Source organism: Aulostomus chinensis, chromosome 2, assembly GCF_037954235.1.
Source record: "Aulostomus chinensis isolate RoL2024-O1b breed Wild chromosome 2, RoL_Achi_v1.0, whole genome shotgun sequence".
Taxonomy (NCBI): Eukaryota; Metazoa; Chordata; class Actinopteri; order Syngnathiformes; family Aulostomidae; genus Aulostomus; species Aulostomus chinensis.
In genome coordinates, this window is record NC_141321.1 from 22,976,131 (window position 1) to 23,045,722 (window position 69,592).

The 69,592-nt window shown below is 41.3% G+C and overlaps 6 protein-coding genes across 13 annotated transcripts in view; 2 read left to right on the forward strand and 4 right to left on the reverse strand.

Annotated features, from left to right (window-relative positions):
* Window positions 1-3,029: 3,029 nt before the first annotated feature.
* cstf3 (cleavage stimulation factor, 3' pre-RNA, subunit 3) lies at window positions 3,030-16,221 on the forward strand. The gene is made up of 20 exons (XM_086185461.1): window positions 3,030-3,092; window positions 3,765-3,869; window positions 4,037-4,132; window positions 9,001-9,033; window positions 11,457-11,554; window positions 11,648-11,714; window positions 11,803-11,837; window positions 11,920-12,046; window positions 12,136-12,213; window positions 12,315-12,477; window positions 12,659-12,768; window positions 12,901-13,017; window positions 13,099-13,317; window positions 13,407-13,509; window positions 13,664-13,733; window positions 13,832-14,027; window positions 14,113-14,263; window positions 14,388-14,482; window positions 14,586-14,646; window positions 15,070-16,221. Exons 1-20 carry the CDS (start codon window positions 3,066-3,068, stop codon window positions 15,267-15,269), a joined length of 2,151 nt encoding a protein of 716 aa, XP_086041587.1. The 5' UTR covers window positions 3,030-3,065; the 3' UTR covers window positions 15,270-16,221.
* A 209-nt stretch (window positions 16,222-16,430) lies between these two features.
* depdc7a (DEP domain containing 7, paralog a) lies at window positions 16,431-28,276 on the reverse strand. Of its 2 annotated transcripts, none has more exons than XM_086185445.1 (9): window positions 26,637-27,002; window positions 22,524-22,983; window positions 21,729-21,859; window positions 21,445-21,637; window positions 20,074-20,294; window positions 19,846-19,988; window positions 19,029-19,154; window positions 17,773-17,851; window positions 16,431-17,688 (listed from the first exon to the last, which is right to left on the reverse strand). In XM_086185445.1, the coding sequence occupies exons 1-9, from the start codon at window positions 26,680-26,682 to the stop codon at window positions 17,465-17,467; spliced, it is 1,623 nt and encodes a 540-aa protein (XP_086041571.1). In that variant the 5' UTR covers window positions 26,683-27,002; the 3' UTR covers window positions 16,431-17,464. The 2 variants fall into 2 exon arrangements, with proteins under 2 accessions (XP_086041571.1, XP_086041578.1); XM_086185452.1 differs by lacking the exon at window positions 26,637-27,002 and adding an exon at window positions 28,095-28,276 and having other exon boundaries at window positions 16,432-17,688.
* A 3,572-nt stretch (window positions 28,277-31,848) lies between these two features.
* qser1 (glutamine and serine rich 1) lies at window positions 31,849-43,709 on the reverse strand. 2 transcript variants are annotated; one of them, XM_086185474.1, is made up of 13 exons: window positions 43,311-43,709; window positions 40,621-40,730; window positions 39,947-40,084; window positions 36,069-39,359; window positions 35,517-35,821; window positions 34,575-34,691; window positions 34,356-34,489; window positions 34,061-34,248; window positions 33,823-33,960; window positions 33,586-33,683; window positions 33,156-33,308; window positions 32,845-32,940; window positions 31,849-32,716 (listed from the first exon to the last, which is right to left on the reverse strand). In XM_086185474.1, the coding sequence occupies exons 1-13, from the start codon at window positions 43,418-43,420 to the stop codon at window positions 32,576-32,578; spliced, it is 5,019 nt and encodes a 1,672-aa protein (XP_086041600.1). In that variant the 5' UTR covers window positions 43,421-43,709; the 3' UTR covers window positions 31,849-32,575. The 2 variants fall into 2 exon arrangements, with proteins under 2 accessions (XP_086041600.1, XP_086041606.1); XM_086185480.1 differs by having other exon boundaries at window positions 31,852-32,716; window positions 33,162-33,308.
* An 855-nt stretch (window positions 43,710-44,564) lies between these two features.
* Window positions 44,565-47,620, reverse strand: prrg4 (proline rich Gla (G-carboxyglutamic acid) 4 (transmembrane)). Of its 2 annotated transcripts, XM_086194932.1 has the most exons (7): window positions 47,585-47,606; window positions 47,142-47,255; window positions 46,905-47,068; window positions 46,774-46,801; window positions 46,167-46,308; window positions 45,787-45,981; window positions 44,565-45,676 (listed from the first exon to the last, which is right to left on the reverse strand). In XM_086194932.1, exons 2-7 carry the CDS (start codon window positions 47,242-47,244, stop codon window positions 45,649-45,651), a joined length of 660 nt encoding a protein of 219 aa, XP_086051058.1. In that variant the 5' UTR covers window positions 47,245-47,255; window positions 47,585-47,606; the 3' UTR covers window positions 44,565-45,648. The 2 variants fall into 2 exon arrangements, with proteins under 2 accessions (XP_086051058.1, XP_086051050.1); XM_086194924.1 differs by having other exon boundaries at window positions 44,566-45,676; window positions 47,142-47,620.
* A 3,078-nt stretch (window positions 47,621-50,698) lies between these two features.
* Window positions 50,699-54,971, reverse strand: eif3m (eukaryotic translation initiation factor 3, subunit M). Its single transcript, XM_086194945.1, has 11 exons — window positions 54,704-54,971; window positions 53,910-54,042; window positions 53,441-53,579; window positions 53,194-53,317; window positions 53,007-53,101; window positions 52,778-52,861; window positions 52,605-52,704; window positions 52,298-52,379; window positions 51,395-51,538; window positions 51,047-51,107; window positions 50,699-50,911 (listed from the first exon to the last, which is right to left on the reverse strand). Exons 1-11 carry the CDS (start codon window positions 54,743-54,745, stop codon window positions 50,788-50,790), a joined length of 1,128 nt encoding a protein of 375 aa, XP_086051071.1. The 5' UTR covers window positions 54,746-54,971; the 3' UTR covers window positions 50,699-50,787.
* Window positions 54,972-66,141: 11,170 nt separating this feature from the next.
* wt1b (WT1 transcription factor b) overlaps window positions 66,142-69,592 on the forward strand; it is a 13,349-nt gene continuing 9,898 nt past the window's right edge. For 3 of the 5 annotated variants that reach the window (XM_086185499.1, XM_086185492.1, XM_086185517.1), the window contains exons 1-2: window positions 66,142-66,809; window positions 68,470-68,592. In XM_086185499.1, coding sequence (XP_086041625.1) covers window positions 66,377-66,809; window positions 68,470-68,592 — 556 coding nt within the window. In that variant the 5' untranslated portion in view covers window positions 66,142-66,376. The remainder of the gene's footprint in view (window positions 66,810-68,469; window positions 68,593-69,592) is intronic. The other 2 variants (XM_086185508.1, XM_086185526.1) reach the window with 1 other exon arrangement.

Genomic DNA, 69,592 nt, shown 5'->3' on the forward strand with positions numbered 1-69,592 from the left:
AATCTTAAAGCCTGAGTGGGCAGCATGATTTGTCCTCCAAGGTGCTCCCTGGAGCACTGAGAAGGAGATATATTATCCCTTCCAGTCTAAACTTCAATCTAGAGCGACAGTAGTGCTTTCTATCGTGAATAAAAATGCATATTTTACAAAGGACAAAACTATCATATTGTGATCTCAAAACATAAGATTCTTCCTGTATCTTCACTGTCTTCTAGGATCCAAGAAATAATCAAGGTGAGAGGAAAGCTAGGCCCGTGTGGGTGAAAATTCTAGTGCAGTCTTGTTTACTTGGAGCCACCAACAATTCTGTGGTCAACTGCTCTGGTCTGTAATGGTTTCATTGCGAGATACACACAAGCGCGGGTCTAAAGCGCCTGGCGTATGTCTCCCCCTAATGGTCAGTAAAGGAACCAGCATGACAACAACGTTGAACAGCCGTCGATGAGCTTTACGCTGTTTTCTAGATTACGTCTGATGGGGATAATTCTTTTTCCATTTTTGTCGTGTTTTTCTGTATAACTCAAAAACTTTTATTGAAACCTGGGTGGAGCCTGGTGAGAAGGGGTCACTTAAGTTTAGGGGCAGGGTCTTTCTTTCTTTCTTTCTTTCTTACTAATTCCTTCTTCTTTCACTCTTAAAAATGGTGAGATGGATCATGGCATTATCGTTTTCACCATTATTTTCTCTGAAAAGATTACACAGATGTTAATAAAAAAATGGAAATGCATACACTTTATTTTATGGCACAGTGGTGCAGTGGTTAGCACTGACGCCTCACAGCAAGAAGGTTCAGGTCTTTCTGTGTGGAATCTGCATGTTCTCCCTGTGCCTGTGTGGGTTCTCTCTGGTACTCCGGCTTCCTCCCACAGTCCAAAGACATGCAAGAGGAGATGAGGTCAATAGGATATTTTAAATTGACCGTAGCTGTGGCTGTGAGTGTGAATGGTTGTCTGTCTGTATGTAATGGCCCTGCGATGGACTGGTGAACCCCGCCTCTCGCCCAAAGGCTGATGGGATAGGCTCCAGGTCCCCCGACCCTTAACTGGATAAATGGTAGAAAATGGATGGATGGATGGATTGTAGGCCCTTGAATTAGTGCTGATGCTAATAAAAGCTCAGATCCAGTAGGGAAAGTACTGTGATCCTTACACGTGTGCCTCACGTTTGCAAATGTTATATTACTGAAATTGTCAGTGACAGTTCTCAGTCATCAGGTCATGGTACTTCTCTAGTGCTGTGTAGTAGTCAACTGGAATGTTTTAGTTCAGCTCTCATGTGACCTTAAGTCTCCTTAGAGAGTCACATCCACAGAGTTTACAGCCTGCAGCTCCCCTCCATTGACTTAGAACTGAAGAAACCTTTTGGATGCGAGGCAGGAAGTCTTCAAGTGAGCTAGAATAGTCCAGCTGACTATGATACAGCTCTTAAGAATTACTAAAATTATAAGGATGTTTAAGTTTTAGTAAGTTTGTGGATTTTAAATTAAAGACTAGCCTCAATGGTGGAGGTCTGCATTCTCGCAATGCTTCCAAGTGCTTTTAGTTATAGCTAATAGAATAGAATTTCAATTGTCCATGGACCTTTGACCCAGGTCTGTAGTTTATGTCTTGACCGCCATTATGTAAATATTGTACATGCTTACAAACATACACATTTTCTGACAAGTCTGACTGCAGAAGCTTGGAGACTATTTGTAACCTACCAATTGAGCACCCTTCGCAAAAACATTATGTTCCATTTTTCAATGATGTGAATACTTCAGTATACACCTCAGCACAAAATCCCGCCTTCTTGGAGTGATAAATGATCCAATTACATCACTTGGCTCAGGAAATCTTGCCATTTTAATTCTTTTTGACTTTCAGCAGCCTCTGTAGGAATTATTCTTCCTTAGCTCCCATCTCCAGTGGAGAGCCACAGGACTCCATATTATAGTCCTTTTATTTATTTTATATATGCTTCCCCTAAGATCATTGTCAGCATAAAAATGGTATGAAGTTTTATAACGTGCCATTTTTATGATGATGTCACCCAACTCTTTTTTCCACTAAAACCCCATGACCCATGTAGTGTCAACTTGTTGAACTGCTTTGGAAGAAAAAAAAATCCTGGATAGAAGAAAGCTTCCTCTTGTTACACCAAAATAAATCCATCCATCCAACCATTTTCTATACTGCTTATCCATTAAGGGTCGTGGGGGAGGGGGGATGGAGCTTATCCCAGCTGACATTGGGCAAGAGGTGAGGTTCACCCTGGACTGGTCGCCAGTCCGTAGCATGGACTGGTCGCCAGTCCGTAGCATGGACTGGTCGCCAGTCCGTAGCAGGGCCATCAAGAGCAATTAGGGGCTCAGTATCTTGCTCAAGGATACTTTGAGATGGTCAAGGTTAGGATCGAACCAGCGACCCTTCAGTTGCTAGACTGCCACTCGACCTCTGAGCCATGCCGACCCCCAAAATAAATCTTATGGTCTTAACTGCTTGCATGATTGTTAGGATAATCAAGTCACATATTCTGCATACAGACATTAAGATCAGAATCCTGACTGTAACCTCAGTCAATGCAACTGTCATGTCAAACCATGAACCCTCAGACCAAACTTGGCTCTGCCCTTCCCCAAAGCAAACAGTAATGTACATGCCAAGTTTGGCATCAATTAAGCCACATGCTATAAACAGGAACCTTTCTCACAAATATGTATAGTACTCACCAAACTATTTTTTTAATCTCAATAGAGAGATACTGCATATCCAATAAATTATGAGATTGATTATTTGTGTTTTTTGTTGACGATTTTAGAAGATTAAAGTTTTATTTTGAAGGACTAGTGGCGGAAGTGTCATTGTCCTTGCTTCTGGTGGAGAGCGAAAGTCCATTCGCATGCACGCCATTTTGAAATATCGGCTAGTTAGTTGTGGAATAGCTAGTTGCTTAAAGACAACGTGATTGAGCCGTCTGAAGCTATGCGAATCACTTAATCGTTGTGTAAAAAAACGTAATCACGTTACTATCTGAGCGTTAATCATACTGATATTACATTTCTAACCCAGGTTACTCTTCCAGCCATGTCCACCGATGGAGCAGGCGACCAGGTAATGTTAGTTAACGTTGATCCACTGTTTGCCGAGGCCCTGATCGAAACGCTAGCATAATTAGCTTGTTTTTTCTCTCTCTCTCCGGTACTGCTAACGAGTGAACTCCCTTTGTTGTATGTATTTTGCTATTATGTACGCCAATATCTGCTATCGAGCACATTACACGCACTGTGATTTCAGTGCGTTAACCCGAGCTCTGTGTAAAGGCCGGAGTACGTCATATTGACTGGCTAATTGTTGCGTTGTCGGTTGTCATGTTGAGGTAACTCCGCCGTCCCTTAAAATTTGCGTGAACATGCTGCAAATTATTTAGCATTAATAGTGCTAGTTTTAGCGGCGTTGGATGAGATAAGTGCTTCAGTAGCTTAGCTAGGTAGTCGAAAAAAATCAAATTTAAACGTGACGTTACTTGTTTGTGAGCTTATCAGCTGCAAACTAGCTCTTTTGTGTGTTTAAGACATGTTTTGGCGCTAAAACCAAGAACGAACGGCCCTCTAAAAACGTATAGCTCTTGTTCCACTTCAATTAGCATTCAGTTAGCTTCATAGAGGCCCGCTGCGTCCGTGGGCGCCCGGAATCGTCACCGACCACAGGCGGTGTTACTTTGAGCCATTGCATCTCCTTGCAGCTGTATAACGCCTATCATTTGTACTTTGTGTTGTTTGGCAGGCAGCGGCAGAGTATATTCCTGAGAAGGTGAAGAAGGCCGAGAAGAAGTTGGAAGAAAACCCATATGACCTTGACGCATGGAGCATTCTGATTCGAGAAGCACAGGTTTAGTGACACAGAGTTGCATTACTGGGGTTAAGCAAACTGGGACTAAGGGTGGGGGAAAGGGTTAGATGTTGGTAAAATGCAAATCACTAATTTCACCCCCAACATAACTTCTTCTTCTTCATATGATTGATAGTATTGAATGTAAATGCATTCTTCCTCTTTAGAACCAACCTATAGATAAAGCAAGGAAGACCTATGAGAGACTTGTCACACAGTTCCCAAGTTCCGGCAGATTCTGGAAATTATTCATTGAAGCTGAGGTTAATACTTTTTTTTTAATAGTGTGCATGGCTGCAAAGTTTTCCTTACATGATCAACAATGTGATTTTCACACAAGGAAAATGTCCTTAGATAAAATGAAGTTTAAAGTCACAATTCTTGATTTGAGCCATGAGGCCTGGCTACATAAATACCTTTCGTGCAAGTGTATCGATAGACCAAGAGATACACTCTAAAAGTTGAGGTGTCCACTTGCTAAAAGATAAACTGCAAATCCTACAAAATGAAGGACACGTAGTGAACATAGATGAGGGAGGATTTCAAATATATCCTTACGAGCTTTTGAGAGGCTCAATAAGAATTGTGCCCTTAAACATAAACAAAGGGGAAATCAGTTCTTCAACTTCTTCTTTTTCAGAAAGTTTGTTTTTGTTCCCAGGATCTTTTTTAAAAAAAAAAAAATTCTACACCGAATTTAAATGGGGTAAAGTGCATTTGTTGCATGTTTGGTCTGCAACGGTATTAAAACTATTTTAATGGTATTGGAGTGCATTAGCCTTTTATTCACTTGTCGTGTCAATTTATTGCCTCCTGTGTCATTTCTTTTGGGTAATTTCATAAAGAAATACTGTTTGTGTGGCCCATTCTTTCCATGAGACATTTCTCCCCACTCTCGAATATATGACCCATGTCACCCATTGGTCTTGTTGACACAAACAAGCTTTGCTCTTATGCAATCAGCGACTGATAGTATCATTTAGTTTCTCTCACACAGCAGTGCTAGCCAGAGGCCGGTTCTTCAAAGCAGACTTGGGGGGGGGGGGGGTGGTTACTAATGTGATTTTGGGTTTAACCCTAGGTTTTCAGTGTCACAACGGTGGTTCACTTTTCACCTGGGGACATGACATGGTATACTGTACTGCAGTGTCCAAGACGTAAACCTGTCGAAGCACCGCCGACTGACCGGGCAGTTGTCCGGGGAAATGGTGTCGCCATTCCTGGAAGATTCTGTAGACCTCAGTACACAGATAACAAGAGGGTCTCTCAGCCTCTCATGAGGGCCTGAGTCTTCAGAGAAAGACACATTTCTTTGATGGGCATCAATGAGAATACAGTCTCTGCCCAGAATTTTTTTTTTCTTGAAGTCTGTTGTGACAAAACCGCAAAGCCTTGTCCTTTTTTTCCTTTTTTTACCATATCTTATTTTTCAAGAAAGCAAATTTGAAGATGTGATTTTTTTTTTAATTCACTTCTAAGACCATGAAACAGTTGGAATAACTGTGCTGATGCCTCAAGAATACGTCGAAGTAACCGAATCCAAAAGTTTGATTTGTAGTCTGATCTGCTGCCTTTTGAGGTTCATCAGCTGACACATTCACCCAGGTGGCAGGTTTTGTTTTTGTTTATTTGCTAGTTTTCCTCCCTGACGTTGGCTGTTGAAGTTTGTATCGGTAGATGTCAGACTGTTCTGATTGGTCATCTGTTGCCAACACTCCCTGTTGTATGTGAACAGGCTGCCAGTTGAATTGGGAAAACCTGTATTGACTTCATGAGTCAACCATTGTTGTGACGCCATTTGTGCTTTGCGGTTGGTAGGGTAGGCCGAAGCAGCCAGTGAATCCTTGGTAGGTTGAACTTGTTATATTATAGAAATGCATGCGCCTTCCAGATGTCTGCAGTTCTTGGGGAATATTTGGCACCATCTTGAACAAAGCACCAGCATTTGGGTACAAGTGAGACAGCTAGTGTGTAATTCTTTTTTCTTTTTTTTGCAAAATATCCCTGTGCTGTTTATTGAACATGACTATATGTCATGTAAAAGTGAAGCTACACCTGCCAGTTTCATTTATTGGAATTAATCCAAGTTTCAGTCGTTAACCATTACAGTTGGCAATAAGCAGTTTTGCCTGTAAGAAATGTAATCCCTCACTATTAACACATTTAACAGTTAATTGCAAGCAACAAGGATCAGTATTTTGAGATAGTGGTTATCTCTTTAGCTTTATTTTCCTGGAATGTGGGTCCATTAGTTTTCAGTGAGGCATAACACTTGTTCCATCAGATGGCCCAGTTTAACCTGTCTTGCATGGAGAGAGCATGATCTCTATTGTTAGAGTACACTGTTACTAAATTGATAGACTTTGGGAACTGCATAGGGTTAGGGTTTGTTGATTAACTTGATCCGTGCATTTAGAGAGAAGATGCCCAATCGTGGGAGTTGACTAATACTGGGAGGACTTGTGCTCAACCCTCAGGGAAAGATGGAATTTCAAGACAGCCTTAATAATTGGTCTTCACATTGTCAGGTGGATGCAGTCAGGGGTCACTGGGAAGTAAACTTAGAAGTAAAAGGTGCGTTGATTTAAGTTTTAGGTTCGGAAATACTGTTACACCAAGAAAAAAGTACCAATAGATGTCACTTATTCAAAGTGAGGAAGGAATTTTTAATTTTTTGTCAAGTAATCCATTTCCAACAGATTTTATAGCAGTTCATTTGTTAGTCTTTATCTACTGAACTCTGTTAGGCTAAACACAACAGGAGTTACTAGTTTAAATGTATGCATTTCCTTTTTACGTGTCCAGCAGAAATAATGAGGCAGGGTAGGAAGTTCTACTATTCCTGTAACTAATTTGCTAATCCCGGTTAATAGAAACACCTGTTACTTGGTAAGTATGTTAATGACCTTTTACTAAAGAGCCAAGTACTGGATGAACTGATTTGAGATTGAAACTTAAAATTACACAACCTGATGATTTGAACATTTCCATGGAACTGCAAAGCAGTGCCCCGTCTTAGTGTAGTCAATTGGATCTCAAGCTGTGACACTGCCCTCATCTGTTGTAGTTACCCTAATCTGTCATGACTGCTCAGATGATGTTCAGATTTAGAGGACAAAGCCCAGGCATATTTCACACATGTTGAAATGGAAGTCAGCAGCTTGAGAATTTACACTTTAGCCAACAGCAGGTAGATCAGTTAAAATTGCATGCATTTCATGGACAGAGCAATTCTCATCAATCTGTTAGTGTTGCAGCCTGTTTGCAGGAAACTTAATTAAAACCATATTGCCCATGTTTTCCTAATGTGAGCCAACAAAACACTAGAGGTAGAGGAACAGCTGTTTTCTGCATTGATTGTGGTGGGAGAACTTGACAAACGAACTGAGGAATACAATTTATTCACAAAAGAGAGAGAAATGTCAAGTGTTTTATGACGTGTTTGCAGCATTCCCACTGCACTTAAACCAATGCACTTTATGAATTCATTATCAGCAAGCACTGTTACTTTAGCAGCTTTAGGATGTAAGAAACCTGGGTATCTTATAACATTTTAAAGAAATGTTTATGTACCAGCGAATCATGATTTGTCTTCATAGGATGGAGGATTTACTGACACCTCTCACCTGCCCCCTTACCCTCCCCCAAGATGGTTGTGTTCTTGTTAAAACTGTTTTGTTTGCAAGTTTGTGTAACCTGTATTTATCTTATTAAAAGAAAAAAAGCTCATAGTGCTAGTAAAACTCCTTCACCAGGCTGATGTGTTACTCGCTGTACTGGACTAGCCCTTAAAGCTGTCAACAGAGATGTCACGTTATTTTTCAGGAGCATTTTCAATGTTCTGTGAATGTCTCGCCTGACTCAATCCAATATTGTTGTGTAGTCGATTATATAGCTGATCTGTTTCAGTTTATCGCATAGAAACAGCTGCTGCATGAACTTGGATCAAACCGATTGTGGGACTCTATGTTCGGTGTTGCTAGACATTGTGTGGAGCAATAGAATCTTCCTAGACAATTATCGAGACACTTAGCGTGCGGTTATGCTTGGTTTCAGTTTTTATGACACCCAAATTTTCCCACTCTGAGCTGTATTGCACAGACACAACATTCAGTTGAATTGACAGAATTCTTGTTGTGATTCGGATTTTTTAAGTAAGGCACATGCGTATTGTTTGATGTGCCTGGAATGATCAAGTCTTTTAAATTCATCTTTTTTCATAAAGTCACACTAACTCCTCTAAACTACAGCGGGTGAAAGAGGCGTAGTTAGTTTGCAGGAGTACAGGTCACAAGTAGGTTCCTACTGGCTGGGCCTCAGTGTCAGGGCAAATATGGAAGTTTGTTTTCATTGAGTTATACTATGAAATACATGCACTATTTTAATATATATTTTGCGATTGCTTTGTTCAGGAATTGAAATAAATAACTGAAACAATCCGTTGTTTCCATTCCCTCAGTTGTGTATGCATACGGATATTTAAATGTTGCAGTAGCCCTTTCTACTTTAAACTTTTCACTGTAACTCATTGACGACCAGGGAACTCTTGCATCAAAATCAACTGTTATATTTTTCCTTACCAAGCTATATTAATGCTGTTTTTTTACTTTGTAGCGCACTTTAGCATAACCAGTGTGGCGTGAGTTACCGCGGGGGCCCGGGGTTAATACCACAGGGGGGAAAAAATTCTTTCTCCTCATTGCACTGAAGGTGACTGTTACCTTCGCTCACCCGTGTGCTGGAAGAATGTTTAGGAATGAAACATGGGAACCTAAAGCTGCCAAGAACATTTTCCATGTCAACGTATTCCTCACGTTCAAGGATTTCCCTTGTTTGTATTCTCAGAGTTTTGCATTCAGAGCTGATTGTATTTGTTCTGTAACACATGCTCACTAGTGTTTGTCAGGGTCGTGAGGCGCAATCTACCAAAAATAAACCCCCCCTTTCGAAAAGTAATTTGTCATTCTTGTGTGAAATTCACTTTGTTGATCTACAAGGTTGTGTGTGTGTGTGTGTGTGCGTGCGCGCGTGTGTTTATGTGTGGTCACATTTGCATGAATGCATGTTTGATGTCGGCTGTTGACGTTAAGAATGACTTGAATTAACGTTGCATTTACACTCTTATTTGCAGATCAAGGCTAAAAACTATGACAAGGTAGAAAAGGTAAGTGACTGAGTATCTCTCCAGATCCAAAAATGTCAGTCGGGCAGTTTGTCATCAGCTGTAATCCTCGGTTTTCTAAATATTGATACTCATTTTGTAATGCTAGGTAAAATAACTACTATATAACACTTTTTTTTTAAAAACAATTTAAAGTCAAGTTTTTTTGATCATCATTTCAAGTGTAAGACGTACTTGCAACACTGAATTTCAGATTACTGAAAAAAAGGATTTTTGGTCCGAATTTTGATTCTGGCTTAGTATCACTTTTTTTTTTTTTAATTTATCTTGAGGCTCTTCAGTCAGGGCGAAGATTTCTCAAATAGCCCTGGTTCTTTGAAACATGCGTGAGGCGTCTCCTGAGGGACGCTCCACCCATGTCACTGGCCAGAAGATATTTCCTCCTTCTGTATGAGCAGGACTTTGTTATGAGTCCAAGTAAGCACATTTCTTCCTGGCTCCAGGCAGTGGAAGTGGTCTGATGAGGGGCTTCACTCATGAATCAGAATCAGGGTTAATTTCTCCAACTAGAGATCTCCGTTTCTGTTCACTCAGTATCTGAATATGGGCTGAGGCACCTCAGTACCCATCCCTTGTCAAGAGTAGTGATGAGCTTGGGAAAAACAACTAGATGTGTACGATAAGGCTTCAACCCCAGGGGCACACACTTATCATTCAGGGAGTAAAACGGGATATTCAACATCCCCCCTGATGTAGAGGTCCTTCGTCTCCAAATATCATATCTGAACTTTCATCTCAGCTTGGAGTTTCTACTGGTTTAAGTGGAGATTGCCCCTGGACAGCAGAGCTGCCCCCTTGTTCAGTACACACACCGTCGTTTTCCATGCACCTGAGAGTTCTGGTGTTGCTGTGACCCCTATTACGGTTCTGGCTGATGTTTGGGGGTGATGTTAAGTTGTGGGGGGAGGAGGGGGTGACACTTGGCTGAAGCTGCAGCTGTAGCACCTCACCCTCACTTCCTCTCCTCAGTGTTTCTGCATGGTGACCACCCTGGGCCAAATGAGCCTTTCATTGAACAGGAACATGGAAGAGTGGTATTTTCCCTCTGAGAGACTAGATGGGTTTTGCCACCCAGTTCTTGCTTGTGCAACCAGGGAATATTGCTTTCCCAGAGGCCTGGACAGTGCACTTTTGCAGACAGGCCGATGTTATTCGCCATGCTTATTTCACACTATAGGACTGGGCTGAGCAAGGCTGACATTTCCTCCTTTAATCCAGTCTGGCAGGCCAGAAACATTAATCAACCATTCATTGTCCTCACAACACCATCTTGCAGCCTATTTCAGGCAGTGGTGACTGAAAACAATCAGCCATGGAAGGTGGAGCAGGGACTGCAGACATCCAGGGTGGAGATGAGGTTCATCTGAAGGCAGGCTGGAAAATATATCCAGCACTGACCCTTGGACGGTGTTTTAGCGGAGATGGAATTGTTCCATAACTGGTTTGTCTCCTTCAAGCTTTCAGGGAAGACGACAGGCTTGCTGCCTGAAATCTCTCTGGTAGAGGATTTGGCTTTAAGAAGCCTTTTTCCCTCATGGCAGGATGTGGTTGGATCAACAAGGACTTCAGGCATGTGATGTCAAGCTTTGCAGCTTCCTTGCAGTGTACATTCCATGTGATATGGCTACCCCTATTATCAGATCTTCCGCTTACAGCTTAGGTGCATCAGTGGGTCTCGCTCAAGGCTAACAAGAAGCACACAGAAGGCATGTAGCATTAGACACTGCACATATAGAATGTGTGCCCCGGGGATTTTGTCATCACATAACATTGTGCATTGTGAGGGCATGTTTGGTTCCCCTTTGATTCAACTTTGTCAGAAAAGAGAGGCAGAGGGCAGCTAGCAGGGTGGCTAGCTACAGCATCTGTTGCTTGCTGGCAACCCAGTTCCTAACTAGGCTGTGTTGTTCTGGAATGCATTTGATGATCGAGCAGTTTGCTCAGCCTTTGATACTTGTCCTTTTATTGGCCATCTGAGAGGTAGCTTTTGGGAGGAAAAAGAGGTTTTATCCTTGGCATGTATGTTAGCCTCTTACAGAGGGAAGAATAGCTCCTCCAGGGAGATGTCACTACATTTGTCTGCCAGTCAAGGCTAGCATATCTTAAAATAACTTGTGCGATACAGCACAGGGAGAGAGTCAAATTGTAGTGAGATATTGAAACAAATGTTGAAAGGGAACGATTACAGTTTCCACTCCAAAGAAAGCAGCGATGCACCAGTAAGGGTGCTGGTTATAGTTTAGAGGACACAATCTCATGCCAACCCCACTGAGAGAGATGAGTCACTTTCTCATAGAGCACAGAACATTCTGTGTGTGTGTGTGTGTGTGTGTGTGTGTGTGTGTGTGTGTGTGTGTGTGTTTTCAGTGTACCTTAGTTTATTAAACCTATTCTTGCCCCTGTAGTTGTTTCAGAGATGCCTAATGAAGGTTTTGCACATCGACCTGTGGAAATGCTACCTCTCATATGTTCGAGAGACCAAAGGAAAACTTCCCAGCTACAAGTAAGACAACCTGATTCAGACTGTAATGTGAAATCTTACCGCACTGCCGGTTCTTCATTGAATTTATTATTAATGTTTTCCTTTTTTCTTCAGAGAGAAGATGGCCCAGGCATATGACTTTGCACTGGATAAAATTGGCATGGAAATTATGTCATATCAGGTGCACTTATCCAGCGTTTGTAATTCTACCAATGTTTGTGTGTTTCAGTCATCTCCAGCCTCCTAATAGCTGTTCTTTCTTTCTTCAGATTTGGGTGGACTACATCAACTTCCTCAAGGGAGTGTAAGTTTGTTTTTTTTCCCCATGTAATTATACATACTGTGCTGGATAACTCTAGAACGCTGATGTTATTGTGCTCCGTTAGTGAGGCTGTGGGATCATATGCGGAGAACCAACGAATCACAGCAGTTCGGAGGGTGTACCAGAGAGGCTGTGTGAATCCCATGATCAACATAGAGCAGCTGTGGAGAGATTATAGCAAATATGAAGAGGTGAGAGTCCCGATCAGGCCTGATACGTGTTCATTATGGTGTTTGGTTGTGGGCGAACTGCTTAACTGTATTGTCTTTTTCATGAGCAGGGAATCAATGTGCACTTGGCCAAAAAGATGATTGAAGACAGAAGCAGAGACTACATGAATGCCAGGAGAGTGGCAAAGGTGATGCCTTGCACAAAGCTGCTCCTGCTGCCCTATGTAGTACATGCGAATGTCAGAATGTCTTTGGAAACACTGACTGTTGCCTGGTGTGTGATATGCAGGAGTATGAGACTGTGATGAAGGGGTTGGACAGGAATGCACCCTCAGTGCCGCCCCAGAACTCCCCCCAAGAAGCCCAACAAGTAGAAATGTGGAAGAAGTACATCCAGTGGGAAAAAAGCAACCCACTGCGCACAGAAGACCAGACCCTCATTACAAAAAGAGGTGAGTCTGTGTACACTTTTTCCCTTTATGTTCATGACATTGATTTTGAATTGGAAAGAGCAAAAGAAATGTAGATAACATTCCATGTAGCTGAGAGATATTCACTCAGGCTGTTGCAGGAACACAGACAACATTCCCATGTGTACCAACATCCCATTTTGATGTTTGTTCTGTGTTACAGTGATGTTTGCCTACGAGCAGTGTTTGCTGGTTCTGGGCCACCATCCTGATGTATGGTATGAGGCAGCACAGTACCTGGAGCAGTCCAGCAAACTGTTGGCAGAGAAAGGGGTACGAGATGAAACCTTCCGGAATTTATGTTTATACATATTTTTTAATACAGTAGAAAGCCTAGTAGATGAGATTAAAGTAGTATTTTACTTTACAAAATAGCTCAAACATTAATTATAATGTTTTCCTCAGGACATGAATAATTCCAAGCTGTTTAGTGATGAAGCTGCCAACATCTATGAACGTGCCATCGGGACGCTACTGAAGAAGAACATGCTTCTGTACTTCTCATTTGCCGACTATGAGGAAGTGAGTGTCTTTTCACCTAAACAATAAAAACAAGCATAAATCCAATTCTTCATTATTTGACCTCATATTGTCCTGTCACAGAGTCGTATGAAGTACGAAAAAGTCCACGGAATCTATAATAAGCTGCTGGCCATTGAGGACATTGACCCCACATTGGTTTACATCCAGTACATGAAGTTTGCCAGGAGGGCAGAGGGCATCAAATCAGGCCGCACCATTTTCAAAAAGGCCCGAGAGGACCCACGCACACGTCACCATGTGTTTGTGACTGCAGCACTGATGGAGTACTACTGCAGCAAGGTAAGGAATCACCTGATAGGGTTTAGATAGCGTGACCGTGGCTCTTGCAACGGTCTTCACTTTGTTTTGTTGTCTTTTCTTGACCGCAGGATAAGTCGGTGGCCTTCAAGATTTTTGAGCTCGGTTTGAAGAAGTACGGAGACATTCCAGAGTACATACTTGCGTACATTGATTACCTCTCTCACCTTAATGGTAGGTTATGTGTTATTAAATGCAGATACACTGCACAGATGTTTCTATTCTTTATAATGGACAATTGGACAGAGGTGCTTAAATCAGGTGTTATTTGATGAAACAAACTTTGAGGTACCTGTTTTTTTTTTTTTGGTCTTTTCTTTCTCTCCAGAGGACAACAACACCAGGGTTCTGTTTGAGCGTGTCCTCACCTCAGGGAGCCTGTCCCCAGAAAAGTCTGGGTAATGTCAACTCATATGTTCTGTCACTGTGTACCTGAATCGTTCTAATGATGTGTCTGACACTGTTGCTTTTTTTTCTCTCTTTGTTTGTTCCTCAGTGAGATCTGGGCTCGGTTTCTGGCTTTTGAGAGCAACATCGGAGACCTGGCAAGTATTCTGAAAGTAGAGCGAAGACGCTTCAATGCCTTCAAGGATGAGTATGAGGGCAAAGAAACAGCTTTGCTTGTAGACCGATACAAGTTCATGGACCTGTATCCCTGCTCCACCAGTGAACTCAAGGCCCTTGGATACAAGGTGTGTGTCCATCGAGGTATTTAAATATATCAGGTCTTTTCTGTAAATCCTGATCGGTCATTTAACCTGCGTCTATTGTGTGCAGGACGTGTCCCGTGCCAAACTGGCAGCACTGCTTCCAGAAACTGTGGTCGCGCCCTCAGTGCCTGCACTGAAGGATGAAGCCGACCGCAAACCTGAGTACCCCAAACCTGACACCAATCAGATGATCCCCTTTCAGCCACGTCACCTTGCTCGTATGTAGCCCAAAACCACACAGTCCTTAAATCCGTTTTTTTCTTCTTCTTCTTCTTCTCCTGCCTTTTCTTTCTGTATAAAAAGATGAATCCTAAGTGTAGTGTCATGGCTTTCTCCTCACAGCTCCAGGTTTACACCCTGTCCCTGGTGGAGTTTTCCCAGTCCCCCCAATTGCTGTTGTCCTAATGAAGCTGCTCCCACCACCGACGTGCTTCAATGTTAGTAGCAGCAGCTTCTTTTTATCAAGCTCATATTTAGAGTTATGAATAAATAAACAGCGGAGGCAGGATTCCAACAGTCTGTGATTGTCTTGTACTGCAGGGTCCCTTTGTTCAAGTGGAAGAGCTCATGGAAACGTTCAGGAGATGCATACTTCCTGAGAGTAAGTCGTGTTTACTATCATCCACACCACGTCCATTTTTAGCCCCACGAGTTGAGTGGCTCTCGTGACTGAAATGTCATTCAGCCTTTTGAGCAGTCATATAATGTTAGACAACTTAGATGGATCGCTGCCAATTGTGCCTGTTATTCTGATAGTTAGATATGAGAGGACACCTGAAACAGATGATCGTTACTCACTCGCGTTTGAGATCGACATGAGGACTTGCAAATAGCCGCCTGACCAAAGTAAATCTAATGAGCCTCTGACATAACCGTGTGGACCGTTGTTTGTAATAACTGTAACTGCCAGAAGATGGAGACAGAACTAGTAATTAAGTGTGTCTACTACAGAGTTTTACATCTCGTTATCCCATGGCTCCCCCTGGTTTAACGTTTGACTGATTAATATCTGTTCTCTTCAAAGCTGTTGAGGCTGCAGTAGAACTCATCACTGGCAGACAGCCCGATGCTGGAGGGGAGGGCAACGGGTCGATGGAGAATCACGCACTTGCCAAGTCACTCAAGAGGCCAAATGCAGACTCTGATGAGGAGGATGACAAGGGAGCAGTGGCTCCGCCCATACATGACATCTACCGCGCACGCCAACAGAAGAGGATCCGATAAAGCAACGTAAACACACAGTTACAAGAATGTAATCTCAACAGGTGGTCCAATGGGGTAAAGGAACAGGTGCACATTCTAAGTGTGTCTGATAAGTAATGCTTCCATTGATCACTGTACAGCAAGCATAAACACACAAATACTCTCTCACACACACACACACACACACACACACACACACAAAGTATATACATACCTGAGTGTTCCTGTGGCTTTTTTTGTTTGTTAACAGTTTTTATTTTTAAAGACTGAACATTATATTGTACAAACTTTTTAATTCAACTGTTGATTTTGGCACACAGTTCAGTTTTTGGCCTTGTGATGTTCCAGTGATGGCAAATATTTTTAGATAACTGGAGGAAATGATTCCTTTCAATAAACGTTGGGGAAAAAAATTGTACCGATTTGGTTCATTTTATTTGACTTCATCGATAGTTCAATGTTTTATTCATACTCTGCTTCAGAATTGATTATACAATGGAATAGAATCATGTAGTGCCTTGTGGTTACCACTAGGGGATAGTATTTGTCACTCAGTTGATGATTGGCAAAGTTTAAAATCCTTAAATTCCCACCAAGGAATACAACAGGATTTAACAGGTTTCAGTGTATCCAGTCTGGATGAGGACCAGAAACTAACACATTGTGTCGTTGCTGTTTGATTTTCTCATGGTCACACTTTGATTGCAATGGAAAGAATAACTAAAATATATTTCCTTTTAGATAAAAGCCTTTCAACTTCAGTTATTCAAACAATACTGGCCTTAATACACACACAGGTCTTTCACTGCATCAGATGTGTTGCAAGTTATTTCTTTTTTCCAGTCAGCTGTGCAGTTTCACACTGGAGTGTTTCCGTCATTATTTGCCCAGCAAGCCTTTTGTTCAGAGTAGCCTATCGCCTACTGCACAGCTGATATTTACTTGTAAAATATGCTCCAACTAGATGTGCCAATTGTTCAATTGTTGTGCAAAAAAAAGTGTTAATGTCATGCTCACAGCAGACAAGCTAATAGCTTGCTGGCTTTCTCTCTGGTTCAGTTCAGTGAAGATGAAGTCTGCTTGACAGCTTGCAGACTAAACACGATGTCTTTATTTCTCAGCATCTTAAACGCATATTTTAATGCAATCAAACATCGAAAACCTGCTCGTTGTCAGATTTCGACTTGTCCTCTGCTGTTCAACTCTCAAGCTCAGACTCATATCTTGATGAAAGCGTATTTGTTTTGCCAGGAAATTGGACCATAAACAGTGATGAGATGCAGCAAATGGACAGTGAACTCAACACAGCTGTTTTATTTTAATGAAAGACAGCATGCAAGCTTATTTGTCTAACATTCAGACAAAAAAAATGTTTATTGTGGATTCATAACTTGGCATACCAGATGCCATGTGTTGCTGTTGTTTTTCTTTTTAATGAAAGTCCACACGAGTTGTGTCCAACGACACAACGGGTACATGTGTACTAACGTTGGATAGTTCCTGATGATTTCTGTAAGGATCTGCTGCCAAAATCTGAACAAGATGTTTGTGGTTTCTGTTTTTGTCTGGGAATTCTTTGTCACCTGGAAATGTGGAAGCATTTTCCTCAGCTAATTAGAGGGAACACATAAACCTTATTTAAAACAGACACTTGGAGATGCCACGGAAATCAGGTCGATGTTTTCAGCTAAAAAAAAAATTAAAAAAATTTTGCTGATCTGAAGCAACTAAACCCCAAAAGGATGGTTCTCATGAATTCCTCTACTGTTCACTACACCACAACATCAGACTTTCAGATTTTCACATTTCCGTTCGATGGTTTCTCAGCTGGACTGTGTCACATTGTATGTGAGAAACAACAGACACATTTATTTCTAACGTTGTTCGTAAAGAATCAACATGCTGGTTTGTTCTCAGCCTCTAGAGACACGACGCCAACTACCAACATACTTTGGTTCATTTTTCTCTCATACAAAACTACCAAAGATATTTCTTGAGTGTCCTGCATCCCAAAAAAAATATCAAGTACATCTGTCCATAAATATCAGAGCTGAATAAGAATCTGCGCATGAAATTCACATTCTGGGTCAGTAGTTTGAAACTATTTACATACAAGCAAATAAAATCCACTTATACTGCACATCTTCAACTGTACATCTTTTGTTCTTGAATCTACCACTTTTTACATTATACTACATGAATGTGTTTAATAAATATTACTGTAGCAATGCGTTGACAGTGGACAATCTATTACCGAAGTACTGGACAAAAATCTCTGGGTGTCCTTTGTAAAACTGTCCAAGGAGCCGTCTCTTCTCTTTGGTGGAGAGCTTGGGGTTCTCGTGGATTGTCCGGAGTAAGGACCAAAGTTCTTCTTTAGTGGTTTTTTGAGCATTTTCAGAATAAGCGTTCAAACTCAGTCTTGTGCAGTATGTTGACCCTGAAAATTAAAACAAAAAGAAAAAAAGTCAAGCTCATCATTCATTGAACAAGATCATGCATACAGAATTAGTAATCTGCATACCTGTCATCATATCTGTATCTTTCCCATTCAAGATGTTGATTATTCTGTCACTGACCATCTTGTGCAGTGAAACAGGGATCTGGTGGGGGAAACAATTGAAATACATGTAGTCTTTAAAAATCTTGACTGCAAGCTCAGATATTCCGTTTTTATTTTACGTCAAATTAAAATCATAACAAAGAAATGTGGTTGCATGTGCGTATTGTACAGATCTAAACTCAATAGTGGATGAATGTCAAAGCAACAAGAGCGTTTGAAAGCATCACCGTGACGGTAGAGTGAGAGGTTTGAATAGAAGAACAAACAAAACCGGCATTATTTTTCATATAAGCACCTGCAGCTACACACACACACACACACACACACACACACACACACACACACACACACACACACACACACACACACACACACACCCCAACTGTGCTTCACTTACGTAACAATCTGTTGCCTGTTGCCATTGAGGCCATCTGAGATAGAGCTGCATAGCCAGACTGGGTTCTCTCTTACATCACATGTATCATAGGAATCTTAGGAAGATGATGTATGTGCCCCTAAATTTGTCTACTTGTATTTTATCTGTGATCTGCTGAGCTCTTAATAGCTATGACCCTTTTATAACACATGGCGCACACACGCGCACACACACACACACACATATATATATCCATCCATCCATCCATCCATCCATCGTCGTCTTCCGCTTATTCCTTACAAGTACAGGTCGCGGGGGGCTGGAGCCTATCCCAGCATCTACGGGCGAGAGGCGGGGTACACCCTGGACAGGTCGCCAGTCCATCGCAGGGCCAACACATAGAGACCGACAACCATTCACTCTCACATTCATATATATATATATATACACACATATATATATACATATATATATACACACACACATATATATATATATATATATATATATATATATATACATATATATATACACACATATATATATACATATATATACACACACACATATATATATACATATATATACACACACACATATATATACATGTATATATACATGTATATATGTATATATATGTATACATATATGTATACATACATGTATATATGTATACATACATATATATGTATATATTTATACATACATATATATGTATATGTATATATTTATACATACATACATACATACATACATATATATGTATGTATATATATATATATATATGTGTGTGTGTGTGTGTGTGTGTGTGTAGGCAAAAGGATAAAAAAAGAAGACTCACTTTGAAGAGATCGCAGTGGTTGTCCATCATAAACAGAACCATCAGGTCCACCTTCCCTTTGGAGAGCCTCCTGCTATAGACGATGGCACCTGAGAAAGACCTTTTCACTGCCATCCTGTTCTCAATCTGAGAGAAGCACATACATGTATTATTCATTTTATTCAGAATATGAATTGACAATGTATTCTATAATCCCCCATTCTGCAACTGAGCCAGAGCCAGAGAAACGATGGTTCCCCTACCCTCTTCTGCTAGGTAGCTTAGCACAATGAATGGTAATGGATGGGCAGGTTAGCATACATGCATCCAGTCATCAAATACACTTTTCTCTTTGCCTGCATATAACTCGGGTTTAGCACAACTTTCATTATAAAATAATAATTTAAAAGTATGAGACACTGCAGTTTGAGTGAGTGGGCGTGGTGATTTCACGCAGCACTTCCCGTCAATAAAATAAAACATTCGATGGAAAGTAGTAGAGCAACTGCAACTATTAATCATGGCCAACTTGTAAGGATGATTACCTCTGGATGAACCAAGATCCTGGATCCTATCCATTTGACTACTTTTGGCTGAGATATGCTAACACTTGCCACCCACTACCATTAATTGTGCTAAGCTAACTAGCAGTCAACTGATCTTAGTTCCCTAATGCATATGCAGTCCAGCTCTGGGGAGAAATGCGAATAAGGACTTTTCCCAAAAAAGGTGTCATTTTCCTTTAAAACCAAAGAAAGTAAAACTAAACCAAATTTCCTCATATTCTCAATGTGTCCTTGTCCTAGTGGTTTACAAATTATTTTTTCATCACACACACCTCTTTGTGCAGTTTGATCTCTTGTGGTTTGGCAGCGATGGCCATGAATCTCAGGAGCCTGCGAAGTTCCTCCCTGCAACGAGAGTCCTGCAGCTTCAGGCTGAGCTGTAGAGCCTCCAGTGCTTGCTCCTGCTTCCCGTTCACTGGTGATAAACCATATAAAGGATGAGAACACTGAGCTTGAGAAGTACACCTCTTGACAAAAGCACATGAAACATATCTTCTCACCAAGTAGCTCCGAGATGCCAGAGTGGATGTCAAATATGTGGTTGCCGAGGAGAGGCGGTTGTTGTGTTTGTCCATAATGCTGAGCCAGGATGCCGTAGAGCATCTTCTTACACTGGAGCAGGTCATCAGCACAACTAGCCAAACCTCGACTGACCTCCACCACTAGTTCATCCGGTAGAAACTCAAGACAGTCCACTGCCCCCGACATCCACTCATCAGCCCTGGGGGGGGGGGGGGGGGTTATAAAGTGCAGCGATTTCAAACTCAGCCAGTGGGAAGACAAGGTCATTTAGCCCTTGACACTCTGTGGAACTGTATCTAGATATTTGTTAAAACCAAAACTGAATCTCAGTAACAATCATTTTTTTTCACATAAAACCTCTGTTTTGACATCATTTCCATTGTTCTATCTGGACAACCGCTGGTCATTAGTCGCTGAATGACTAAATTCCACCAATTGCCCACATCAAGGTCCGTTTATAGTCATAGCTGAATGCTTCGTCTTGTGAAAACAGCTCTAGAATGTCTAATCTGGCTCTGCAGAAGCTTTGTCAAGACCCCTAATGGTGTAATGGTGATGTCATAAGGGGGTATCACAGCTCAGAGTTTACAAATTCACAGTGAAAAGTCTATGTCAAAAACAGCCAGTGTATAGCAAGACAGGGTCTGGTTGCCGATGACTGAATTCTTCAGTTCAAAAGCTGTTTTGTAACTTCTAGAAACTTTATCTAAGCGTACCTTTTGCACACTAGAAACAACTTCACGAGTGTTCCAAATGGTGTTGTACCAACAAGAGAGGTTAAAGGGGATATAAGACCACTGAGAGGTGGCAGTTACAGGTTCCTCTGGGGTTGAACAATGTTGGAAACATATGGGATGTAAGTAAAAGCAGAATACTATAGGCTGGTCTAGTCATTTTTAAACATCGAAAGGAATATTCTCCCATCAGATACCCTTCTCTCCACTATAGGGAGCTGAGACCCACAGAGACCAGTTGAGTAAGGACCAGTTAGCTTAGCTAACTGAATTGTCTTAGCATACTTCTGTAAAATATAATCAAAAATCTTTTCTCCAAAACTGTATTTGCTTGAATTTAACTACGGTTGTCAAGATCTCAAACTTGATCTATTTGTTTGCTTTTACTTAAGGTACGCTAACACTCTCCATCCACTACCATTCACTGTGCTAAGCTAACTAATCTGCCTACTTGTCTGGCTAAGGAAAGCAAATAAACATTATATCTATCTATCTATCTCTATATCTATATAGATATATCTATCTATCTCTGTCTCTCGCTCTCTCTCTCTTTCTATATATAGATGTAGATATATAGACACATATATATCATACCTTTAAGAAAAACAGACTTACTGTGCCTCACTGAAGGCCTTGAGAACTTCTCTGTCTAAGTAACTTGTGGTGTACAGCAGGTTCGAGTCACTGTCCATGCTGTGGAGAGGAGGCCGTGAGGTGTCCTTGCCCTCTAACAAGTCCTCCAACAAAGGGAGCTCAATCAGCTGCAGTAGCCTGAACACGGCCAGCTGGTGCCATACCTCATCCACAACTGCCAAAGACACACATTGACAAACCATTTGGAACCTTTTGTTGTAAGACATGGAGCCCATTTGTTGTGTTTTATCTGACGACTAACTTACGCTCTTGTGAGAGGCCGAGGTTTGTCATCTGGGGGGTGATCGTGGAGCTCAAGTTTAGATGTCCTAGCACGTCCTCCAGTGATTTGTCTGTTTTTACGGGGGAGTGGGTGGAGTAGCTCAGCACCTCTTGTCTGAGGAATCACATAATGACCGCAATCAGCGAAAATGATTGAGGAAAATAAGAGCCTTATCACGCAGACAAATCTACTTCCAATCAGCCTTCAAATGATTTGTAGCACCTGCAAATCACTTGCTTTTTTTTTTAGCAAGTCAAACTGGCAATTTCTGATTCATGTCAAAGGACTAGTGACATTTTTTTTGTTTTGTTTTGTTAAAATCCATTATTTTTAAGAATATCTGGCCCATATTGCAAGTAACAAAGTTCAATTGAACTGTCACATTGAATGTATCCATTAAAGACATGGTGCCTGTTTGCTTGTCCAGGTTTTTCTTCTCCAATCTGAGATCAAGACTGCCATGTATTTGCACTGTACGGGTGGTGCATCATGCCTGTCTTTGCTTCACACTACAAAGTCTCCTTCTGAATCCTCCACAGCCTCAAAGTGAAGGTAAATTGACCGAGTTAATCCTTTAGTTGATATTTGAACTTGAAAGTCATCGTCACATGTGAGCGACCTAAAACTGAAGAATATCAACATAAAACTGTATGATGAGACTAAGGCGTCACTAATCTAACAGGCACCTAATCTAAAACTATGTTGGATTTGGGATTAGCTCTAGAGGAAGGAGAACAAAGCAAATCAAAACTGAGATCGGGAGACGTTATGACATTACCTTTCATGTGACGGACTGTAGCTGCTCTTGTTCCTGTTCATGCTTGGCGAGTCGTAGCCGCTCTCTATGGTACTAGTGGAGTGGGACTTGGTGTTGGTCAGCGATGGCGAGCCGGCCGCTGAGCTCAGGAACCTGTACAAACTGCAACTACTGTCCTCAAACGTGGCCCGCTTCTTTTCCTTCCCAAAGACTTTTATGCCCACTGGCTCAAACACCCTTGAGTCCATCAGGGCCTGGCAGAGCCGAACAGCCTTATAGCGGGGCACCGCCTCATCGCCAAAGAAGCGATTGAGAGTGATGTGGGCCAACACTACATCCACAGCCTCTGAGCCCAGGAAACAGTCCTGGTAGGATTTCAGGTTGTGGCGCCGACGCTTGACCTCCACATGAGTGTGGAGATTGGAGATGATGCTGCTCCAGATGTAGGTGGCCCGGAACGGCTTCCCAGCCATGCCTTGTTCTGATGGAGGGGAGAGGACAAGATCAGCTAGGAGCTAACGACAGATTCAATAATATTTAATCTGTTTCATTGAATTTTAACAATGACAGTTAACATGGTTCATGATTTAATTGCTGCAGAGTTTTCAACCAATCAACAATTCTTGAGTCAAGACAGTTTTCTACATAAATGCAGATAAGAGGCAACTATGACACATCATTTCTTCCTTTCTCAATTAGTGCCTTCATTAGAAACCGAATAAGAAGCAGGCGTTCTTTCTGGGATCCACCAAACGCACACTCACACATACTTACACCCCAGGGCTGCAACGCTTCACCAAGCCCACCATGCAGTTTGTATTGTGTTTTTTGGGTCATAATTTCAGTTTCATTAGTTTCTTTTGTATATTAAGGGGATGAGAACATCCTCAGATTCTCACAGAGGGCGGAGCTGAAAGGCCATCTGTGTATGACTTCCTTGTGGAACTCCAAAAAAATGCAGTTAAAATATACCATACCAGTATTCCATTTGTCACTTTTTTCAGTTTAGTTCTGTTTCCACAGTACGCACACTTAAAGCGCATACATGCAACTGACAAACAGCTGCTTGTATTAAATTACAAGCACATATATGAAAAAGAAATGAAATGAAATGATCTTTTCAAGACATCAAGTCTTCTGGTCTTTAGTGTTGCCTTTAAGGGTCAGTGACTTCCACCTGACCGTCTCTGCACGTGACACCTCAGCTAATCGGAAGGAAAACAAATATCCCCTGGTTCCACTCCTCAAGAGTGAGGATTTTCTCCTGTCGGTGATTCAGACTGTTCTTCGGCTTAGTTTGGTCTCATTTTATAGAATAAATCAATATGTCAATAAAAAATAATCACAAGAATAATATAAAGAAAATGGCTGATGATAGAGGTCCAAATATCTACTCTGAAAAACAAAGACAAAAATAGACTTTTATGAACCTTTACTATTCTCAAAACTGCGAATGCTTTACCGTCTCCACCACACACACACACACACACACACACACACACACACACACACACACACACACACACACACACACACTACCTGTCCACCATGTAACATCACATTGTCTAAATTCAAGTTGATGTATGCGGGCGTAAAACTCCACGCTCCATGATAAAGGCATCTCATGCTGGTGGTAAACTATATTACTCTTTCTAGTCTTTTGTGAAAATGAAATCAGTTCAAATAAGTCTATGGAGGGAAACAAAAGGCAGATTATCTAACCATAACACACACACAGTGCAATCTTTCTATACACACCCTGCTACACTCAGTACAGCACAAGGAAATGAAGAGACAATGAACATACTGTCAGCCCGCATTCACCAGAGATACCCTAATATGTTCCTGTTGCATCGTCTACTGCTTTCGTGAGTGGGTGGGTTTCATTGCTACTAACACACACTTCAGTAGACGGATCATGCAGTCAAATGTGTTCGCCGCTCCATCAAGCACGTTCGCGACTGATCTCATTTCGTCATGGTTGATATTCTGTAGCTGCAACATCGAGTGACAGTCGTAACAAGAAAATAGAGCCCATCCTAAGTGGGATGTTCTTTCATCTCACCACAGGAAACATTTAAGAGCTTGTTGAGCAAATGTTAGGGGAGGATCTGAGACATTCACTGGGGCCAGGGGCCATAAATCAGGCCCTGAAAGCAGCAGCCGACTCTGTGTTTTGATAACACAGTATTATGACAAATACTATTACTGACCCATTTGGAGAACCTGAAAACAAGACACCCATGGAAGAGTGAAAGGTCTAGGATGGATCCAGTTGGTACATCTGCAGTAAACTGTGTGCTGAAGCAGGGATTTACATAAGCTGCGTTGGTTGTTTCTTATAGAATACTGTTCATTTTTTGTTCTTTTTATATTAACTTCGGCTTTAGTCGTTTTTTTTTTTACACAACCTATAAAGGCGTAAATATAATGTTACAGGTACATTTTTTTCTACCCCAATCCTATAGCTCCTTCCCTCATTAAAAAACAATAGAATTATCAAAAACCTGAGAATTATAATGATGAAAATGTATACATCAAGAAGGGGGAATGTCCTTTTTATAGTTTAAATCATATTTAGTCCTCATCCTGACTTTAAACTACCACTCTGATCATGTCTGTCTCATCTCCCTATTTTAGCCAGATTTTAGTCGAATGATGTCCTTGCGCCGAGCCTTCATGTGTCTGTGTCTGACTTTTATGGGCAGCTGAATTTGATTTTGTCTCTCTGATGCATGCTAGTTTTAATCATTCAATGATTTATTTTAGTCTCATGTCATGTTACAAAATCCCTGGATATTTTAGTCTTATTTTGGTTGATTTGAGTATTGTTTGTTGCAGTCCACAAAATGGTCAATTTCACATGTATCAATAAATGAATAACCAAAGAAATGAATGACGTCATCAAATGTGCAGAGTAACAGATCTTTTCAGGTGCATATCAGTTCATGTGTTCACTGGGGACTGCAGATCATCAGCAGAATAAAATACTTGAGTTCAGAAAACAATCAGAGTGAAATCCTTGATTTAGGGGTTAAGGCCAGCTGGTCCATCCACAGGGGCCTCTGGATTACAGACTAAATCCGGATCTGATCAATAGCCATTAATTCTTGTTAAAGGGAGAGAGACAGCAAAGGGTGGGGGTCATGTGTGGGTCAGAAGACTCCTGGGAACCCGGCTGTGCTCTGTCACCTCTTGTTGTTTGCGCTGGGCTGAGATTTGAGAGCAGCTTGAATAGCTGACGCCAGTCTCCCTCTCTGTGTGTGACTTTGGTCCTCTTTATAACATCAGATAGCAGACTGGGGACGATGCAGGAGGGACTGACCGAGGACAACAGTGCAGCGTGTGTTTGCACACATGAGCGAGAACAAATAATCGCAGAGGGAGACGCGCAGTCAACACAGGGGGGTTTCTCTACTCCCCTGCGAACGCGGTGGTTACACTCCTGCTGCCTCATTACAGAGGAGATGGAGAAAGAACCTGCAGCACCAGCGCGGAACTCATGATTCCAGGCACCTCCAGACCGACAGTCGCAGATACCTTCATTCCTTCAACATGTTCCAACAAACGAGGTGAACCGATCGAACCCTGAGACGCAGTTTGAACGTGTGGAAACTCGGTGAGCTATTGGCCCGCATGAGTTTGCACCCTCATATCCGGTGGGATGCTGATTATTACCCTCCTCGGTCTGTGTTATGAGCACAAATACTGGAGCTGCTGAGTCGACATGAACGCGCAATGTCAATTAACTTCAGTTAACGCCACAAACTTGCCCTAATTCATGTTTTCTAATCCATTCATAGAGCATGAAATACCAAATCAACATGTTTTAATTAAAAAAGATCAAACAGATTTTTTAATTAAAAAAGATCAAACAGAGGTTGACACAAATACTGCAAACAAACTTTTACGCAACGTGCGTATAATTCAATACTCACGCGATAGCAATGGAACACACGACTTACGAAGTCAACACATGCACCACATAAACATGGAACTTTTGAAACATCACAACGCAACCCTGCAGTCGGCCGCAGAACTATGTAAGTCCAGCCACTCGGTTCTATTTCATCCGTTTCAAACGCGAGAATAAATCTACTCCCACACCCAGAAAGTGATAACCTGAATTTTTACCTGGTGATCGGTGCGTTAAAACTCCCTCCGGTGACAGCGAAGACATCCATCCAGGCCCTGACTGCTCACCGTCGTCAATTCACAACGTGACGCAACCAATTCACCGAGTCCAACCCCGAAACCTCCTCCTCCCATCGCGATACATTATTCATGTGCCAATCAGCAGCCTGCCCGGGAAACAGTGTGTTAATGAGGCTCCCGCCGCTTCCACAAACGCGCTCCTGTGTCTTTCCCTTTGGTTGCAGTTGTGTGCTGAAACTTTCTATTAATGTGTTGATTTAAAAAAAAAAATCCATGTGTTCAAGCACGAGATTCTGTTTATTTTTCCAATTTGTCAAAAAGAAATTCCAGGAAGTTTTCAACCTTTCACTAACTTTAAGTCCCACCCTGAGAACCTACAGGAGAAGGACGTCAGATCTGATAAAGACAAAACCCGCAATCACGTGACCGTTCCGAGTTTTAATCGCTGGGAGGATCGAGAGCTTGAATGTTTAGTTCCTCAGCAGCCAGACTTCACCCAGCAGGTGCCTCAGGTGTCACGGGGCCCTGATGCTGGGCTCCAAAATATCTGAAGACTTCCACTGTAAACAGACGTGCAGTGAAGACACACACGGAACCCGGCGTGTCAGCCCGTGTCTCCAGGTGTTGTCTGACAGTGGAAAAGACGTAAGGTGACACTGTCGACTCAATGTTGGTCACCGGCTGAATGGAAGAGGACGACAGCAATTATCACACACAAGTATGTAACTGGGCTAGACCGGTTTGATGACTGTTCTCTTTACTTCCACTGTAGAACCATTCTCCACTGCAGCTGAAGTGAGAACATAGTAGTCTGTGGAGCTGTGAATGAACACTGGCAACCCAAGAATTCCCGGATGGGAAGCAGCAAAGACAACTCTGTATACTGTTGAGCTGCTCTTCAGCGCAGAGCCCCAGAGTGGCCGCAGAGAGGGAAAATGTACTCTGTGGCCGCAACAAAGAAGTTGTTACCAAAATTTTCTTCAATTTGTGGCCACGAAATATAATCTCTATCCATGAGATATTAGATGGTTAAATGTTTGTGCCACAAGATATTAGTTGTTCTTGAAATTTGAATTATTTGTAATTACCACAAACACTATTAACACAAATTCATCAAAACGTGTATGAAAACAAAACATAATATGGCTTTCTCTCTATGGCTTCCATGTTCCTTGACCCAAAGCAGATAAGACGGATAAGTCTAATGTGCGGATAAGACGAATTTAATTTCCTCTATGGTTAAACACAAATTTAAGAATGGTTTAAATTAAGCAAAAACAATAACATGTCAAAATGCTACAATGTCAGGTCTGATTATTTACCTGTTCGCTTAAAATAAATCTGTTCAACATCCAATATTTTTCCCTGATGAAAAGCTCAGTCTCGAATCTGTCAACCCCTGACCACTGGACATTCGACCTGAGTGTAAAAACTCACCTTTTCTCTCTCTCACTGATGATCTACGATTATTTTGAAGTCCATCACGTCCCCTGGTGAGGAAGGAAGTCCACTGCTGAAATGAAAAGCACCTCTGCCCCTTTCAAAGTAAGAAGCCTTCGGTTGAGTGCCAAACTGGTTCTACAACTCCGCACAGGAATACATCGATGTGACGTGCTGCTGTTTTGTAAACTCTCTAAAAAGCTGACTGCAGATCTGAAGCTAAAGAAAGAGAGAGAGAGAGAGAAAAAGAGCGAAGGAGAGGGAGAGAGAGAAAAAGAGCGAGGGAGAGGGCGGGAGAGAGAAAGCTGGTGAATGCAATCAGTAATTCTAGTCGACAAGGTCAAAGCAGTATTTACTCTCCAGTTTCTCGCCCTGCTCACTTCTTCAAACTTATCGGTGTTGGTGGAGAGAAGTTTGCTTACACTCAGGGTGATGACAAATGTTTAAAGGAATGTTTCCCGGAGCAGTTATCCTTTTCTTTTCTTTCTTTTTTTTTTTGAAGGATTTCTTAGAGAACCAAGGTGACACTAACAAAGAAGCTAGCATGGAGCATGGTGTGGAGCTACGTGAGAGAAACCCTTGAACAAGACCTTGAATTAATAAATGAATAATAACTGTGGGATGATCCCGCCTGGCTACCCTGAAGGCGCATCAACCCCCTACTGCTCCCAGATGATGTACGCGGTTTAACTCTTTGACTGAGCTACACGAAAAGATCCCATCCAATTATTCTCAAATGGGCACGACTGAAAGCCAAGAAACACAAGAAACATATTAAGGGAATTGATCCAAATTCGGCAGGACTCAAGTATAAACTGAAAAGATTTTGGTGCTCAAAGGTCAAGGGTCATCTCAAATGAACGCGCTATCAGCTGCTCAGGAAGATCCAGAGAGTCAGAGAGCAATTTTCCAAAAACGGTACAAACATCTACTTGAAGATGAAGTTAAAGGCCACTGTGACGGTACAAAAACACATTTCTGGAACTCTTGAAATCACGTGGTCAACAATTACGACAGAATTCACATAACTTCAACGTCATATCATGTGATTCTGAAGAGAAACTCAACAACACATTTTTGATCGCATTCCATGTCATCGCAGCAATGGGTTTGTTTGTTTTTTGAAGTCAGTACAACAAACAGTTTGAAAAAAACATGGGCAGAGGTGTACAACCACAAGTTGTCAGTTCTAATTTCTGTATGGTTTCTTATTTCAAGTTTTTTTGAAAAATGGTATTGATCAGCTGCAGCTATCATGTATGTTAGGTAGGTATTTAGTATTGTGTCTACAAGGGAAGTAGTGCAAACACTATAAAGCATGAATGGGACCCCAGGAAGAGTAGTTGCTGTTGAAAAACAGCTGGTGGGGATTTGAACAAACCAACGAATGTGCAGTGGACCCGGCCAGAGTGTACATGACTGGTTAAAACATCTTCAGAGCGCCAGCATGACACAGGACATTTAGTTGTTACTGACGGGATTCCCCTGAAACCAATACGCACTCATGTTTAGCGGTCTTCAACACACACACGCTCACCTTGTCCCTCGCACATTCTGCCACAAGGGTCCTCTCAGTCTGTCTCCCACATATGGAACAATGCAGCGCATTAAAATTCATATGCTGTTCATCTCCAGAGCAGACGTTCAGCATCTGTCTCCATCCCGTACTGGAATCCCAACTGCTTGTCTGATTGGCTGTCGTCCACCCCCGTTCCTCTCCGACTCCAAAGGACAGAGGACAGTGGCTTTCCTCACGGAGGACAGAGACACGTTTGTTTTAAGCGGAGTTGCCAGTCATTTCACATTGTGGCATCTTGTCTGGACAGTCATATTTTATTCAACAGGCTCGAGGCCCTTTCAGTTGTTGCAAAAATCAGCCACCCATTCACAGCGAATAGTTTGGACATGAGAGCATGGTGGGCGAGCATCAGGACAAGCTCGCCGTCCTCCGTTTTCTTCCCTCACTCCAGGATGTGAGCCTGTATTCTCCCAAATACACACACACACACACACACACTCCAAATATCAGGGGAGCTATATCATTATGAGTAGAAAAGTGATATCGTGTGGAATAAGTGTGTCTGATATAAATTAAGTAACTCTGCCTCATCAAGATTGATTGGACTTCTGACACGCTCGTGCAGAGCTCCTTCACTTTTTCTCAAGTCAAATTCAAGCATTTTCAAGCTTTTCCAGCACCTAACGACTTTGATGTACCCAAAAATAAGCAAACAAACACAAAAAATCTCAAAATTTCACAAATTCTTGATACCAAATGACAGAATTAATTTCCTCTGGTGTTTCTAGAAGTCCTGGTTTCTTGATGTGATAGGATTGGATAATTTTTTGGGATTTTTTTTTTATCAATTCTTAAGTGGTCAAAAAAATGGATAAATTCTGTATGAAATCTGAGTAACAAATTGATCTCCCCCATAAAATGCTGCAATAACTCGTCCACTCACATCACGATCTGCCAGGCAATTATACGCTCAAGATGTTCTAAATTTGAGTAAGACACCAAACCAAATCAATCTTCAGCTTCAGCATCAGATGACGTAAACGACTCCAATCACTTCAAGTAAGACAACAATGGGTTAAGTGATATCTCAATGTCTTTTCTTTCCACTAAAGGTTTGAGAGGGTCACCAAGATGTCCTCATTCTGAAACCAACAACTAGGACAGGGGTGGGCAACCATGTGCCATGGAGAGCCGTGTGTACGCAGCTTTTCCTTCCAGCCAAACACTTTAACAGGTGATTCCACTGATTAACACTCCTCTGTGGCTGAAGGTGTGTTAATCAGTGGAATCACCTGTTAAAGTGTTTGGTTGGAAGGAAAACCTGCATACACACGGCTCTCCATGGCACATGGTTGCCCACCCCTGAACTAGGACATCTCCAATAATCGGGTGTAGTGAAGCACAAGTTATGTTCCAGACAACCTTGGCGCGGTCAATCTTCCGGGGGAAACTGCTTATAAGATGGCTGATAACTTCAGCTGGTGCAAAAGGCCTTTTCATTCCAATGATTACCGACCTGTTTGGGTTGTTTGGTGAGGCGGCTGGTTAAACTTACTGCAGCTGAGGAGCACGACTCATTGACAGCTCTGTTGTGGGCGAGTTTAACAGATATCTGGATCCTGGACCTTTGTGTTACTTAAATGTAGCTGAAATCATCTCATTTTCAAATGTTGGGAAATCTGGTGTAAAATCATGAAATGTGTGCAGTCAGAAATGATTGTTTGCAGGAAGAGAATCCAAACATCTAATACATGCCGCTCTTTATTTACAAACTGCATCTTCAAAGAACAGGATTATTCTTGAAAGCATAAAATTGGTGATGAAAAAGTGTCTTAGAAATTGTAATGAACAGTAGAACATAATATTTACTTCTGTGAAAAATATATATCTATTTGTCATAAAATGTGGGCTATATCTGCAAAGGAGTACAAAGACAAATTTTGTTAATTTTACCCTCGAGTAATTCAAGGTAATGATATTTGATTAACAAGATTCATTAAAAAAAGCAGTAGTGGAACTGCGATGACTCCATTAAAACACATTTCATAAGCAAAGGGAAGGTTTGAAGCTCAAATGTTGAACCACAATGTAGATACAGTATATAGTTACTAAACTCCTCAGGAAGAGACTTGCTGCCACCTCCCCATTTTATACAAAATGTACATTATATATAAGAAAATATATATATATATATATATATATATATATATATATATATATATATATATATATATATATATATATATATATATAAGAAAGTCCGTGCGCCATTACAAAATGTATGTTTTACAAACTGTATATAACTATGGTTATATATAATATATATTTTTTTACAATAAATCAACTTCTCTGTAGTTGAGCCTGCTTATCAATAATGAAGGCTTGTTACATCTGTAGGCAATCAGATTTCTGCATGTTGATTGGCTGAGCTCTAATCCCTACACTGACTGCTGTCTATCTAGTGCATGCTCATCTGTTATAGTCGATCAGTTAACTAAAAAGTGATTTTATATATATATATATATATATATATATATATATATATATATATATATATATATATATATATGAAAATCTATGAAAAAATGAAAAAGCCCATTAAAAGTGGGCCTGTAACTACAAAAGCCTACATAGACTAGGAGAAGCAGAACATGGAAAATACTCCAAAAACAAAGTACTCTCAAGTGACCGCTGTCTGCTGAGAGGCAGTGGTGCTTCCTCCCTGTTCGTCCAAAGACACTTTTTCCTTCCTTTTTTTTTTTTTTGGAGCAACAGCCACTGAAAAGCCTCCATTCAAGTTACCACACAAGTCCCTGATTCTAATCTCTGTGGCCCGGAAGGAGAGCCTTACTCCATCCTGCTTTGTCGCCATTTTGTGCTGGGGGCCTTCTCTTGTTTACATATTAGACCCAGATGTTGGTAAGGCTTCTTTTTTGAGATCGAGTTTGTCACAGTTTGATCATCGGCAGGCCTGCTGCACCTGATTTATTAGCTCCCCAAAGCGATCAAAGAGCCCTTCTACCCACGCTCCGTTCTGCAGACACTTCTGTACAGTCTCCTCCTGCCCCAGGTCCCCAGCCTGCGACTGCAGAGACGCTATCTGGAGGCCAGAAACATGAACATGAGTACTATACAAACATGTCACCTCAGTACGATGTAACTGTAAAAGAATAAGAATCTGAAAAACAATCTATGGCACATTTCCTGACGAGTGTGCTTCTGTCTCACCTTGTCCTTACACATTAGGTATGTGTGGTACTTGTAGTGCTGCAATGAGTGGTACAAAGAGAACCACTGAGTTTTCTGCTGGTCCACAGTGTATTCCTAGAACAGGAAGGAGGAAAGGCGTGAACACTTTAACGTACTCATCAGTGTGGAAGGAACAGACTGACACATGGTGATATTGCGCCTTCTGCTGGACAAAGCAATACACAATTGGGACGACATTTTTAAAATCCGAACGTTGAGCGCTTATTTTTCTTCTTCTCTTCTGTTGTTTCTGTTAGACAAACTGGGAAAAAAACAAAATGAACATTTACTTCTACCTGCGGCACTTTGTTAGGCATCTTGTAGGGCTTCATGGTTTTTTTGTTGTAGGCCTTCCCACTGAGGCGCATTTTGAAGGCCGGGGTTTCCCCATCCTTCTTCAGCTCTGTCACCACTGAGATCTCTGGGAAGCTGTCAAGAGCTGTCTGTAGGGTAAAGATGAGAGTTATTTGGCTGCAAATCTACAGAACAACTCCAGTGCAGCGTGGTACTTCTGTTTATGTCTGGAGTCTATGTTCCAAAGTACAGAAACATATTTCCTGATTCACTGATGTCCAAACTCTTTTTGTACATGGATCAAGGAAAATTAAACACTATTAGAAACTTACAGAGAAATCAAACATCACATAAAAAAAAAAAAAAAAAAAAAATCCACCAGAGAAATCCAAATCACCCTGAAATGTGCTGTTGAGACCAACCCACCTTCAGGACCTGTCCAATGTGCAGTTTATGAAGTAAGCGTTTCCTGTTGTCAGTGATCAGCCCGTCAACTCTTCTCATGTGCGGCAGCAGCAACTCATCTGAAACATGATCTTGGTAAATGAAATCAGTGATGGACAACTACTTTTTCACATCCTTTAATCTCTTTCGCTCCTGCTGAACTACTTAACAGGAGCAGGGAGTAACAGCTTGATACCTCCCAAAAGGGGATTTCCTCACCGTTTGCTCTCTCAAGTGCCGTCATCACATCTTCGTCAAGGGCGATGCTGATGAGAAGTTCCACAAAGCTCTTGAATGTCTCCTTCATAGTTCGCGTGTTGAGGAAGCGCGAAGCGAACGGCACCAGAGGGTTGAACTCTTAGGAGTGTGAGATGGAAGTAGGGGGGTATAGACCATCAATATGGAAAACTTTTTTTTCAAACTAAACTGAACGAGAGAAGTCAAAAAGCTTCGTCACCATCGTCTTCACCAGCTTCTTCTGCCGAAGATCCAGAGGCAGTAGATGAGAACTCCTCCTTCCACTTCCTTCTCTTCTTCGGTGGGGGCTCTGCCCTTGGTTTGAGCTGTTTGGGTCGAGGTTTTTGGCTTTGAGTGGTTGAGGAGAGTGGAGCTGTCAAGCCAAGTAAAGTTTTCACCTGAACACCCCTGAGTGGCAGAGAAAAAAAGAAAAGAAAAAAAAAAAGAGTTGCACTACAGACGCACCATATCTCAGACATACTGCCAACTAGTATCAGTCGATGCTCTTAGCGCACCTTAGCGAGTTCATCGGCTTGCAGCGTGGCTTGCGGCTACACACTCGAACATATTCCCTTTTGTTGACAGTGTCCAAAAATTTCACATACACTCTCTGGTACATGGTCTTGGCATCACCGAAGTATCCAAGGTACTACATACACACACACAAAAAATAAAAGACAAAATGTTACATGTACACAATTTTTCAAAGTGACCATCTTTTTTTATTTACTTACACTGTTAGTCGCTGAAAAGACTCTCTTTCCATCTCTCAGCTCAGGCACAAACTTCTGCAGCAGAGCCTTCTGGACTTTCCAGATGGCTGGAGGCTCACTCCCCGCTTTCATGGTTACCTGGCAACCATAAAGTGCACAACACTCACAAGGTAGCAACAGTTAAGAGTCTAAGAATTTTCAACAGTGAATGTTTATCTATGAGCAAACGAAAGACATTTATTGTAGTATGGTCTAGTTTGTTATGAGTTTAAAATAAAATCTTCATAGAGTGCTGAACACATGACATATTTTTGTGGGTCAAACTGGAAGTTAGCATCTCCATGGGTTCCCTTGGCCTACTACTACCAAAAATAAACTCTGTTTTAAGTTTACACTGCAAGACAATCTTCAGACATGACATTTTCATGGTTCGTTCATTTGTAAATGTATTCTCTACAAGCACAAAGCTAATATGCTAAACCAAACTGCAGACACATTAATTCCACATCACAAATTGCTTTTTCCCGTGTGACGGAATTTAATGTCTTTGATAATCTCTGAAGTGTTTTTTAGTCACTTGTCAGCAAAATTCATGAGTATTTACTGAAGTATCTTATGCCGTAGGGGGAAAAAAAAACCTAACGCCATCTTAAGTCAGTGTGAGCCACTGACCTTCTAACAGCATTTAGCTAAATACTTTTTGAATTTGTAATGAGGGAAACAGAGGTTTAACACAGTTAACTTATTTCTAGGTTCTATTTATTTTGACTCATTTCTGCACCACTCTTGTGGATTAAAATCATTGCTATGAAGCGATGACATATAGTACTGACGTGTCACATACAACATGTATTGACATTATTCGTACGACCCTTTCCATTTTGACTACTTCAGCTAAAAACCTGTTAAAAACCAATCCCCTAGTAACTGTCAACTTCTTACAGTGTTTTTTCAGGGCTATACCTTCAAGCTCTCGATATCCTCGTTCCTCACAACAAACTCGTCTCTCTCCCGGTACATTCCTTCACCTCCGCTGTCTGATAGCTCCTCATCAGTTAGTCCCTCAACGGCGACACTCATCAATTTTAAAGCCAACTGGGCCGGTGGGGTTTCTTTGGGCTCCTCCTTGACTGCAAACACAGCTCCTCCTGAGACGGCGTTGGTTGTCTGTGCAGGAGCTGCTACTGGTGGTAAACACGCCTCGGTGATAGTGAGAGACACGGTGGGAGCTTGGACTGGTTTGATCATCAGACTAGGGATGTGGTTTTCTGGAGAGATAACATATGTATAAACGTGCAGGGAAAACTCCACCACACTCTTGAAATGCTGTTAATAAATAAAAGATATATAAGACAACATGCATCAAAGAGAAAACATTTTATCTCACTGCATATTTCCATAAAGAGCTCGCAGGTGCTGGGTGTATATGGTATCTCAATTACTACAATTAAAGAAAAAAACAAAAACAAAACCAGGACAATTCTGGCAATTCTTGACCAGGCAGGGTGTTATTACCTATCCTGGATTTCCGATCTGAAGACTCATCCAGAGCCGAGAGCGCCGAGCTGATGCTATTTCGAAGAGCCTGGTTCTTCCCAGTGTTCTCCTCTTCATCTGAGCTGAACGATGGTAGCGTCTCCAAGTTCTTTTGCAGGTCTTCATCCAGACGTTTCGGTTGAGAGCTCGCTGCTTGACTCTCCTGAGACATCAAAGATGCCGGCAGAGTCTGTAGCTTAGGAGGCAATGTAGGCAAAGTACATGGCAATGGTTTGGAAATGGTGCCAGGCTTTCTGTTGCGACTTATAGTTCTTGGAGGATTTGGAGAGTACTGCTGTTTGGGGCCAGATTTAATGAAGTCCAGGAAGGAACCAATGAAACCAGTTTTGACCTCTGGCTGCTTCTCTTCCACTTCGCGAATCTTCTGCCTAATCCTCTCCTGCTGCAGACATCCATCATATACGCTTTGTGAGGCGGATGGTGAGCTGACGTCACTACCCCTAGAGTTTTGCCGCTTTGCCTGTCCACTGCGCTTGGCTGGCTTTGTCTGCCCATGATCCTCTTCAGGACCACCTGACTTGGTCAAAGACTTAGAACGACTCTTCTTTTTAGGCACATCCTCAACACCTTGGCCTTCCATGAGGCCATCTTCAGTTTTAATACTCTTTGCATTCCCTTTGACTCTGTTCTGGAAACCTGATGAGTCGAATACCTGTCCTGCTAAGTGGTAGTCATTTTCTGAACTCCCTTCTTCTCCATTTGTGTCAAGGTCAGCACTGTTGTTGTGGTTAACAGACTGTCCCTGGCAGTTTGTGGTGATCTGAGCTCCATTTAGTGTCATGGTCATGGTATGAGAGTTAGAGTTTGTGATGATTGGCTGTTGTGCTGTGGAGAAACTAGGTGACATGTGCCTTATGTCCACAGTCTGGAAGTGACCTTTAGCATCAACAGGGCTCGCCATCACTGCCATTTCAGCCTCAGTGGAGGATGTACCTTTGACAAAGTCTTGTGGTGTGACACCACATGCAGCCACAGTGGCAGCCAGGATATCATCAACATTTGACAAAATATTTCTGTCATCTGCGAGTAACATTGAATCAGGAAAGCAGATTGAGTTGAGAGCAAAGTGGTTCTTAGCGTCATTTGACTGCTGATTTGCCGACTGGCTGTAGTGGTGTTTAGAGGAATCGGGGCATCCGGTGTTCTGCTCTGACACTGCTGTGCTCTGCTGGCTCTGGTTTTCAGATACACCGGGACCTAGCAGTTCTCGATCCATCTGAAGATACTGAACCTGAACGGGCCCCAAACCTTGAGCTGGTTGGATACCTTGCACTGAAACCACTTTTGAAGGTGTTTGGCCATGGTGGACTAGGGGCTGCTGAAGCAGAATCATTTGGTTGGGCTCGAGGAGAACCTGAGTGCTAGGGACGGTGATAAACTGGGTTTGTGCAGCTGGGGTCTGATTATGGTTCTGGTGGTTTTGTTGATGTGGCTCAGGAGATTTGATTTGAAGAGAGTGCTGTTTGAGCGGTTCTCCGCTCATGAGTATATGTGAAGATACAATACTGGAGTTTGTAGTTTTTGCGTTGGCATTTTCATGATCACTGGCACTGGTTAAGTGAGTGTGCTGTTGGCTAAGAGAACCCATCCTTTCATCTTTAACCTGCACTGTGTTTGCATGACTAAGTCCCATATGCTGATCTTCAGAGCGAGAACTGCCTCTGATAACACCTTGCGATTTTTGGTGGTCATCCATTTTTGAAACAACATAGATGACATTGTTGTGAGCTGCCATGGTGCCATCTGAAGCAGATGCCTCCATGGATGCCTGCTGGAGAGCCTGCAGGTCCTGGATAGGAAGCTCTTCCAGTTTCTGTACTGAGGATCTGACATTATTTTCTAAGGCTTGAGCAGTTGATGAGTAGGTAGCAGCCACAGTCCCATAAATAGGCTTTGCCTGCACTGTTGCTTGCTGGGACAGAGTTTCATGTGTTTTACTTCCCACTGAGACCTGCATCAAGGTGTAGTCCTGCGTAGAATTTGGGGTGGACAGGCTCCGTCCACACGTGGGCTGGTAAGAGGAGTTGAGGGATTGTCCTGTGGCATAGCTCTGAGATGGAGTCAATGAAGCTTGCCCCTGTGACTGAGATGTAAATGTCACATTTGGGGCACCCTGAGAGTGGGATGAGGGATAGCTCTCAGAGAGATTCCCTTGACACAAACCCTGGACACCAAACTGAACCTCCTGCTCCTGGTTCAGTCCAGGACTGGAGGAGTAAACAAGAGCCTGACTTACTGATGCCACATTACCAGAAGGGCTGGACAAGGAAGGCAATGTCTTGTAAAGAGGGGACAGTTTGTCTGAGTTGGAATGAGAGGGCTGCGACTGGGTATGGGAAGTGATAAAAGTTTGGGACAAACTGCTGGACATTAGGTTGGACAGTTGCACTGACTGCTGATTAGCAATCACAGAGTTCTGCTTATGCCCTTGAGAGGAATATCGCTCTGGAGACTCTTCTGTGAGATTCTGGGCATGGCTGTGACTATCATCACTCCCAACAGAGTGTGATGCGAGCTTGGAGGAGCAGTCTTTAGACTTCGGCACTGCAGTGGACGAATAGCTTTGACTAACTGGATCTGTTTTGGGTTGTAGGGCACCATTGACCCCTTGAGAGGAATCTTCTTCAGTGGAAGGACTGCAAGACACAGGAGTCTGACGAGATGGGTCTTGTTGGTAGGACATGTCCCCTTCACTACCAGAGCCGAAGTACCCCTGTAAGGAGTGCTCCGAATTGGGCAACTGCTCTGAGGCTGTGTGACTACTAGAAGGCCTCTGGTGGTGTTTGATGACACTACATTCTCGCTGAAGCGCTCTCTCAATAGAGCCTGAGAAAACAGTGGCCCCATAGGGTTGTGTGGCACTATGAGGAGTAGGCAGGGCAGACGGTAGAAGGCTGAACTGTGGTTGAAGAAGGTGGGGGGCTGACTCCTGGGCTGAGCGGTATGTTGAGGACTGGACAGGCAGAGCTGAGCCTAAAACAGGGCTAGAGAGATGATTGAAGGCCAGAGCAGAGGGAAGCACAGTTTGGCTGGATTTGAGATGGAGAAGGGGATCATGATGAGAAAATAGGCCATTGGTGGACGTGCTGAAGGCTGGGTCCTGGAGGGCCAGGGAAGGGTTGGTAGAGTAACTCCTGGATGTGTATGCGCCAGTGTGCTGATAGGAGGACAAAGCAGCAGGAGAGGGGAAAGTGGCAGTAGAAGGCAGGGCACCAGTCAAATACAACTCTGTGGTGGAGGAGTTGGTACCTGCATGTTGCAAAAGGACAAAATGAGGAAAATGAGATGAAAAGGATAGGTAAAGCCATGTGAGATTACATAATCTAGTCTAAATAAAAAAAATAAATCAAATCTGTATACAAAACAGACAAACTTTTTGAGAAGCCAAAAAATTTTGGAAAACCACCAGCAGACCTTTTCTTGTTCATCTCCTTATGTTAAATCAAATCTGTCTTCAGTTGCTTTAATGAGCCATCCGCTAGTCCCCTGTTTTGTCTTTATTTATACTGTATCACAGCACCACACGCTGATGTTAAGTGCTTAAATCATTTTTGAATATTTAGAAACACATCTTTCAGTCAACCTTATTGTATACATTCCCTTTGCCTCTTGACATAATCAACATAAATTGGACAGTATGGCAACATCTCGCTGTCAAATACAAAAGATATGAAATTGTTTGTTAAGTATCTGACAGACTTAAAATGCTTCCATCATAATCATAAATAACACAAGAAGCCATACATGGGTTGTTAAGACAGGAACACGTGGCTCAACCGAGAATCAGTAGACATTGGTTGGTAATTGGATAATTCAATTAATTGATGTGTTCTCACCTGCAGGCCATGATGGAGGTCTAAAAGGAGGAAGCAGTGAGGCACTAACAGGACCAGCCTGAAGGCTTCTTGACTCCATGGCTGACAGGAAGCTCATGATTGAGGTCTCAGAAGTATTACTGCTTGTATCAAGTACTCCTGGCGGGAAGAGATGAATGACAATCAAAAAACAAAAACAAAGAGAGAAAAGAACTTTAAAACGGACCAATACAACCAAACCACAACAAAGACATTTGCTTTTTGTGACTTGTGGCTTCCACTCTTGCAAGTAGTTTTGTGTTATAGCCTGAAGTCTGCATTTAACTGACAGCGGGGCCAGTTTAAGAAAGTCAGCAGAGACTGAAAGATAACATACAAAATGCCCAACAACTGAAGTCAAACAAACTTGTTTACAGATAAAGTCAACATTTTAGACTCCAGAGCCACTTAAACATCCTGCAACCAGTTTCCATTGCAGAAATGGATCCAATATCATAAATGTCTACAGCAAGATGCGTTGAATATCCAGCATAATCCATTACTGCTGAGCTGGTCGAAGTTTTGACCAAAGCTGCAGAGTCAGACATCCTACAACTTTGGAACACAAAAATACCACTAAAATTCAGGTTGCTTTTTTTTTTTTTTTTTTTTTAACTGAACTAACCCTTGAGTTTAAAAGACACTTCATAACTCACCTGCTGCAGCAGGAAGATGTGCTGTAGTGTAGGTTGGGAGCTGGTGTGTTGAAGTGTAGCTTTGCCGCTGGAGGAGCTCAGCATCAAGGTGTGCTGCACCATAACTGGGACTGCACACACAAATATAAACATACATGAGTGTTCCAACCTTCTTAACAAGCATCAACTTTCTATGTTACTTACATGTTTAAATATGTATCTTATTACATTTTGGCTGTTTAGGGAATTACAACTTCTTTATCACTTGCAGTTTGCCTCGCCAAACTTTAAGAATGTGCAGTAATATTCCTGGGAACTATCTTTTGATAATTAATTGCAGTTCATAGTACGATTTAATCCAAATACCTCACGTGCCCATTGTTGCTGTCTGTATTAACTAGTTCTTGAAACCATTACGAGTAACAGTAAGTAAGAATATCATCAGGGCTTGCAATGTCACTGTACGTCTTCACATAAAAATGTATTGGAAAGTCAAGTATTCATTAAAAAATAAATAAATACTGCAGCCTTGTTAGGCCATCACAATAGGAAAGACATCTATCAAAGCAGGACATCAATTTGTCCAGAAAAGATGAACACTCTTGCTCAAAGGTGTAAGTGAAAACTGATTTGAGGACATGTATATTTTAGGAATATTTATTCAAGTGCAAAGAAAAGAGATTTAATCAGTCAGCCATTTGAAACATTTGTCTGTTTCAATCAACTGTAAACAAAGTTAAAAATCACAAAACTAGTGAACATCAGGATGGCTTAAAAAGCTGAATGTCAACTGGTAAACCAATAATATAAATGGTTTGCTTGATTTGGTTTGAGGTCATGTTTGTATGAGAAAATAATTTAGACCAAACGCTGGTGACAAGATGACTTCTTTTTTTTTGGGCTTCGTAGGAATCTTGAATGTCACTGACATTCAAATATAGGCCAGCCTGATCCAAAGGGTTCTGATCTAGCCAGAAGGCCAAAAACATCTGTGCACACAGAACAAAGAGCTGAAAAGAAGTCATCTGCCTCTGATCCCTTCTGCACACAAACTATTATAAGACTCTTCCCTCCTGATTTACTTCTATGCAAGACCCATTTTGCACGGGTCAAACAGAGAGATAAGCAAAATATACATATACAGATTGCTTGGTGGTCAAGGTTGCTTTAAGAAAACAGAGAAACATTCAGGTCATCCACGTGGTTAACTTATCTCTTCTCTTCACTGGGGACTGAAGTATAAACACTGAGTAAGGGAGTGCCTTATTGTTATAGTGCTACATTTACCAATGTCAATAAACATGCAAACAAATTCATATAATGGTCACAATTTGTACACAATGGAAAATGTGTTATTGTTGTGAATATGAAAAAGGAGCATTTTCCTTAATTTTCAGACGATTTGGCATCATCTTTTTTTCTATTTACAACAATTGAGCAAAACCTAGGTCTGATATTTTGCTTGTTCAGGCTATCCTGATATATTAAAAAAATCCTAACATCTGCCAATACGAACGTCAATTTAAGGTCTCATTACTGATTAGCATTTGACATTTTTAATTTGTTTAATATACAATAGGTTTATTGCTGTCTCTTACAGGGTGTGTACTTTGTACATCAAATTGCTCACACAAGATGAGGTTCCATCATGTGAAGGAGATGCAGCAATATTCCATTAGCCATGCCAAGAGGATTAGGGCTGCAAGAGATGATGATAAGTTTCCCTAACAGTAATCCATTCACTTTTAAGTCAAGAAATAAATAACTAATGATGGATGCCCTTCAGTCATTTTATAATCTAATCAAATGCAACTATTCATCAAGTATTTGGGTCATGCTGATATGACACAGAGGAAAACAGAGGTCATCTTTGAATATGAGAACCTGCAATAATCGCCAAATTGGTTATTTAATCATTTTAGCTGATTGTTAAAATGTTTGAGAAATTCAACAGATCTATTCTATTGTTGCACCCTTAGCTAAATTCTGCGACTAATCCTGCACAGCCTCCTTCAGCTGTGTTTTCTTCAAAGACATTTGGGGACAGGCAAGAGTGCTACTTTAGTGCTGTGCAACAGTGTATTTGTAAGGTCTTCAGTGGTGCTGGTGGTGGTACAAACCCGTCCTCAGGTTCGGTGGATGTTTACAACCGAAGTTACTGCACGTTCGTTACCTAACTCCATCTAATGTGCTAAGTAAGCAACTTGTGTTTAAAATGCAACACGAATGAACAAACCTGACACGTCGCATATTAGCTCATGAGGTAACATCACCAATAAGTTAGCAATGTACCACTAATATAAGCACCATGACTAACGTTAGCTTAAATGTTGTTCAGGGATCATGTTGAGCATCTGTTGTCAAGAAATCTCCCTCCAAATTAAAGGTTAGTTAGCTTCACAAGTGCCTAGCAAAGCTAACTTATTATTAAGATAAATAAAATGATTCTAATGTTTGCACGAGCAAACTCTCAACCCAGCCATGCTGAGTAGACGGTGTGCTAACAAAAACTAGCAAGGTGGGACAGTAACAGACGGCCAAGAAACCGCTGACAAGCCTCTTAAAAACTTCGAAAATATGTCTGAATTCCTTCAATTCCTGCAGTGTTCCCTAAACCAAGAACCGCTGTACCTCCTTCCATGAGCAAAACTAGGCCCTCCATCACCGACATTTCCTTCGGAAGGTGACCCACCCTCTCCTTCATCTTTTACCTTGGCTTGATACTAGCTGTGCTGCGGTCATAGGCCCAGGAAGCTACGGGCTGTGCTGGTGGAGCCAGCGCGTCCGCAAAGCTGGAGGTCGGGTAGTTCCTGTCCATCATCCGGTGAAGGATTCACTTCCCCGACGGAGCTTCGTGGAGCAGCGGACACACATCGTAGCAGCCAGGGTCCGACCCACCGACCAGGGCAGTGCAGTTGGAGCAATGCACAACCCACAAAACCTCCGCGAAGTTGTGCAGTAGTCGGATAAAAAATGTGCCTTTTTCCCTCCTGGGTGATTTCGTTAATATTTGTTCATCGCCCGTCATGGAGCCCAGTGCGAACCTTGCATGCTTTCACGTACCCATGTTAGTTGATTTCCCAGGATGCACCGCAGACTTCAAGTGGAAGTTTGGTAGTTTGCCTTCACTCCAACTTCAGTCACAGTCATGGCAGTTACCTCACATGAGATCATGGAGATGTTTCAAATTCCAACTCCTCTCATGTCTTATTTTGTAACTTTCCCCCGTTTCTGTTGACCTGTTCAAAGCTAAGCCAAAATAAATTGTGATTTTTTTTTATAAAGATAAGAATCTATTTAAGTATGTATACTTCATGATATTTTGGAAGCTTGACGTTGGCAAATTAGACGATCACGTTGAATTTGAGGTTTTGCTGTAGTAATCTTTCAAATGATCAGATGAATTAAAAAAAAAACTTTATTGATTAAAAAAAGTTTTTTGATTTGGTTTTTACTCACAATTAATCTATATTCAGTCGTCCTATAAACCCACATGCTTGAATTTTATGTAATAATCTATTTTTACATGAAATGTAATTTTAGTCTGGTGTTGAATTCTGTGTACGCCACAAGTTATGCATGTGCCTTGTACAACAGGGATTTGCAATTCTAGAAATTTGTATTTGTTCAATACTTTTAATATGGACGCCACGCCATATAAACCGAGTCCTAGTCGCCAGTCTTGTTATCTGCATTTTTACACGCCATACTACATTTTGTACAAGCATCAGAAGTGTGGGAGTCTGATAACACCCTAGCTGACAGTCAGGTCCTACACATTGCACAGTGCTACATTTTCGGGCAGCAACACAGAATAATGGTGGCAGTTTGGTTTATAATGGCAATATTTTACTTTGAAGCTTGTCAATTACAGCATTATTGCATTTCTATCAAATTTGAAGAGCAGCTAAAGAACCCGCAGTTCCACTCAATTGAGACACATGAAACAGACACATAATTGAAGGTTTAACACAAAAAATATAATCAATATATACATTTTATTCAAAACATCTATAAAAGATATCCACTCGGAGAAGTTCAGCTTTGACACTGAATTCTCATGATGAAATTTTCCATGGTAGTTAACATGTTTGTCAAAACAGAGTAAGACACCTGCCAAGCTTGCATCATGCTCATGTTATGCATAGATGGAAATAATAAGGTTTGCATGTGTTGGAGCTTCTGTTGCATCCTCGTTGAAATACTTTTAAACCATCGTATTAATCACAGTTTCAATTATCCTCTGTAAATGTAAACCCTTTTTTTGAGTAAATGTAAAAATGTTACCTTTTAAAAGTGTTCCTTATGTAAATAACTATTACGTAAATATTGAAAATATCCATAATTTAACATATCAGAAGACATCGCGCACGTTTTCTGACACAAAAGAACATTATAGAGCAGCAAAAAAATCTTAACACTTAAAAATAAAAGTTAAAGATGATGACGTGTAGTCGAAGGTTCCCAAATTATCCAACGAAAGAAAGCAAATAGATCAGTGCACACAACGTTTTCCTTCTGCGGGAGTCAGGAAGATGTATGACAATGCAACGCAGTCAGTTTCTCTTCAGTTTTCATTAATACTTACTGTGTAATGACGCAAAATTGTAATCTTGCTCTCAGTTCTACTCGTGTCTACAGCAACTAGGAAGTACTCTAGAATTGTAAAGGTCTCTAACAAACGACATATTCTTCATTTTCCATTTGACAAAAAGCACCAAAAATTAGTTGAAAGCTTATTCAGCAGTAGGTTTGAGTTATTTTGCAAAGCATAACCATACCCGAGAGAATATTTCATAGAGGCTGCTGAAAAACTACATTTACTAGCAGATCAAGAAGAAGAAGCTAATAATCAACAAGATAATTCTGCAAAAAAAGTTAAAGCTCCACCAACCAATCAGAATCATTCAAAATGCATGAGTGGCAAGGTCCAGTTCATTCAGGCTGATAAACAGAAGGCACTTTTTTAAACCTTGGCAAGTGAAACACAGCAGCGCAGCGTGAATGTCTGTTGTCTGCTTCCTCTTGACAGATGGGCTCCTGAAGACACTAGCGCCGAGTACTTCCAGTTCTGGAACTAATAGAAAACAAACAGAAAACTGTCAAAGTTGTTATAAAAATGAATGGGAATTAGTTCTATTAACTGCATATGTATACGCTGATGTGAGCTTGTAGAACTTCAAATACCCAGGATAGGGAGGAGGTGGAGCATCATGCTGTCCACTTTTTGCAATGGCCTGCTCATAGGAGGGCAGTCCTGGGGGGTCTATTTCTACCATGGGGATTGGGGGTCCAGGCGGAAGTACAGGCTGCAGAGACACCTCCTCTAACCGGCGCATAATGAGAGAAGCATTGCTCCTCCTGGGTCGTACACGGATGGAACTGTGAGGAGTGGAGATGTCGTGTCAATCATGTGTGAACTACTTGACATATTATAACATGCAACATGTAGATGGAGTTACAAGAAGCTTAATTATTGATGCAACAAGAGCAAAGTCCACTGAAAAAATATGAGCTGCAGCATCAGTCCAAGGAGCTACTAGAGTTTCTGGTCTCTGCTCACTCACCTGGTGCGGCTGAAGTCATCCTTACATTTGCCTTGACAGAAATACCAGGCCAGAAGCCCAGCGATGACAAACACCACTCCAACAGTGATCAACGCCACCAAAAGGGATGTCACGTCAATCCTTGAGGGGCGTTTCTCCTTATCTGTGATCGACAACGAAGAGTAACAGGACAGTCACGTTGGATGTTGATACTTCTAATGAGAACAGGGTTATATGGTATGAGCATGGTATTCACCAGTGTGACACTATTGTCTCAGAAAGTATCACAGTTGACATAATCATTTTCATCAATTACAACTAACATTTTCTGCTTCAAATGTCATGTGGATGCTGTGGGCTGAAAGAAATCACTGAAGCCGAACTCCCACTTCACTGACAGAAGTTTCCAGGTTTAAGAAGAATCAAATTAAAGACAAGTTAAACCAAGTTTGGATTAAGCACAGTGAGGACATGAAGTAGACACATTTTTCAAAGCTTTTATAATGTGAGAAGCGGCGAAGCAGGTTTTATAAGCATCAGAGGTACTTCACACGTGTCAAGTGTTTAGTAAACAGCACCACAGACTGTATGATTTTAGAGCGTATGAAACGGAGGCTATTACTCTTACCTGCTGTGTACTTCTTCCAAAAATCATCCTGCAAAACAAAGTATGATCAGAACTACAAGGCGCCTCTCTCTCTCTCTCCCCCCTACTCATCACACGATCACACATCTTCATCGCCATCATCATCACTCAACTGTAGCGGGGATGTTTTCAAAGACCTCCCTCGCCTCCTCGTAATTGCAGTCTTCTTCATAACACTCCCTTTCCAAATTTCCAGGAACGAAAATCTCAAAGTCAAACCGGTTGAACAGCAGATGGCGACCCAGGAACGAATTTGCTTCTCCTTCATCTACGAAGACTGAATCCAAACACACTCAATTAATAACTAAAGTGTATAAAATCCTAAAGTTGGTTGTTAAAAAAGGTCTCACCTTCCTGATCTTGACCTCCTTCGGCGGAGAGTAACCTCCTCCTCACGCAGGCCAGATTCCCGCAGGACATTTGAAGCAGAAGAAGGAGCAGATGAAACAACATGATGCGTGCACCTGCGGGTGGCGCAATCATTGGCAGCGGCTCATTAAAACACAGATTCCCCACATTAACAGCGCCACAATGTAATCCTTCACCTCAACGATTCCCTAAAACGAAAGCTGGAACATATTATAAAAGAGAATGAAAGCGCAAGGAGTGGTACGTGTCCCGACCTCCTCGACGCTGATAAGACTCAGGAAACGTTCAACAAACAACTGTTTTCTTTCAAAATGATTCACGTCTTTTATCATTTGTTGGTCAAAAAGATAAAACTGTGAGTAAAGAAGTTCCCGGAGACTTCTAGTCCTGTCAGTAAGTTGTAAAAAAGAAGGTTTTTGTTTACTCTCAACAGATGTTCAGCTCTTCCTAAACTACCTGCCCAGACTCAACCAATCGATCTCTTTACCTGGATAAGAGGATGAGGTTTGTAAATGTGATTGACCGCTAGGTGGCAGTTTAAACCGTCACATTTTTTAAACTCGTTCTCAGGAATTTAAAAAAAAAATCTTTAAAAAAAGTGAGGTTTTATTTTATTACAAATAGGAACAGCTAAATCTTGAGAATATGAACAATCTACCTTTCTAAACCCTTCTGTAGATCCAAACCCTCTCAAAAGACAATTAGAGGGATGAATTTACTTTAAATGGGCTTGAATGGGTAATGGACACATGTTTGATAAACTGCAACTTTGTTTAATGCACATATTATTGCAGATATAAATCAAGATATTCAGCAGATTCATTTGTCAACCCCAGACCCAGAGTTTGGGGGGGGGGGGGGGGTCTTGATATTTCAGGTTCTATGTTTGTCATCTCAGACCCTTGAGTGTTACCTCCAGTTTTTTAGTAGCCAAACTGAGCACCCTTAAACCCACAAAGCTAAAGAAAAAAAAAAAAATTTTTAGTATTGTACAAGAAAAGAAATGTTCCAGCTTGGCACGCTACAGTGTAATAGACCCAGTTTGTGTCATCGCTACTTCTTAACACCGACGTCAAGTTTCAGGATTAATGTTTTGTCATGTAACCTCTACTGATCTTGTCCAGTATGATTTCATGGAATTTAAATCAGTTTCCTACTTTAATGACCCTTTAAATGCCACTATTTTGCCTAAACATCTGAACTACATTACTCTCAATCTTTTTGTCGTGTTTACAATGTTGTACCTTCACCTCCAATGGGTGGGCGCTGTAATACAACGCTGCTATCTATTGAGATCTGTGCATCGGGAATGTTTAAAGGCATTAAAACATATAAGATCTCACAGTGGCTGCTGACGACATTACTACACACAGGCCTTGTAGGGGAAAAAGTGCTGAAATAGATCTTGGGGTCATTACTGATGAAATACACATCGTGCTGCACTGCAAAGAATAGAATTATAAATGGACCATAAACACACTGCAACAGACTGAAGCAAACTAGGGTCTGTAATAATGTTTATGTTCCCCTCTCTCCTTGTAAATATCTTTCTCTGAGCATCCAGGCCTTGTAGCCAGTGTTTATAAAGCAAAGATAGGATGTAATAGAACATTATCTGGCTGACTACTGGATGGTGCTAATTGAAGCACAGTGAGAACCTCTGTCTTGTTCTCGGTTTGGTCTGGATAATGTCGAGCCTTGATTTATCCAGAGGAATGTTGATACAAAGAAAAGGGGCAAAGAAAATGATGAATTCCAGACTTTATCTCGTGTGTGATGTCAGATGCGTCACATGCTATTATACAGTTAATAAGATTAATAGCATCTCTCAGCTGGGGGATTCATTTGCTTCTGCACTGGTGAGATTTGTGCTTTAACACAACTTCGTGGATGACATTGCTGCATGTGCACAAAAAGAAGCAGTTAAATGGAATATTAACTCATTCACTTTTCATCGCTGAACAATGCAGAACTACCTCTATCTGACCATGATAAGATGGGGTCACAGCACTCGCACTAGATAAACAAACCACAGTATTTACATCTGGGACAACTCACATGACAGAGCAGTTACTTGAAGCCAGTGAGACAAATTAGAGACAAGGAAAGAGAAGGAAAAGTGGCTGCATTGCCTGCAGATAAAAGGAGTATTTGTTGAGAGATAGTGACTGAGATACAAGGTTTTGCAAACATCCAGTAAAAGTCTTGCACATATTACTTTCTATCTGCACTGGATTTCACCTTGCTGGTGGCTGTGATGAGGTTGTGCTCCTGAGAATGTGTTTTATGATTTACTCCCCCTGATAAGAGCTGGAGATGCGGCTCCCCGCGGACAAGTGGACAGAGGTGAGTACTGAGCCTCAGCAGACCTCTGGTTGGATAGCCCAAATGATCCGGTTAGAACTTTACAGAGTACAGGATGAGGGATAGCACACCACTAAGTTAACTTGAGCTATAGCTTCATTTGTTAAAAAAAAAAGAAGAAGTGGGGATTAAAAGAGTGTGATGTCAGTAGTCTGCACTTTGTCAGTTTGTGACGATTTCATCACCGCCCCAGAGGGGGAGAGCAGACCACTTTTACACTTAATGCCTGAATCATATATCATTAGCGCTAACATCCTAATGCTGTGGACTTTGCTCAAACAGGCAATGGCAAGGTGCTGTCCAGTAGTCTTTTCCTCACTTTACTCACACACCAGTAAAGGTGATTCACGCTGACTACAGCTGGACAGTATCAACCCAGTGGACAGTTTCAAATATGTGGTGGTGGTGAATCATGACACCACAAGTTCCCAGTGCTGATATTTCAGTAATTCAGCTCGTGACCTGCACAGAGAAGGTCACATTAAGCTCACATTACCATTGTCACCTCTCAGGTCCTCCCAGACGAGCGACCTCTTTGTCACAGTCCATTTCTCACCCCAAGCTAAAGCACATCCAATACTGACATGCTGTCTTTTTACTAGAACCAGATGTTGAGAGACGCTAGAAGAAGAGACCCAATTAGAGCTGCAGAAAGACTAAAGAGGACGAAAAAAACAAGTGAGCTGGATGACTGATTACAGAATACATTCATCATTACATGCAAAATGGTTGTTCTCTTATGTTCTTATGGTTATTCCACCAAATGAGAACTCCTGTGTGTTAATACTAAATATGAGTTTGGAGTATAATTAAGTAAACAAAATCTAAGAGGTAAACAAACGCAGGAAAAAGTGGTTTTAACAGGTTATTTATCCAAGACATGAGGTGGATATTTGGGTTGTACATAAATATGGAATATTTGGTCAAATATTTATTTTAGGTGGCTAATTGTTTACATTTATATTAGGGTTGTAAACACGATGGTGATAGTTGAAATGCAGAAGCATGTTCATATTAGTAAAGGTTAGGAAATCACAAGTTTAAATTTCTTCTTACTCTTTATCAAACTTGTTCTTGTTGATTTTCTTTGGCTTGAAATAAATTCGTTCACTGAATTTACATTAGTAATCAAGCCTCTAGTGATCTTTAATATTCCATAAAGACAGACGCACTCTCAGGTAATCTCCTCTGTTTTTATTGGAGCAATATAAAAACTGATTATTTCAGTCTGGTGTTTTGGAGAACAGTTGGGTTTAAGTGGAATTAGGCGGAAGGTGACAGAGCTTGCAGGCTGGACTTGACGGCTGCTAGGTTGCCTTTCCAGGAGCTGAGGCTGTCGTACAGCTGCTGCCACTGCTGCTTGCCAAAGGTGCGATGCGTGCTGTGGCTGATTGAGTGGAAACAGAGACGCAAGAATGTTTTAATCGACAACAAAATGCAAAGTTCATAAAATGCAAATCTACATCTGCTTTCACTGCACATCTAACACAGGCCCTATGCACAGTTTGAGTAAGGTACTTACCTCACGACAACTTTTCGCTGTGTCTGGTCGATTTTACAGTACACCATCTTGGTCCGTACAGCTGAAAAAGAAAAAAAGCAAACAGGAAAGGCTTTGAGCTCAAGCTGACAGAAAGCACTTAAAGTACCACTGACACTTTGAGAGAAAATGCACTTGGAAAATGAAATTTTAGGAGGCTAATCCCTGTCACAAACAGTAAAATCCTCTTCCTGGTCCTGAGCCACACAGCTCCATGTCTCCCATCCCTGTAGTTTCAGAGGCATGAGACTATGTGAACTCTAGTCAATCGCTTGTATGAGAAACATCCAGCTAAGGAGGGCTAATCTCATCAAGGTGAAGTGATTTTACCGTCAATGACAAATGCCTCGACATCATCAGCTCCGATCTGCAGCTCCTGCTCCATGGTGTCAAAGGAGATCTCCTTGAACTCTGACGCCATGCCCATGAATGTCAGCAGGCGCATCTTGGCCATGTTTTGCTCGTGAGACAGGCCTGTGAAGAGCACCGTGCAGCAATCATTAAACAGTCACAGTCCATTACTCTGGACTCAGGGAGTTTCCCCCTGTAATAATTGTTTCTACATTTAGGAGCATGCCATCAGGGAATCTACTCATTAACGCAAACACCACGCCACATTGTCTGTTTGGAGAGTCCATCCTACACACGCTTGTAATTACAACTAATCCTTCAGGAGAGAGAAAATGGCACGCTGCTGACATAAGCACATTCCTGCTCTGTGTCAACAGATTCTATAATAGAGATTAAAAACAAAAATAAGGGTAAAGGGCAAGATCTAAAGCGATATAACTTCTAATAGGACAGGAGCATCAGTTTTCTGGAGATATAAAAAGCTTTTCTGGGACGACTTAGGTTTAATTCAATAGATCAGTGTCTATCAAACCCTAACCTAACCTATATTTACCACGTCCATCCTGTAGTCCACTATTCACTTTCCCTTTTTTGTGCCACAGAAACAAAGATATGCTCCTGATTTAAAAAAATAAAAATAAATCGGTCAAGTCTTTCAGCTTTCATCGCTTTTTAAATGAGCATGAAAGCATAAACTTGTAACGTTCGATCACACAAACATCGACCACTGCCATCAGAAAATGTCCGATTTGCCGCGAGGCTGATGGCGATCAACACGGGAATCTAATCTGATATCAGAGCCTAATAATAAATACAGAGAATCATGATACACTCACAATGACAAAAGTGTTAGTTGCTCGATGCAAAAACACATATACTTACCAAGAGAATCAATGAAGTCTTTGTTATTCTGGTAAAACTTTACATATGCTGCTAGTTTTGCACTCACAAAGATGGTTAATAGCTATGGAAAAAGGGAGAAAAAGACAAAAGACCAAATCATTCCTGAAAATTAAAACTCATATTTGGGTTCATAAAGTTTTAAAGTTCTTTGTGAATATTATCAATTTCAGAAAGGTACATGAAGTCACATTCTTAAGAGTTATGTGAGGGTAGTAAATCAACGGAACAGTACTCATTAAAAAGGCGGAAGCCAATCATAACTCTTAGCAGGTCCTTGAACACTCACGTCATGGATGAGTTCTCCCTCCAGGAAGCGAACAGGTTTCAGGGTGAGCAGGTGATCAAAGAGGAAGGTGTTTGGGTCTTTGAGAGCACGAACAATACATCTGAGAGGAAAACATGTGGTGTACGGTAAACCAAGGCAGAATTACAGAACACAAACAGGGTCTGCAAGTGTACCTATGGGCGTCGACACGTGCTTGTGAAGCATTGTCTTCTGTGTAACTCCCCAGCAGCTCCACCATCACTTTTGCTGCGGCCTCACTGTTGAACACAGGAATTGCTTTACTGCTATAATTCACTCTAAATACAACTGCAAAACACGTGCACAAAGACTAATGTAGTTATGAATATCTCCACCTCTTAACACAAAACACCGTTTGAAACATCTGAGCAAACACATGCTTACCTCTTCTTGCAGTCCACCAGTGCTTCATATACCAGCCTCAGGAGAGTGTGCTTCTTCTCTGTATTCAGGTTCCAGTCAATAATCCACTTGCGGACCTGATGGGAGCGACAAACATGCATTGTAAGTACGCTGTAAAGAATGCAGGTAAAAGTAATTTGATGAGCATTTTTGCCAGGGTTGCATATACCTGATCAAGGTCAGTTGGGATGAAGGAGATGGCATTGCAGGTAGCTGCCACCTTGATGAGGCTACAGAAGACAGTGTATCTTACAGGAGTGTTCTCGTCCATGCCGTGGAATAGGTTACTCAGCCTGCGCAGGACACCGAGAGAGAGAGATGATCAGTCTCTTAACAGAGGGGCAGTATTTGTGCGGCGCCAAGTTGGACTGATGTGATTTGACAAAAAAAAAAAAGGGGGGGGGGCAACGACTCACAACTGCATCCTGAGGGAAGGTCTCTCTCCTTCCCGGAACTTGACCAGTTTCTCACATAGACTCTCGATGAGCGCTTCTTGCTTCTCTGTCTCCAGGATCAACAGCAGAGACACGATACTGTTCATCACGCTCTCAACATCTGCAGAGATACCAAGGTGGGGGGGTCAGGAAGGACTGAATATGTGTGTTACGATAGAGTCAGGTGCATTCAACTGAAAAATACACATCATAAATCCAGTGGGAGAATTCAATTATTATAATCACCAAATGATAGTGAAGCTGTAACTTCTGCAGCAGTGTAGCTGGGTATCTATCCCCATATTACCATATTACCATAGTCAGTGTGATTAATTACACCTGTGCCTTCACAGATATCAGCATATATGCTGTGAAACAGTTTAGTTGTCTGTTCGGGGCCTGTTAATTTATCCCTGGCTTAGAAACTGACATGTTCTTCATCATCGCACACCTTTATCATCATCCTTGAGGCAAACATCACATGCTTCAATGATCTGAGCCAGGTCCACATGAAGTCCTCCTTCTGAGTTCTCCTCTGAGATCTCCGCTCCTTTGGACTTGATATAGGCTCTCAGCTCTGATGCCTGTGTACAGGAGATTAATTAATGATCATCTTTAAATAAACTTTAAATAAAGTCTAACGTTACAGCAGCAGTTCTTCACCAAGTTACATACGCAGTGTTACTGTAAAGTGAGCAACCACTCAGAATACGTAATGCAATGGTATGGTATGTATAGACGAGACATGTTCTGTTTAGAGACAGAACATTAACCCATCAGAGGTTTGGCTGTTCTGTAGAAAAAGAAAAAAAAACTTGTTTTTTACTCCAAGTAACAGCGTTAGTTGTTGCAAGGATACATCTATGGTTCGCTCCCTCCACGTCTTTGTTTATTTGGGTCTGGTGAACAAGTAGCAAGTAGCAACGCAAGCTGAACAACCTTTTCAGGACATGTTTGACAGCGCTAGCAATGATAACAGTGAGCATATTAGCTTCACTTATATAATAGTTGTAAATTAAATTACGAAAAAGTTAAGTGCAAAGTGTCTTTACACATGTGTGCTTGTTCATTATGCCACACAATCAGTCAGTAGGAGGTTAGCTAACAAACAGCATGTACCTACGAACTGTTAGCAATTTAGCTAGCTAGCTAGCGTGCTACTTTAAGTGAGTGAATCGTACTGGTTAATCAACTCATCCACGAAGGAACGGAACAAAATGATGTTTTAAAGACAAAGGCACGTACCTGGTCTTCTTCCGTTATATCGATGAATGCCGGAACACTCATTTTGGGTGATTTTGTGAGCCTAGATGATGAAATCCACGCTCCTACCAACACAGAGACCTGAGCGGAAAGGAAAAGGCAGCAGAGCCTGTGAAACACTTGCTGTTCCGGGTCAAGTGCTTAAAGACACAGTAGAATGTTTGCGCTTCGAAGACAAACAAACAAGGCTACATCCGCAGCAGAGAAGATAGGGAATACTGCAAATGCGCTTGTGGGAGCAGACGAACTTGTCCTCTCTGGAGCAAGTATACACTCGGTAGAATAGGCCAGTGCTTGGGAAAATACGGAAACCCGGAGAGGCCATGCTTTTTTTTATGTCAGCATTATTTTTTATTTTATATTATTTTTTAGAAATGAGACAATTGCTCATTCAAAAAAGATTGTTAATTAATCCATCCATCTTAAACCATTTATCAAATTGGGTCGTGGGGTAGTAACTCCAGCAGGGAACCCTCAACTTCCCTTTCCATGGCCACATTGACCAGCACCAACTGGGGGATACCAAGGCATTCCCAGGCCAGCCTGGAGACTAGTTCCTCCATATTTTGTTATATTTTGTTAACTAATTATTAGAGGATGATAAAAACCATATAAAGACAAAAGACTGTTCTGATTGAAACTCCACAGGCGAGCATCAAATGGACCAGACAGCTATTGACAGGTCTACGTAGCATAACTAATTATAATGATAAAACAATTTTCTTCAAGTGATATTGAGATAATAGTCCTTTGTAACAGGTTTAATTTCATGTAATCATGAGATTACGGCATTAGAAAATGAATTGCAAGCATGGGATATCTTGTCCTCTGTAGAAAGCTTTACTTATTTTGAAAATATATTTTGAAAATATATGTCACTCAACCCTCCAAGGTCAGGCAACCTCCTAAATTTTTTTCATCGCATACAGTTCCACCACCACCTCCCAATATTTCACTGTCTCTTCCACAGATATCAATCTCCTCTCTGTGGGATTAACCCTGGATGACTTGGATGAGAGTTACTGAGGTGAACCTGATCCCCATGAGAGGTTATCTGATTTAGCTGTGTGGACCACCATACTTGGCCATTCCTGGAGCTGCTAACCCGGAAACACTGCCAGTGTCAGAGGGCAACAATTCTCCACCATACCCCCTCTGACCTATGGGTGCACGTGTTGGGCCTCTGTACCAAGTGGGATCCTGTGTATTGTTACAATGGCAGGTCACAGGGTGATGGAGGTGAGTGAGGTGGGGGGGTGGGGGGTGGGGGGTAAGTGTAGCAGGAGGTCATCCGAAAACTCTGGAGTCAAGTTACCAACATCTGAGGTGTTGAGCACACTATGTCCCGGGGTGAGGACATCATGGGGTGTTTTCCATTTCCAAGCAGCTCTGAGGTTCACAGTTCATTTGTCACAGAAATGTGTCTACTGTCTTCTTCTGAGATATATCATGCTGTGTCATAATTCCCTGCTTGTCACTTCTTTTTTTTTCTCTTGGGGAACTGTTACTTTCAGCTGGGTACATACCATAAAATAGTGTGTTGGATGGGGATAGCTGATAGAGTGTTTCACCGTCGTGTTCATATGATGCGTCATTCTGTTGGAGAGGCAAGAGCCTGGTACCAAATCCCACCCTCACTCTCTCCCTGCCCTTGTATGCTGTCATGGCAAAGAATTTATAGTTGCTTCTCTGCAAGTGTGCTTGTGTAACAGAGAGGCTTTCATTATCTGATTAACAGCTGTTGTCAAGAGCCTGGTGTATTTCACCTCCAGAGTACGACTTTTGGAGGCTTTGAAGCCCCAGGTGCATATGAAACATGTTTTTGTCTTCTTTAAAAGGCTTTTAAAATGCCACGGTGATACTTAATACCCTTAACAATTTTCAGGGCAAAATCCACTAAAAATACGATGCATATTAGAATATTATATCACTGAAATTGTATCGGGTGCATATTTTCTGTTTCTAAATGAAACTGGCCAGCTGGTAGCAGATATTGGTCAAGCTTTCAGTAAGTGGAGGTAGGAGTGAAGCGTTGGTGAGTTCAGAGTTCTAGGGAAGAGTATTTTCCATGCTGCTTTAGTCAGAGAGTCAGAGCTGCTTGAAGTCACAAAGTCCCTCTTGTTTTTTTGTTGTTTTTTTTTGTTTCTAATAGTTACAGATCTTGCCAGAGATATTTATATCACATTATTTTCAGAGGAAAAAATATTATTTTAAATGTTGACTCTTAATCATACAAGCATCTTCTGGTAACACATTCTGGGATGACACAACAAAAATATTCATGTTTTCTACAATGGCAGTTTAATGAAATTTCTATTCAAGGATCCTTTTACCACTCCTGTGGAAAGTTCCTGTAATATTACTTAGAATTATGCAAATGTGGGAAGGTGTGTGTGTGTGTGTGTGTGTGTGTGTGTGTGTGTGTGTGTGTGTAAATAAATAAATAAATAAATAAATAAATAAATATATGTATATATGTACTATATATATATAAATAAATACATATATATATAAATAAATATATATATATATGTATATATATATATATATATTCCCCCCTCGCCATTCCCACATTCCCAGAGCATACTAAATGTTGAAAAGGTCCACCAAATAACATCCCTCTTCTTTAAAGATCATGTAGTCTACACTGTGACCTTCTCCTGAAATACAAGGAACTCAATATCTTGACCTCCCTGAAATGTTCTAATAATGTGTAAATATCTAGAGGGAACATCTCATAGTAAGGGTTCCTTTAACGTTCCAAGAGGGTCCTGTATGGTTGTGTTATTTAACAAAATGACATTCCTGCTACACTTGGAAAACTGTGAGAATGCTACAAAGCTACATGACATGACCAATGTAACAATGGGAAATAACCAAAATGGGACATTCTGCTGAAGTCTGACAGGAACTTTGACCCACAGGACTTTAGTAACTAGAGAAGGATGTGATAAGAACAACCTAAATGTTGTGTTCACCACCTTTAGAGAACATCTCCACCTCTGTGGGTTCTTTGGTCCAGTTTGGTGAAATTGATGATATCGTGGGTTTTGGTCGTTTATTGGTATATATATTACAAATGTTATTCCTGTTCCCAAGTGAATGTATGTTTACCTGAAACTCTGAATATTTATTTGGGGACTCCATCTTTACTGACAGCATCTGAGTGGGTTGGACTGTAAATAGCTCTTCCTAAACTGCTGGCAAATTGCCTGCTTGGCCTCTTCGAAGATAAATGACTGTGTGTTAGCGGCTAGTTGAGTCCAGGTGTCTGCTTTCTCCCTGTCAGCCAGCCAAGTAGTGAGTGTCCATGTAAACCAGTCTCATGGTCATCGTCCAACATGGCTGCCTACCTTCCCCACCCTAATTGTCTGGTTCCCACAGTTCCGCCTGCCTTCACAATCTCTGAAAAATCCCCTTGCTCAGGCTCATCTATCAGCCAGTGACCTTGTCGGGAAGCATTGCATGAGTAACTCCCCTGCTTCTCTAGGTGGAGCGAATTGCTTGTTAATTACTTATAAGTAGACTCCCCTCCTCACAAAAATACACACAAATGGAGGATACAAACAAATAAACAAAGCCTATTCTTTAGCCAGAGGGAATTTTAGAGTCAGAGGGAGTTGTAGGCCAGGAGAATCACACTGGGCCCTTTCACTTTATGTTTTATCTCATTTTATTCCAACCCCCCCCCCCCCAAAAAAAAAAAAACGAATGAAAAGGGATTTAGAATAATGAACATTTGCAACAGCTTGATAATGTAATACACAATCGTAGTAGCAGATAGCTGCTTGGATTGATGTGTTTGCTCTGTCAAATGGTTATTGGCCCACACTTTCTTTTTTGTTTTTGCTTGTAATATGAAAAGAAAATCTGCCAACAACAACGAGTTAAAATTCACTTGTTGGGATTTATTTGAATTAGATGCACTATTTAAGAACAAGTCCATATCTGAGTGAAATGCTTCTTGTTCGGAAATCAAATTTTATATTAAGTGTAACATTTACCAGATGTTAGGTGACTATACTTTTTGCAGGCAAATATTGCTGTTTTTACCCGCTTAGTTGCATTTGACTGACACATTAAGGACTAGTTGTTAAACATACACATACACTAAAAATCAAGATATTTTGCTCAGGACTTGGTGGAGACATAAAAGAGCTCAAAGGAAGATGAAGACCAAACTTAATTAACCAGTTCATTGGCACTTTCTTGTGTCGTTGTATTTCGATTTTGGGCATTTTTAGTTTTGGACTACTTTATTCAGTTTATTCATTCTTTATTCAGATTCTTTATTACCTGTTACGGTATTTTCCAGCCAAACGGGTGGAAGCGAGAAGAAGTTAAACATATCTGGCACATAAGTGAGAGAAGAAAAAAAAAAAACACGAGCTAACTCATAAGCATCTAAAAACTTGGGCTTTTATACTGAAGGGCTGGGTTTTTGTTGCTCCACTGTGTCTATGAATCACTGGGTGAGTTGTTTTTTTTTTTTTTTGTTTGGCCCACAGTTTATTGAGTTTGACTTCCAATGAATTTCCTGTTAACTCATGGCTTCACATGGGGATTAAAAAAAAAAAAAATTTCACATTGGAGTTTAAATTGGCTTTTCAAACAATCCCATTAATTCACCTGGTAAACCGAAAATGTTAATATTACCACAGGTTTCACATTTAATTCCATAGCTTTCACATGTAATCTCATCGGTTTCACATGTCGTCCCACACGTTTCACACTATTTTTTGTTTGGGGTTTTAAATGAAATCCCATTGGTTTCACACGTAATCCTGCAGAATTCACATTGTGATTTATATGGGATTAACATGTAATCCCATTGGTTTCACATGGGAATTTTCATACAGTACACAACAAAAATGTCCCAAAACTATGTTTTCATATGTGAAATTCACGTTAACCATGTGAAGTTAACATATTTTCACATGTTCAATAGGCAAAATTCAGGCCCCCCCCCCCACGTGATATTTGTGCATTTTTTTGTTTGTTTGTCTGCTTTGATAGCTGCTAAAACCCTGTGATCAGCTATCTGCTCTCCTACCAGAAGAGCAATCACGCAGCAGGGCGACGGTGGTTGGATTCACCTCTTGCTTAGATAGATTAATTTTCGTTCTTTCTTCAGTTAGATGAAACATTCCACCCAATTCGCTGATGTTACTTTCTGCAGCAAAAGTATGATCACAAAAAGAATGTTGGTGCACAAAGATCACTCTTATCTCGCCATATCACTTAATGACCGACTTCATATCTCGCGAAACACCACAGTAATCAATCAAGGCAACTTCTACATAGGAGTCGTTAATCCCCCTATGTGGAATGTGTGTGCTCTGTTTCAACCTTGTGGCAGCAGCAAAAAAAAAAAAAAAAGTCTTCCAGGAATTCTAGTATTTCTGTGTGGATAGATCGAGTCATTGCAGCAGGACCGGGGCTTTGCTCATGATGGAGTGGTCTCTTGTCATCAGAGTGTGTTTATATTACACACACTCACAGGCCAGGAGGAGCAATAAGAGTTTAAATGGTGTAGTCAAACAAAGAATAAAAGCTGTTTCATCTCGTGATACGTTACACTGGAGCTGACTTGAAACTCTAGATGCCAGGTCTTAGAAGTCATAAGTAAAGGCAAGTTTAAACGTCATAATCACCGCTGACAAATTCAATTTTTGATATTATTTGTTAATAATAATAATGTCTAAATAATTTGCTTCCTTTCTATAAAGCATTTGTAACAGGAAGAAAATTTGTGATGAAACATGCCTAGATTTCATTCACATTCTTTGCTGTCTGTGGTTATTTCTGCCTATTCCCATCACTGAGCACGTACCTCCGAGTCATCCAGTAAGCGTTGGCTGTCTCACCCTTCAGAATTAGGCTCTAGGGTATGACAACAGACGGTAACCACTAAAGATATCTGTAATGTTTTATGATGACTGCATACACCCTGGCCACAGCTGCTAGGGTGTAACAGCATGGAAGAGGCTGTGGTTTACGGTAAAGAACTGATAAACGCTGGCCGTGATCCTGACACTCACACACCTGCTGGGATGTAACATCCAGCAAGACACTTGTAGTTTTCAGGAAAAAATATCATAGGAGTAAAAAACAGGCTTGTGCTTATGTAGGCAACACGCCAGTGACAGTCATCAGAGTGTTTAGTCTTCCAGTTTCAGCTGTTTAATTTGATGATGACACCATGTCTTTGATCAGTGATGATTCTAGTCAACGGTCTTCTCCGCAGCAGGGAAATCTCTAATATGAAGTTACACAAGTTTATGAGTGAGATTACTAGCAATACATGCGAGTCTTAGATTTATAACTTTGTGTTGACACATTATATTAATACTGGATCTAGTTGGCCCCGCATATGCCACCCAGCTGTCTAGAAATACTTTCTTGAAATGTAGGTAAAAATTGCCATGAACAAATACATTAGTATAATTCTGTTAAGGTTACGTTTGCTGTTACCCCACCAAAGAAGATCACATGATGCTGAATGTACGCTGAGTTTGGCTGAGTTAGCCTCAGAGGTATTTGCTGTCTGAGTGCCCTTTGGTTTTAGAAAGTATTATTTTGTAGCCTGTTTTTAATGATTTGCATCTTCGGTTGGAGCTTGTACAACCCTGAGCGGAGCGCTAACAGCAGGTTAGTTCATGTTTTAGTTTACAGTAAAAATAAAAAGAACAGGTGGATTGCTTGTGTATGGGTGAGAAGGGAATCTGGGTTTAGTGGTGCAATAACGTGAAGGAGAACTCTGTGTGTGTGTGTGTGTGTGTGTGTGTGTGTGTGTGTGTGTGTGTGTGTGTGTGTGTGTGTGTGTGTGTGTGTGTGTGTGTGTGTGTGAGAGAGAGAGAGAGAGAGAGAGAGAGAAACATCACTGGACAAGCATCTGACACATGGACCCTGAAAATGCCCGCTCTCCCACTGATCTCCTCTGTTTCTTATCACAGGATGTGATACCAGGCGCTTTGAAGAGCTCTCACAGTTGATATGAGTGAGAGTTAAATACTGGACATTGTTCATGAGAGGAAGAAGAACAACAACTATTTGAACACATGATAGGCAGAGGTTTTATTTTACTGAGTAATATGAAAGTTCCCGTATGGATTTCCTAGTAAAGCAGTAATGTGCATGATGAGATCGTGTTATCTCACCCCTGCTGTCACAAACAAACCGGTGGTTTGGAAAAAGTAGCAAGGGAAGACATATTGTTCTGCTGGAGTTTTGTTTTTAACAGTAACTGTTTCTGAGGTCGCGGGCTGATAGAAGGGAAAGGATGAATCATTATAATACGCTGCTGTTGAGTTTGTTATCTGCATATTTCCATGCCAACATACAGAAGTTAGGAACTGGGTCTTTTTATTGCCACTGTCAGCACATCAAAATAACACCTGTTTGGCAGCGCTCCCCTGCAGCCTGTTTGGACCATCATGTTGCTGCTCTTTTAAAAAAAAGATTACCTATTTGAAATGTAAATACATCATGTCATTTGAAATCACATTGATTTAACAAGAAACAGCTTAATGACCCGTCTGTCTTCAGACGCATGAATACAGATATTTATTAAAATGGAAAAAGTAATTTCTTTTTCACGTGTCCTGCCAGGTCACATACCTGTGTAATTTTTCATGTGTTGTTTTGGCTACAACGAACCCTTCTCCAATTCCCTTTTTTGCTCATCACGCCGGAGAAAGTTTGAGTCTTCTTGTGTATTTCTTGTTAAGGGTCAGAAGTAGTAGTGACCATTCTCCTTCCTCTCCACTCTGATGTTGTTTTAAACCCGGAGTTAACCACAGATTGATCTGAGGAATGGGTGTATCTGGGGACTGCCATCCGTCATAGGGACTGAAAGGGTTGTTTTCTCCTGGCCCCGTCACCTTTGATGAATCCCCGTTAAAGACTCCACTGGGGAAGGCACAGCCAGCATTTGCCTTGGCTCAGAAGCTCTGCATTCTATTCTGCCCCCCCCCCCCCCCCTCTCCTTTCTCTGATTTTTGGCTTGATACTCTTAATTGTGCTACAACCTTTTGTACATGCAGTACATTAATTTAGCCTGTTTGTTTGTAGTGGGTGGAGCACAGAAGTTTTGCCAGTCGTTTAGGGAGAAATTAATTTTCTTTGCTACCATTTTTTGTCAGCTATGTGGACATCTTCTAAATGTCCTTGTGGGATAAGAGTTTGCCTCTGTGCTGTTTCCCAGAATAGAGCAAGTCAAATGAATCTTTATTTAGCTTTTAGGGTCATTTGAAAGGATATAAAGCCTGTAGTGGATGTCATCAGATAAGCTTGGACAGTGCAATTGCCGTATTATTTCCTTGTTATTTCCCTGGACAAATAGAAGACGTTGAAATGTACTCTCTGCAAGGTCACTCTCATGCTTGTCGGAATCAAGCAAATAGAAATGTACACTTAGAAACATCTCGAAAATCCGTACACAGCATTCAACCATCTGAGCCTTTTTATGGCCTTAACAGGAAATCCGGTTGTTCTGTTACCTCCGTCTGCTGGTCACGTTAACCAGCTCTGAATGTTCCCAATCCATTCTCTCTATTATCTCTACAGCAGGAGCCAGACGTCCTGTCACTTCAACAAGAAAAGCTGAAATTCATCGAAATGATGCTGTTATGATGGACAAGACATTGACAAATTGTCTCCCTTAACGCCACGTGTGCAGTTTACCAGCGAATGCCATGACGGGTTCAAGAGTTATTTAAAGGCTTCTCTCTCTCTCTCTTTCTCTCTCTCTCTTTCTCTCTCTCTCTTTCTCTCTCTCTCTCCCTCCTCTGTTCTTCCTGTTTGCCGGATGTCACCCTACCATCCCCCTCACCCACACCTACTGACCCACTCATCACTTATTTTTTTACTTGAATTAAAGGTCACTAACATTTACTGGAATTTTAGATAAATATTCCAGATGGTAATGATGGGGGAGTGGCTAACACTCCTTAGCACTGTATCTCACATTTGCAATGGCTGCTTAATGTTAAATAGATGTAAGATCAATGAAATTTCTTTTATAATTAATTGGCTGGTTGGTAATTTATCATTATCCACCACGGTGAGGTGTGAACAGTGAAGGCATCACTAATCCGGAGTTAAAGTTTAGAATCTGCAAACATCCATCCATCCATTTTCTTCTGCTTATTCCTGTTAAGGGTCTCGGGGGGGCTGGAGCAGCTTTCGGGCGAGAGGGTTCACCCTGGATGGGTTAACAGTGCCAACACATATAGACAGACAACCATTCACACTCACAGCCACACCTACGGTCAATTTAGAGTATCAATCAACCTCGTCCCCTCTTGATGTCTTTGGACTGTGGGAGGAAGCTGGAGTACCAGAGAGAACCCACGCAGGAACAGGGAGAACATGCAGACTCCACACAGAAAGATCCTGTGTCTGAGCCGGCACTCAAACCTGGACCGACATGGTCTCGGGGGAAGTGAGGATCGAACCAGCAACCCTTCGGTTACTAGACGGCCTCTCTACCTCTGAGCCGCGCTACCCGATGTTACTACAAGCATAGATAAGAATGTGACGTGCAGTCATCTGGTGCCCGGGCAGGCTTCCCCTGGTGTGATGGAATCTATGATTTTGCTTTGCGGAATAATGATTATAGTTTAGTGAAAATGCTGCCCTGAAAGAAGAACTGAATCAGTTTTATCCTTTTCAAAGTAACGTATGAAAGTAAATAGTGACTGTCTCATTTTTTAATTCTTTCCCCTCCATTGATACGATTTTCCGATGATTTGTCTTGTCCCCGTCATATGGTAGAGGCCGCTATTTGGTGCCTTGTGTAAGAACACAGTGCAGGCTGACAGAATCACTTTGGCTGGGCAGAGGAGGCAGATTGCTAGTTGTCCAGGGCGGCTTGCGGCCTCATCAGGTCGATTACTGTTTTTATTTTTTAAGCAGGCCAAGTATGAATTTAAGCAATTCTAAAAGAGTGGCAAGCAAACCCCAAAACTAATAAATGCAAATACCAAAACAATTACAACCTTGAAAATCACTTCCTTTACAAAAAAAGACTTTTTGGTTGACTTGCAATGAAAGTCAAAGCACAAATATTCTGCAAGCATCAAAAACTCTGGCAATGGCTGGCAACTTTAAAAAAAAATGCTTGCAGGGAAAGACTGAAACAACCCTTGTGGCCATTTCAATACAGATGTCTGAGTATGCAAAGAGTGCATGAAGTACTCAGTGGAGTTTTACACTCAGTGGTCAGCATTTAAAAAAGAGATGCAGACGTACGATGTTAAAAGTTTGAAGGTGGAGGCCAAGTTGATGACATGACTTGAAGGAAAAAGCTAAGCGGAGGCTGTTTGTGTTCAGGCTGGCGGGGACTAACGGGTGCCCCTCTTGAGGTGGCATATTGTCGTAACACAACTGTTTTGAGTTTGTCATGAAAGGAGGAACTCAAGTGCTGATCTGACAAATAGTATAATTTTAAATGATCCACAGCAGCTGTCTTGAATTTATTGGCATATTCCAAGTAACTGCATTCCACACTGACTTAAGCTTGAGTTAAGGTCAAAATCTCTCAGTTAGTTGTACACACACACACACACGCACGCACGCACACACACACACACACACACATACACACACACTCAACTCCCCGTCCACTACTAATAAATAATTATCTGCTTGTGTGATGTGGAAATGTTCCAAGGCAATGCAGTTTGTGTGTTTTTAGCAAAACAGTTCTGTTTCCAAATTGGGAAAATTCACAGCACATCCTCTGCATGTTAGTTTAACTGTTTCAATAAACAAAGCCAGATTTAAATGCTTTAAAAACAATAGTAAACTTAGTGACACCTCTGACTCCTCTATTATTCTTTTCTCTGAATTGTTGCTTCATTCGATTATTTATTTGTTTTCAGAATGTGGTAGATTTCAAGGCGGTGATGAGTCAGACGCGATAATGAATCAGCTTTGGTCAACAGCATGTCAAAATACTTTTTTAACAAGACTTTTTGATTAGTTTTAAATGCGAAATTAAATGAAACTATTATTCAGCTGTGCAGTTTTATGCACACGTACCAGAAACCTTTTACAAATCAAGGTGATAAAAGCAAACGTAATGAAAGTTGTCATAAAGATAATGAATTCTAATGAGTGAAAACACAGCTATAGATGTCAGCCTGACTGACTTTTACTCATGGAGCAGACTCCTGCTTCCAAAGCTTCAGGATTTTCCTTCATTTTCATAGAAATAAACATTAAGTTTGAACAACATTTGAACTTGAACAGAGGATAAAATACAACACCCACTAGTGCAAATCTGTCATTAGTCAGAATCTATGGAGAAATGCTGTCTTGGTTGGTCAGAGCAAGGCAGGAGAGTCATCTTCTTCTCAGCCTTGCTCGCTCCTCCCCCTGTCCAGTCAGTTAGCCAGTATTTGAGCCTTCAAAAGACGAAGGGAAGCCAGACGTTGTAGAGACACAGGGACAAGGCTCTTTCACCCTCTCTTTCAAGCAGCTTTGGCATCATCACTTTATTCCTACATTTTTTCAAGTAGGAAAATGACTTCCTAGTGTCCTGGAGCTGTTTCTGCTAAAGAGTGATACTGTGTGAATTTCCCATCTCCCAGCAGTGTCTTCCTCTGGACTATCATTATTCTTTTGGACTTTCTCAAACTACCGCTCCTAATGCTGACTGAACCGTGCGGAGCCATGTCGATGGGGTCAGACATCCGAGATCTGACTCTGTTAACCCCAGGCCCCCCTGTGCCCTCCCTACCAGGCGCTGCGGGGGGCTGCGGTATGTCCGTTGGTAGCAGTCAGTGGCCAGTGACCCAGCTGCTGGACCTCCATCCTGGCTCTCCCTACAACTCCCTACCTTCCCACCACTCAATCATTAAACAGGAACCAGGCTGGGGGAGCGCTGACCCTATCGAGGACCCTCACTGTGGACTCGGGGCCTTCACAGTGCACTTCTCTGGCCAGTTGACAGGCTCCGGCCCCTGCCGGGTCGGGGCCTGTGGAGAGCCAACTGCAGGCCAGCCCAGGGTTTTTCCCAATGGAACCTACCTTCCCGGCTGTGTGGACAGTCCCCCTGCTCCAAGGAACCAGGGTAAACATGGTGATCCTAAATCTCATGTGTCCTCACTAACCAGCTGATATTATATGGCCACCAGGCTGTATTATACAGTTATTTTCTCTATGTCTGAGAATGCAACACATTCATATCTCACCAAATGGGTTAAGCACGTAAATCCATGTTCAGGGATCACCAGCAGTGTTGTGTCTGAGCGGGATGTTGTGTGGACTATACTGGGTCACCGTGTCCTGTGTCAGGCCTGACAGGTTTCTGGTCTCGCTCCGGCACAGATCAATGACACTTACTTTGCACTGATGCTTTCAAAGCCTTGCAGCTGAAATCAGTTAATTTGAATACTCAAACAAGTCAAAGCAATCTGAAGATGTTAAAAAAAAATTGTATTAATGTCCCCCAAAAATTCAGTGCTTAGAGCTTTAATTTAAATGAGGAAAATCTGCCCCAAAAACCACTTTAGCAGCAAAAATGCCAAACATCAGCATGTGATTATAAAATTCGGTTTTGTTGAGATTGTTTATATAACAAAGAAAAAATGTTGTCCTCTCTATTTTCAGTTGTAAAGCTATCCTATAACCACAACTGAACCACAGAACAGCTTCTTCAACTAGTAAAAAAAAATAAAATTCAATAACAGTAATGAATAATAATGCTAATAATAATAGATAATACATTTTATTTATAGAGTGCTTTTCAAGGTACGCAGACGCTTAACAAATATAAATAATAATATCATAATTTTTTGCCAGCTGCTGTCCCAGGTGGGCAATAATAATAAAAAATGTTGATTATTTCTTCCGTAAATGTTTGAGAGTGAGTTGTTTTTTCAATCATAATGTTTAATCTGGATAAAATGAAACGTCATATTTCTGCCTCCTGTGCAGTTCCAACATAAATATGAGTATCTGCCTTCACTGTAAACAAACCTCTTGCCTCTGCTGCCAGTTGAGGCTCATTACTGCGAGCTTGGAGGTTTAGAGCTGGACGTGTCTGCTGACGTGACTCTCAGAGACACTGTGCTCTGAGTCAAGTGGAAAGTAAGTTTTGATGAGGTGATAAACTTCTCAGCAGGCTGCAGGGATTTAAGCAAGAGTGTGTATTTTTTCTTAAAAAAAAACTTTGCAACCTTCCTCTCAGGACTAGATGTGTGTGTGTGTGTGTGTGTGTGTGTGTGTGTGTGTGTGTGTGTGGTTACAGGATCATTTGTTGTTTGTTCTTCACATACCTTTTAAACTTTGATTCTTTGTATCTTAATTTATTGCACTGAGATGATTAACAACAAGAATAATTAGGGTATCTTACAAATGTATTCGCTGTGATGCAGTTAGCATACATGAACTATAACTTTGTTCTGAGAATATTCTACAGTAGCTCAATCAGTCTGTTGTTGGTTTGCCAAATTACATTTTTCCACCTGCCATAAATTTTCTAACCACAAGGCCAAAGATAGATGAGAGCAGGGGATGAATATGTTACATGGAAAGAGGATTTAATGGTTTGATGAATGTGTCTCTGTGGTACAAGCTGCCAGGGATGAGGAGCTACAACCAGAGAGATTCAGATACCTGACCAAACTCTGGAGACTTTGTGAGCTTCAGAATCATTTGTAAGATGCTTATTTAACGTGTTGTCCAGGCAAATAAGATTATTTTAACTTTCCATCGGTTCTCTTCCTGTTTCCTTGCAGGTTACGGAGCAATGGGTTTAGACAGCAACCCCAGTTACGGTCACACTCCATCTCACCACACCCCTCAGCTCCCCACTCTGTCCTTCAAGCATGAGGACACTCTGTCACCACCTAACAACATAGGTAACTATCTCCATCCTGACTGGTTTTCACTAAATGTGTACAACTATGGACGCGTGTTGCTGACGGGCCAGAAGAAAGACAAGGGTCATGTTAGGATATAAAAAATTTTTATCTTTATAAAAGGATATTTTTCCCATGATAACAACATTCAAATGTCCCGGTTAACATTAATATGTTCATTTTTTTATAACTTGAAACAGATCACGCCATAACATGATAAATTATAGTTCTACAACAGGAGCATATCTTGTTATAACGTGATATGTTTTGGTTTTAAAAAGGTGAAAAATATCTTGTTATAACAGGAAAATATTATTTTAAAACAAGGGTTGGCAAAATAAATGATTAAACGTATTTACAATAAAAAACAAGCACATTAGATTAACTTAATTGATCACACCCTTGACCCTTGACCCCATGTGGGGATTTAACTTGTAAATGAAGAGCTGAAACTAACCAGAGGAGGGCAGCAATACACCTTGGCCTCATCTACCAGTAATTAAAAGCAGAAGAAGACCCCCCATGTATCATTGAACATGCTTAGTCTTCAACAATGATGGAAACAGATGAGCCAAGTTTCTGGGCCCTGTTGTATGATTGTGGCCTGAGATCTGATCTGAGCTGATCTGGTTCTGCCTGTTTAATTTAGATTAATTCATTAAAAAATGTATTTCAGTATAACAATAATTCTCCTAATCGATTGACAGCCGTGGTTATAACATGATAAGACTGAAAATATCTTGTTATAACGTAAAAGTAAATGATAAAGGTTTCATATTATCATAAGATACTGATCTGTTTTTGTTTTTTTTTTCTTTTTCTGGTGTGGCAGCAACAGCCGCCATAAGTGACGCATCGTTTTTCATATTTTTTAACAAAGTAATCCGTTTTCCGTCTTGTCTCACTGTCTCTGTCTGGGCAGTCCAAACACAGTTCCACTCTCAAGCATACTCTTTATCCATATGGCTAATGACTCTGGAAATGATAACTTAAGGAAACA

What these genes read in the sequence shown, in the direction of transcription:
- cstf3 (XM_086185461.1), top strand. Translation starts at nt 3,066, where the DNA reads ATGTCCACCGATGGAGCAGGCGACCAG. An exon ending in ATGCCAGGAGAGTGGCAAAG is followed by an intron (nt 12,214 to 12,314) that starts GTGATGCCTTGC and finishes TGTGATATGCAG; the next exon opens with GAGTATGAGACTGTGATGAA. An exon ending in AACTGTTGGCAGAGAAAGGG is followed by an intron (nt 12,769 to 12,900) that starts GTACGAGATGAA and finishes TGTTTTCCTCAG; the next exon opens with GACATGAATAATTCCAAGCT.
- qser1 (XM_086185474.1), bottom strand. Translation starts at nt 43,420, where the DNA reads ATGATGGACAGGAACTACCCGACCTCCAGCTTTGCGGACGCGCTGGCT. An exon ending in ACATCTTCCTGCTGCAGCAG is followed by an intron (nt 40,085 to 40,620) that starts GTGAGTTATGAA and finishes TCTTCCCGCCAG; the next exon opens with GAGTACTTGATACAAGCAGT. An exon ending in TCTTTTCAGCGACTAACAGT is followed by an intron (nt 34,490 to 34,574) that starts GTAAGTAAATAA and finishes GTGTGTATGTAG; the next exon opens with TACCTTGGATACTTCGGTGA.
- depdc7a (XM_086185445.1), bottom strand. Translation starts at nt 26,682, where the DNA reads ATGTCTTCGCTGTCACCGGAGGGAGTTTTAACGCACCGATCACCAG. An exon ending in TACAGTCCGTCACATGAAAG is followed by an intron (nt 21,860 to 22,523) that starts GTAATGTCATAA and finishes GTGATTCCTCAG; the next exon opens with ACAAGAGGTGCTGAGCTACT. An exon ending in AGATCAAACTGCACAAAGAG is followed by an intron (nt 19,155 to 19,845) that starts GTGTGTGTGATG and finishes TGCTTCTCTCAG; the next exon opens with ATTGAGAACAGGATGGCAGT.
- eif3m (XM_086194945.1), bottom strand. Translation starts at nt 54,745, where the DNA reads ATGAGTGTTCCGGCATTCATCGATATAACGGAAGAAGACCAG. An exon ending in GCACGTGTCGACGCCCATAG is followed by an intron (nt 52,705 to 52,777) that starts GTACACTTGCAG and finishes TTTTCCTCTCAG; the next exon opens with ATGTATTGTTCGTGCTCTCA. An exon ending in CAGCGAAAAGTTGTCGTGAG is followed by an intron (nt 50,912 to 51,046) that starts GTAAGTACCTTA and finishes CCACTCAATCAG; the next exon opens with CCACAGCACGCATCGCACCT.
- prrg4 (XM_086194924.1), bottom strand. Translation starts at nt 47,274, where the DNA reads ATGATTGCGCCACCCGCAGGTGCACGCATCATGTTGTTTCATCTGCTC. An exon ending in GATGACTTCAGCCGCACCAG is followed by an intron (nt 45,982 to 46,166) that starts GTGAGTGAGCAG and finishes CACTCCTCACAG; the next exon opens with TTCCATCCGTGTACGACCCA. An exon ending in CCACCTCCTCCCTATCCTGG is followed by an intron (nt 45,677 to 45,786) that starts GTATTTGAAGTT and finishes GTTTTCTATTAG; the next exon opens with TTCCAGAACTGGAAGTACTC.